This window comes from Bidens hawaiensis, unplaced genomic scaffold, assembly GCF_021521415.1.
Source record: "Bidens hawaiensis isolate Kalapana, Puna unplaced genomic scaffold, B.hawaiensis_p1.1 tig00043544_1, whole genome shotgun sequence".
Lineage (NCBI taxonomy): Eukaryota > Viridiplantae > Streptophyta > Magnoliopsida > Asterales > Asteraceae > Bidens > Bidens hawaiensis.
The window spans coordinates 48,089-120,177 of record NW_027505842.1 but is presented as its reverse complement, the minus strand read 5'-3'; the positions used below and the strand labels follow the sequence as shown (position 1 = coordinate 120,177).

At 37.5% G+C, this 72,089-nt stretch overlaps 5 protein-coding genes across 5 annotated transcripts; 2 read left to right on the top strand and 3 right to left on the bottom strand.

The window, feature by feature from the left end:
• The first annotated feature begins 4,732 nt into the window (after window positions 1–4,732).
• Window positions 4,733–5,119, top strand: LOC143615566 (uncharacterized). Its single transcript, XM_077088667.1, has one exon. It carries the CDS (start codon window positions 4,733–4,735, stop codon window positions 5,117–5,119), a length of 387 nt encoding a protein of 128 aa, XP_076944782.1.
• A 23,411-nt stretch (window positions 5,120–28,530) lies between these two features.
• Window positions 28,531–29,839, bottom strand: LOC143615564 (protein IQ-DOMAIN 3-like). Its single transcript, XM_077088666.1, has 4 exons — window positions 29,714–29,839; window positions 29,412–29,639; window positions 29,220–29,339; window positions 28,531–29,119 (listed from the first exon to the last, which is right to left on the bottom strand). The coding sequence occupies exons 1-4, from the start codon at window positions 29,837–29,839 to the stop codon at window positions 28,829–28,831; spliced, it is 765 nt and encodes a 254-aa protein (XP_076944781.1). The 3' UTR covers window positions 28,531–28,828.
• Window positions 29,840–29,841: 2 nt separating this feature from the next.
• On the bottom strand, window positions 29,842–31,067 carry LOC143615563 (replication protein A 70 kDa DNA-binding subunit D-like). The gene is made up of 5 exons (XM_077088665.1): window positions 30,811–31,067; window positions 30,466–30,736; window positions 30,289–30,391; window positions 30,084–30,208; window positions 29,842–29,984 (listed from the first exon to the last, which is right to left on the bottom strand). The coding sequence occupies exons 1-5, from the start codon at window positions 30,985–30,987 to the stop codon at window positions 29,842–29,844; spliced, it is 819 nt and encodes a 272-aa protein (XP_076944780.1). The 5' UTR covers window positions 30,988–31,067.
• A 14,712-nt stretch (window positions 31,068–45,779) lies between these two features.
• LOC143615567 (pentatricopeptide repeat-containing protein At4g21190-like) lies at window positions 45,780–47,846 on the top strand. The gene is made up of 2 exons (XM_077088668.1): window positions 45,780–45,863; window positions 46,767–47,846. Exon 2 carries the CDS (start codon window positions 46,794–46,796, stop codon window positions 47,598–47,600), a length of 807 nt encoding a protein of 268 aa, XP_076944783.1. The 5' UTR covers window positions 45,780–45,863; window positions 46,767–46,793; the 3' UTR covers window positions 47,601–47,846.
• Window positions 47,847–49,121: 1,275 nt separating this feature from the next.
• Window positions 49,122–51,819, bottom strand: LOC143615562 (zinc finger CCCH domain-containing protein 46-like). The gene is made up of 5 exons (XM_077088664.1): window positions 51,175–51,819; window positions 50,398–50,577; window positions 50,263–50,306; window positions 50,044–50,187; window positions 49,122–49,243 (listed from the first exon to the last, which is right to left on the bottom strand). The coding sequence occupies exons 1-5, from the start codon at window positions 51,750–51,752 to the stop codon at window positions 49,122–49,124; spliced, it is 1,068 nt and encodes a 355-aa protein (XP_076944779.1). The 5' UTR covers window positions 51,753–51,819.
• Between the last annotated feature and the right edge of the window lie 20,270 nt (window positions 51,820–72,089).

The following is a 72,089-nucleotide window of genomic DNA, read 5'->3' as shown; positions in this document are numbered from 1 at the left end:
GACTTCGCGAATGATTCCCACACTTCTCATTTTGGTATTTAAGGCTTCAAAATGATCAATAATGAATTCAATGCTTTCTCCAAGGACATGGTTGAACATGTTGAATTCCCTGTTTAACATTTTCTTTCGAGACTCTCTCATAGCCATATTTCCTTCAAACTTTTTCACCAAAGAATCCCAATGATCCTTGGCTCTAGTACACTCATTTACACTCACTCATTTACACTCTGACTAATCTTCTTGTCCAAGCACATGCTAAAGTAACCGGGGGGCCTTTTGATCAACCACTAATAACTCAAATTCCTTGGGAACTAAAGCACTAAGAGGACTTTTCAGCTTCTACACCAACATAATTAATAATTACCGGACAATGAGGTCATGTTTCAATGGAGTTCAGTATTCTCATGACATATGTTCTTGCAAAAATCCTAAATTTGTATTTCGAGACAATAAATTCATCAGAGCTTATGAGTTTTGGTGGTTTGTTTTTAGAACCAGATTCATTGTCCATTAAAAGATAGTGTTTCAACAACATTTCCTCTTCGGAGGCTATTTTCAAGTCACTTGATGAAAGAAAAGAATTATAAAAATATCTAAGTCCTTCAATTTACAATTCACAAAATGGAAATTGCGAGTTACTACTCTTTGCCAACTGCGAGTTGTTGGGTATTGCGAGTTGCTTGTATTGCAAGTTGCTTGTATTACGAATTGCGAGTTTATGAAATTGTGAATAACTTGGTTTTGCGAGTTGCAAGTCACTTAGACTTGTGAATTGTGAATCACTGTTGATTGCAAATTGCGAATCACTTTTACACAGCGAATTGTGAGATGGAAATGATGAACTGTAACTTGCAAAACACGTTGTTTAACCCCAAAAACTTAGATATGGTCCATTTTGGCAAGATTAAAGTCCAAAATACTCTAAATCTTGCATCTAACACAAAAACAGGCTCAATCTACTACAAAATTGATCAAAATCCGAAGTGGAAGAAACAAAAACCCCAAAAATTGAGCCGAAGCTCCTATACCTATTGTAGATTCCTGATATGTATCTAACAACTAGTTCATATTAATCCGCGACACTAGTGAGCAGAAATCACTAGAATCACTCGGATCTCGAATCAAAAGTAGTAAAAGCGTAGAGAGAGCAATTAATGGAGGTAGAGAGAGAAAGTGCAACAGAAGTTATGGTGCATGGATGAATAGTGCACTATTTATAGTGTACAACCATGCACCTAGGTTTTCATTCATTCTCCGGCTTAATGGGCCTTTACAAATGGCCTATGGCCCAATATAAAGAGTAAAACAAAAACGAAACGTATATTGCATTAAAGAACCATCTAATGCATAAGCCTAAATAAAGAAAATAAAAAAACGAGGTCCAACATTAATATCGGGTTTCAGTTTCAGGTAATAAAGTTATTCAAGTTATTAAATGGATGTTAAGGGGCAATGTGTGACAGTTGGAGCATATGAACAATAAATTTACGCGTTAGATATGGATAACCGTGTCGAAGAAGCAAATAAGTTATGGGTTAAGAAATTAAGTAAAGATGTGCTGTTAGTTCCCTGGAAAGTATGTGATATTATGATATTTGTGTATTATATAAATGAAATGTGGGAAAATGTTGTGAAGCTTTTTAAGATCTTGAATCGTGCAGTCGGAAGCCTCCGGATTGGTTTGTTGTACAAAAAGGTAGCTACGTCCTATGAGATGTTGAGTTTGGTTAAAGTGAATGTCTCATTAATGAGAAATACACAAGTGTGTTTTTCAAGACACGGGTAGATATGGAAGGGTTCCGGGTAAAGAAGTCTAAGATTTCAGAATAGACGAGTGACTAGCTAGCTTGCTTGATGATGAGAAACTTACTATATACATTTAAAGGTTCAACGTGAGGATCATATTTTGAATCAATTTCAACATATGATATCAATTATACAAGTTCCATATTAATCTACCACAAAATAATAGGTTATAGAACTTATTTGAAGGAGAAGGTTTTTTCCTATGAGTGTTTGATGAAGATGAGGCCATGATGGTGATCTTGATTAAGATTCTAATGTCCCATTGATTAAGATGGATTGATTTATAGTGTTAGAGAGTTTGTCTGTGATCATATAAATAAATGAACGATTGTTGTTTATGACAGTTAATTAGGGCAATGACTCAATAATATTTTAACCAACATATTTAAATCTTAACCCCTTAAGGTATTAACTCCGATCAAATTAGATACCTTTATTAGCGGGCTACACACATTTAGTCCATATATATGTTAAATGGTCAAAAGCCTTATAAATATTTCCAACATTCTACCACTTGCTAGACCATTTTTACTAATCATTTATATATGTGTGTACTATATATACGTGTAAAATAACACTAGTTTGCCAAGTAATAAAATTAGATAATTTCGTTAAACCTTCTTATGATAACATCAAAACAAGCTGATATAGTCAGTTGCATTATTATCAATGCAAAGACCCCTATCGATTATGATAATCATATAATCTTCAAATTTATAGGTTATGTGGTAAAAAATATGTTTATTTAAAATAAACATTATAGTGCACATATATTCATAAATATAGACAAACTTTACATTTGAGTGATGTAAGAAGATAGTATCCTAAAAGTGTTTACATTGTTTACATGACATTCGTAAAAGGTCTCGCCTAAAGCCCATATTGAGTAAATGATCATTGAATATTTTGAGCGGTAGACCTTTAGTAAATGGAGCCGGTAACATATTATGTGTGCTAATATATTTAACAATAGCATTTTGGTCTTCCACTCGCTCTCACACAAACAAGTGCTTTGTGTCGAGATATAGTCCAGCACCACTTGAGCTATTACTGTTTGAAAAACTCACAGCTGCACCATTATCACAGTAGATTCTTATAGGCCTCTGTATGTAACTATTTTGAGTCCCTTAATTATATTTCTTAGAATCATCGCTTGGTATGTGGCATTATAACACGCAACATATTCTGCCATCATTGTCGATGTAGTAGGCAACTGTTGTTTATGACTCTTCCATGAAATGAGCCCACCTAATAGCATAAAAGCATCCCGAAGTAGACTTTTTTCCATCCTTAGACTTCGTAAAATCAGAGTCATTATAGCCAATGGGTTCATGATCATTTGACCTTTTATAAGTCAACTTATACTCTTTTGTCCCTTGTAAATATCGGAATACCTTTTTAGTAGCTTTCTAGTGATCTAGGCTAGGATTTGTTTGATACCTTCCTAGCATACCAGTTATGATACATGAGAAAAGGTCTTATGATAGTCAATTCTCTCTCTTTGGGTATATCCTTTGCAACCAAACATGCTTTATAACGTTCAATGTTTCTATTAGGGTCTAATTTAGTTTTAATGACCCACTTACAACCTATAGGATTAGCACCTTTTGGTAATTCAATAAGCGCTGAAACATTATTTATTTTCATTGATTTCAACTCATCTTCCATGGCATTCAACCATTGATTTGATTGGTTGCAATTCATGGCTTCTTTGAATGTAGTTGGATCATTTATTTTACCCAAATCAAAGTCGGTATCATGAAGGTAAGTCACAAAGTCATCATAAACTATGGGTCGCCTAGGTCGTGAAAACCTTCTTAGTGGCAGTTGTTGAGTCTCTTGTTCGTTAACTTCATGAGATGTTACAAGATTCGATGTAGGTGGTTCCTCAGTGTTAGTCATATTATCATTATGAGAACCGAAAAATCACTAGATGGTTCAAGTGACTAACTAATGGGCACCAGTAAGTGATTGATTGGTGCCTCTCCAATTTTTACTTGAAGATTCATTTGCCTACCATTGTCACTACCACTTAAGAGTGTAAACTCAAGAAATTCAGCATGTCTAGTCTCAACAATTCTGGTAGAATGAGAATGACAACAAAATTGGTATACTTTTGAACGCTTGGGATATCCAATAAAAGAGCAACTAACTGTTTTCATATCTAATTTATTGGAATGTGGATTATACAATTTAGCTTCAGCCGGACATCCCCATACTTTAAAATAATTTAAATTAGGTTTCCTTCCCGTCCATAGTTAAAATGGAGTGGAGTCTTAGGGACATCCATAGAAGGAACCCGATTAATTATGTCGACAGTTGTTTTTAATACTTCAGTCCAAAGAAATAAAGGGAGATCACAATTAGCCAACATACTACTAGCTATATGACAGGGGTACGATTACACCTTTCAGCCACACCATTTTGTTGAGCAGTCACGGGCATGGTATAGGGATTTATTATACCTTGATTCTTACAAAATTCATGAAAGGCGCCGGGCTTTGTCCAACAATGGTGTGTTGATCGTAGTATTCCCCACACCTCTCTGATCTTACAACCATGGGTAAAAGCCAAACCAGTTGCCTTTATTGCTGCTGCGAGTGTGAAAAAGTATATCTGGGAGTTTATCATTTGTCGCTTCGGTCTCCCGCAAACAATAGCTAGTGACAATGGAACTCAATTTGCGGATGGAGGACTACAAGCATGGTTGAAAGAACTTCAAATAAACCAAGTGTTTACATATGTGGCTCATCTGCAATCCAATGGTCAAGTTGAAAGGGCCAATAGAAGCATCAAGGATGGGATCAAGTCGAGGCTTGGAATTAAACGTACCAGATGGGTTGATGAGTTGCCACATGTGTTATAGGCTTTTAGAACCCAAAAGAAATCAAGCAACTTAGAAACACCATTCAGCCTGACATATAGCATGGAGGCCATGATTCCCGCAGACATTGGAATTCCATCCGCAAGAACATTATTTGTCATTTATAATGATGAAGATTTGCGCTTGGATCTTCATCTTCTTGAAGAACGCCGCGAGTTAGCTCTCATTAGAGAGAATAGTTATAAATGTCAACTTCAAAAATACTATGATTCCAAGGTCAAAATTTGCAAATTTCATGTGGGAGACTTTGTCTTCCGTAATAACGAAGCTTTAGGGCAAGAGCATTCAAGAAAACTGGCTCCAACTTGGGAGGAACCTTATAGAGTCAAGGAAGTTTTGGGTAAAGGCGCCTATAAGTTTGAAAAGTTGTATGGAATTGAGATTCCACGAACATTGAACACATCGCAGTTAAAAAAGTGTTACATATAATGGCATGCGGTAAGGGCATGCGTGCCATATTTTGAACTATGTTTATGGCCTGCATGCCATTATCAGACAAAGTAATATGAGTATTACTTAATGTCATTTGAAATTGTAAAGAAGGCTTGCATGCCACTTTTCTCTATAAGAAATACTTTACCTTTTGGTGATTCGAATGTCACAAAAATATATATTGTGTGTGTGCCATAATGACCCGCGTATCATGAATATTTTACATAGTGTGCGTACCATACATAACCTGCACATCATAAATATTTGACTTTGTGTGCGTGCCATAAATGACCTGTGTGTCATAAATATTTTACTTGGGGTGCGTGCCATAATGACCCGAATGTTATAAGCATTTTTATTCGGTGTGCGTGCAATCTAAAGAAGTAATCCTTTACTAAAATATTTGAAAGATGCTAGACAACAGTTATATAATTTGTAACAATAAAACAAAATGGAAGGAAAATACTTCATATGGTTGTCAAAAGTGGATTACAAAAGTGCATTAGAAAGATTGTTACACATAAGGTAAATTACAAGAATCCTAGTCTAGTGGCAGGTCTTGACCTTGCAGGATGGGAGATGCTTGCGGGTTCTCCGGATCTTGAGGAGCTGGAGGAGTTTGAGGTTTATCTTCTAAAGGTCCGCATAGATTATCACAGAGTAATTGAACACCATCCTCCTTTGAAGAATATTCCGATAACACTTCTTGAAAGTTAGATCGTCAAAATTTGATGTTTTTCACTATACTCCACTTCCAAGTCGTGTCCGTGTAGCGGATGTTTTTCAAGAGGACGTTGAGATTTCATGTACTCAACACCTTCCTCGAAACCGACTTTGTGTCCGGCTTGAGAAGAAGCATTGAGTAAAATCGCAAGACAATCTCCCAGCTCTTGCCCATCTTTGATGTGTTCAATTGCGTATCAACAGCAAAGTAGTAAGTGCCCAGAAGGAAAAGATGGAAATATTTTAGGAAAAATAAGCTAAGTCATTTACCAGCAGAAGACCTTTAACCATTGTTTATCTTCCTCAAATTGCTTGGCCTTATCTTCTAGTTCATCAAAAGTTTTTACAAGTTTGATGTTATCAGATTTAAGCTCTCGAGCACGTTTTTCCATTTCCTCCGCATGCTCCCTCCGTAATTTTGTTTCCACATCGTAATTTTTATTAGATCACCTTGCACTGTGAACTGACTTTCTAGTGAATCATTGGCTTCCAACGCCTTGGCAAGGTCAGCCTCTTTGCGTCGGGTTTCCTCGCGGGCAACTGCAAGGACGGCATTCTGATTTTTGCACGTCATTTCCCATGCCCTGGCCTCAGCCTCCTGACGATCCTTCTCTGCTTGCAACGCAATCTCGGCATCTTTAAGCTTCCACTTTGCAGTGTTAGCTTCTAAGCATTGATCATCGGTAATTTTTTGCGCCTCCTCCACTTTGTTCGTCATCATACCCCATTTCTCCCCCATTGAGATCCACTCCCTGAAGATTTCTTGCCCACTGTATTGGCCAAATTAAAATTAAAGCCACGGGCAAGATCATGGCGGGAATGACCACGTTGGAATGCACGCTCCGTATGAGGGATTCCATGATAGAGGAATTCAGCACAGAGGTCCACGTCTGAGAAGCGTGAACCTTGAGCTAAGGTCCAACGCGGTTGATGAAGAAACTCATATTTCCCCGGGTTGGGTCGTCCATAATAATTAGAGTCCGATGGACGATGAAATCTCCTTCCCTGGAGCGATTGATGGACGAAAGACGATGATCCATCACCAACATGACGGCCGGGAGAAGAATGAGAAAAATGCGGTGGAGATTGCGGGGTCTCCTCTGTATCTGGTTCGTCGGAAGCTTACACCGGATATTTTCCTTTGGAAGCCAGAGCTTCATTAGAAATTATGGTCACTGGCAAAGAGAATGGTGGTTCTTGAATGATCACACCTTCAGCGGATGCAACCGGTTTCTCTACCATTAACAAAAACATAAGCAAATCAGATATAAAAGGGAAGTGTTTCTGGGAACACTTAGTGAAATTAAGAAGTTACATCGTGATGTTTTCATGGCCACACGCTTAACATGGTCCTCAAGACGGACCTTCTTTACATTCTTGGGCTTAGTCGCCCGTTTCTTCTTCGCCGGGACCTCTTCAGTGTCGGCCTGGCAATCGTCCGCCTCACCAGATTTTGTGGATCGGTGTTTCCTCTTACATTCAAGATTTGCTAAGGCACGCATAATATCCGGCATTTGAGAAGCATCAACAGGACGTTGTTCTTCGCGGAGTGATGATTCGTCACTTGATGACAACAACACAATCACCCCATCTGAAGTTAGCGCTTTCAAAGGACGAGGGTTCAAGGAAAACTCACCTAACTCAAAAATTGCCTCAGAAATTACAGGCTCAACACGCACACCCTTGGGAAACAATAAATGATCCTTCATCTTGTCAGGAATTGGCAGAGATTTCAAATCGTGCAGGCGACGCTGCATGTGACCCACTATTTTATTAAGAATGGTACTGAGTACCGATCCCTCTCCTATAAAACATCAAAAAGGGTAAAATACATAAGTAAGAGAATATACAGCCATACGACATTAATAACAGAAGTACAAAAAGCTTACTCTCATAAGCATTTTGAAAAAATAGTTCAAGGTCAGGATATGGCCATAGGCGGCTCATACCAGCCCACACCAGGGCTTCTCAACCATCGCCCACATTGGTGTGGGCATCCGCGTCATCGTCTGAAACCACACTTGGTCCTCATAATAAGAGAACCTTAGGTCTGATAACTTCTCGTTTTGGGGTCAGCGGACCATGGAGATAGGAACCACGTCTTCGCGAACCCAAAAGAATTTAATCCTCCATTCGTAGGCATTGCGGGGCGGCTCTGTGCCTATAATTCCCTTAGTCGTTGTGGCTCGGTTATATCAACCGCCACGTCTGTTCATCTTATAGAATACAGAGAACTTCTCCACGGTGGGAACAATGTTGTTGGCCCAACAGCAGAATTCGAAGTGTCAAATTCTCATTAGGCCAAATGGATGAATCTGGGAAAGATGAATACCATGGCTGGTAATCACATTACCAAGGAAATTGGTTATCGAAAACCGAATATTTCTGGTGGAATAATGTTGGGCATATACCGCCATTTTGCCAACCGGAGGCTTATCGGTGGTAGATTTGGCTGCCAGAAACTCTGAATCCCACTCCGGTGCTATGCCATAAGTGGTGATGAGTTTCTCGAACTCCGTTTTCTTCCAATTTATCTCTACAAGGATAATCGATGTTGAGTTATTCTTTTCTAGAGCCATTATAGTGGTTATAAAGGGGAAATACCGAGCAACGGTGAACAAATGGGGATGAACAAGAAATTTTCAGATTGCAATAGGGAAAGAATTGGGAGGAAGAAAATGAAGATGAAAGGATAATAAAAATTTCGTAAGTGCAAGAAACGCCATATTTATACCCATCGCAATTAATGCGATGGGAAGGTGACAGTGGAGAGAGAAACTAACCAGTCTAGTAATAAAGCGACAAGTCAGGCGGGAAAATCAAAAAAGAGAAAAAGGGGTACAGTTCAGTACAGTTGATAGGCGACACAAACGTCACATCATCATACGGCTCCTGTAGATCTGACACATCACTCTCCCTTATGCTTATCTTCAAATGAAAGAAATACCTCCAAAGGGTACACGCAAAAATTCAAAATACCCACAAATATCTTAAGTCTAAAATTTGACCCGCATAAAAACATCACACGGAAGAAACAATAAACTAGGGGGGCGTATAGAGGTAAGGTAGAGGAAAGCTCCAAATACCCATAAAAGAGCATTCGCGGGTCACCCAAGATGTCCTCAGAAGTTTCCGCATAACTCAATTTAGAGAAAAGATGGCGAAAAGCTCCAAGGATCATAAAATAATATTCTCGGGTCACTCAGGACTTCCTTAGAAGTCATCCGTGGGATATATTCGTCATCCGCATAATTCAAGGAAGAAATGCATCACAAAAGCATAAAACAGATTAGAATCCTCAAGTGCGGAATGAAGACAGAATGAGATCAGCAAAGCGGGTGTAACAAACTTTCTTCTACAAGGTTTACACAAATATTCCCTTGTAAAGGGCACGTGACACAACAACCAATTAAAGAAGGATAGCTGGAAAGGTTGTTATAACCGTGCACATGGCCAGTTGTCCTATCCTAACAAATGCGGACCCGTGTCCATTTTGTTACAAAGAATATCTTCTCAAAGGGGACAGTTGTACCAATAATATTCCTCTAACCACCGGCTATAAATACTCACTTCGTCATCATGAGGTATTCATTTCACACTCCACATATTACATCAATCACTTAAGTACTTCCTCTCTCTACAAGAATGGTACTTATTCTCACGCCGGCGGGTGGTTACGGGAAGACTCCCACTCTTGTCCTTCCCATAACAAGCTCACGGTGTTCTGTTTTGTAGGTTACCATCGTCGAAATTGTTAGATCTACAATATCGTTAACCTAGTTGTTACATCTCAACTCATACCCGGTGGAATCATTGGTCTAACCTATTCGGGTTTAGATCCATATTTCTTCAAAAACCATCACATTGCATGGAGGAACACGCCTCTCCACACCCATGGAGTATAGAGCACTTGTTGGTGCATTACAGTACTTATCTTCAACACAGACGGACGTTGCCTTCATTGTTAATAAACTATCACAATTAATGCACGCACGAACTTCAGCACACTAGAGTTCCCTCAAACGGTTATTGAGATACCTACATGGTTAAATTCACAAAGGTCTCTTAATAAAAAGGACCTTGACGGGTGGTCCATGGGACAACCCTTAAATGATTTATGACCGTTAATAATCATGTGTTCAATCGATTTATTTTGTGGAATTAGTTGACTATGGTTACTCATATAATTGTAGGTAGGAGAATATAGAGGATGTAATTACGAGAACGTGGGTGAAAACGGAGTTGAAACGAGAAAGATATGAAGAAAACAAGAAAATGAGAAAGAACTCCACCGTGGGCCACGGTCTGGACCGTGGGCCACGGTCCAACTGATAAAAAATGACAGTTTACATCGTACCGTGGCGTTCTGGAGACCGTGTAGACCACCGTGGGCCACGGTGGGAACCGTGGGCCACGGTGAGAAGCTGTAAATGCCGAAAATACTTGTTTTTATTCCATTTTTGGGTGTATTTTCATCTATCTAACACTTTGGAACGACCTAGGGGCGATTTTTGGGTCCAAGAACAATAGTTTGGTGATTTCAATTGTTGATTTGGTGTTTTTTAATTCGTATGATTACTATAATCGAAGGGATGATGAACCAAATCATGTTTGGCTAATTCTCTTTGTGTTTTCCCTCGGATTGTAAGGTTTCTTTATGAATGTTGATTGAATGCTTATGCAATTTCTGAGATAATAGTTTGATCTTATTGATTTCATTATTATGGTGTTTATGCATTGATTGATAGATTGTTAGTTTATTTAATTCGTGTTCTAAACCGTCAGTTCTTGGTGCTTTAAGCAATCAAGATTAATCGGGAGGGAGTCGGTGTCGGATAAACTAATTGATATTTGAGTGATTATGTCACACCCCCAACTTGGGCCTAGGCGTGTGACTCGATAGTTGGTACCATATTTGTAAATAAATCAGAGTTACGATTATTAGAGGAAGACTTTATAAATTATAAGGATTAAAGTTGAAAAATATTTACATTACAAAAGATGGAAACAAGTTCCATTTGTGTTTACTTGTTTTAAGTTTACAAACCACCATTTAGTTATATTAACATTTAACAAAAATTATCCGAGCCATCGGTTTCTTGAGCCTTCGTCCTTTAGCTCTAATCTTGGTTACCTGCAAAATGTTATAAAAATACGTCAGCAACGAATGCTGGTGAATATGCTGACGCAAAAACATTTTCTTTTACTTTGTTACCCCTCTAGGGTTACGCATGCCTCATCCCATCTTGGCTTAGGAATAACAAAGTTAAAACAATATCATTATAAACTCGAGTCTCTACCTAGGTCACCCCAACAAGACACTGCAGCGTCCCGACGTACTTAGGTACCAAAAATATACACAAGGTCATTCTCACTCGAACATACTTTGGTTCGGCCCATCGTGGCTGAAGGTCGTGACCAGGCGTGGTGCGATGTGCCCGCTGTATTTTACCACATATGTAAGGATCCAGACAAACGTATACTACAGCCTGAGGGCTAGGCTTTTACTCTTATTAATAATGTTTTTAAAGACACTTAGTCTCATGTAAAGCTTTACACATAACACGTTTATTTATTTGAAAACAAGTTTGTAAAAGTGGGGCGTATTCACCTTTGATCGGGATCGGTTTCCAACACCTTCCTTGCGTACTCTTTCTTGTTATCTCGCACCTATAGTACGAGTATAACTTTTATTAGTCGGATATACAATCCGGCTTAAGACCTTTAGTCTTATTATCTCGATGAACCTTTAGTTCATTTCCTTTACTTTAAAACCTTTAGTTTTAAAAGCAATATTTATAAACCTTTAGTTTATTATAAAAACCCGACGTTTCTTCTTCTTTAAGAAACATATTCTTTTCTTTATTATTTAATAATACACATTATACTTAAATAATAATTATAACAAAGAACTATATAGCACATATATATATACACATTTTTTTTCTTATTTCATTTCTTTGTTATATTGTTTTCTTTCCATAAACATCGAGCATAAATCCGACTTAGGGCATTAAGCATTTATAATATTTATTATTATATTAGTCGGGTAGTAAGCCTTACCTTTTCTCGGCGTATAATTCCCTAGATGTTCGAGCATCACTTTTATGCCGCTTAACTCGCCTTGATTGCCACTTCACTTTGGCACGCAAATCGAGACACCAACTTTTCTCGGCACGCACTTCGAGGTGATGGTCGGGTTGTAAAAACGGCACCACCTTCTTGCTTGGAACGTCGCCGGGAAGTGGTATGGATATCGAGGTATGGCACGTTTATCGAGGAATCGGGGCACAGTTTTCCAAGCGGATCGTTGGCACGAATTTCGAGGCTTAGAGAGATGTTTAGAGAGAGAGTTGTAAACTGATTTTGGTGTGGTTTATGAAGACCCTGGACCTGCTATTTATAGGAAAAATTTTGGATCCTATCGCGATACGCGATAGGCTTCTTATAACCCATCGCGTAGCGCCATGTAGCTTCGTACAGTCACAACGTAGGTCTGCCACGTGTTGCTACGTGGCAGACGGCGTGCCACGTGTTAACACGTGGCGGACGATATGCCACGTGTCGGGACACGTGGCGAGAGGTGTGCCCCGTGTGGACGCGTGGCAGTCTTGTGCCAGAGGTGTCAAGACACGTCATCGCGATACGTGATGACGTAGGTTCAACCAGCGATCGCGTATTGCTGTTGACCCTTCCAGAACGTTTGACCAAGCCCCTTCGCGATACGCGATGGCTTGTCCTTTGTCCCCATCGCGTAGCGTGATAGGACAGAAAATAAATTTTTCATTTTTAACCTTGGAGTTTGGATTTGGTAGAATTAGTCCCTTAACTTTGGAAAGTTGACATTTTTGGCCCAAAATTTCCGTGATGTTACATCCTCCCCACCTTAAAATAAATCTCGTCCTCGAGATTGCTTCACGAGAATAAGTGGGGTATTTCTTTCTCATTTCAGACTCGAGTTCCCAAGTATACTCGGGTCCTCGTCGGGAATCCCATTTTACTTTCACTATTTTCAAAGTTCGTCTTTTGAGCTTCTTATGTTTTGAATCCTCGAATTGAGCGTTCAACAAATTTTAAGTTCTTGTTAATTTCAACATCTTTTAACGACATCGTAAGAGATTCATCGGCTAAACATTTACGCAGATTCGAGATATGGAATACATCGTGTATCCTTTGCATTTCCCCGGGTAGTCGCAATCGATATGCGACGGTACCAATTCGTTCGAGTACCTCGAAGGGTCTAACGAATCGAGGAATTAACTTTCCTTTCTTGCCGAAACGAACCACGCCCTTCCATGGCGAGACTTTCAAAAGAACTTTATCACCGACATTGAATTCTAACGGCTTACGACGGACATCGGCATAACTCTTTTGGCGATCACGTGCCGTCTTAAGTCGTTCGCGGATTTGGATAACTTTGTCGGTGGTTTCTTGGACTATCTTGGGTCCGGATAATTGATTATCTCCAGTTTCAGACCAACACACGGGCGATCTACACTTTCGACCATACAACGCCTCGAACGGTGCGGCTTGAATACTTGCATGATAACTATTGTTATATGAAAATTCCATTAGGGGTAAGTGGTCATCCCAACTTCCACCTAAGTCTATCATGCAAGCTCGGAGCATGTCTTCCAACGTTTGAATTGTTCTTTCGCTTTTCCCATCGGTTTGCGGATGATAGGCAGTGCTAAGGTTTAACTTCGTACCTAGCGCTTGTTGGAAGCTTTTCCAGAAGTGAGACGTGAAACGACTGTCTCGATCAGAAATAATGGACAACGGTACCCCATGTAGGGCCACAATATTGTTAACATAGATACGAGCTAATTTGTCCATTGAGTAAGACTCATTGATAGGTATGAAGTGTGCGGACTTGGTTAATCGATCCATAATTACCCAGATTGCATTATGTTGTCGAGTCGTTTTAGGGAGTTTGGTAATGAAATCCATGGTAATCAACTCCCACTTCCATACGGGAAGTTCGGGTTGCTGAAGCAATCCCGAAGGCTTTTGGTGCTCAGCCTTGACTTTTAAACACGTCAAACATTTCGCCACATGCGAAGCGACATCTCTCTTCATTCCATTCCACCAATAGTTCTCTTTAAGGTTATGATACATTTTGTCGCTCCCGGGATGCATCGTATATTTAGACTTATGGGCTTCGTTTAATATCTTCTCACGCAATCCTCCAACAATTGGTACCCAAATTGGGTTTCCCATTCTAAGAATGCCATCATCACCTTTGACTAACGAGTCAATGGTGCCATTACGTTTTTCATCAGAGATTTGATTCTCGTTGATCGCTTGAATTTGAGCGGACTTGATTTGGTCAACAAGATTGATTTGAAGTTCTAGCCTTAACGCTCGGACTCTTTTCGGCTTTTCGTGCTCTTTACGACTTAAGGCGTCAGCCACAACGTTGGCCTTACCTTCATGATAAACTATTTCGCATTCATAGTCGTTGAGAGTCTCCATCCAGCGTCGTTGGCGCATGTTGAGCTCCTTTTGATCAAAGGTGTGCTTTAAGCTCTTACGATCAGTGTACACGGTAAATCTTACTCCATAGAGATAGTGCCTCAATATCTTAGGTGCAAAGATTACGGCGCCTAACTCTAGATCGTGAGTCGTATAGTTCTTCTCATGTGCTTTCAATTGACGAGAGGCGTAAGCGATTACTTTCTTTCGTTGCATCAATACACATCCCAAGCCGGAATGGGACGCATCGCAAAAGACGACGAAGTATTCAATACCTTCTGGCAAGGCCAGTATGGGAGCTTGGGTAAGCCTTTGTTTGAGTATATCGAACACCTCTTGTTGCTTTGTTCCCCATTCATATTTGACGTTCTTTCGAGTCAAGGAGGTTAGGGGAACAACGATTCGTGAAAAGTTCTCAATGAACCTTCGATAATAGCCGGCCAATCCCAAGAAGCTTCGGATTTCGGTTGGCGACTTTGGGATCTCCCACTTCGAGATAGCTTCAATCTTAGCGGGGTCTACTTGAATTCCGTTAACGTTGATGATGTGACCAAGAAATTGCACCTCGTGCAACCAGAACTCGCATTTCGAGAACTTGGCGTACAATTTCTCGGTTCTAAGAATTTCAAGTAACGTTCGAAGGTGATTTTCATGATCGGCCTTAGTCTTAGAGTAAACAAGTATGTCGTTGATGAATACGATCACAAATTTATCTAAATAAGGCTTACAGATACGGTTCATCATATCCATGAACGCAGCCGGCGCATTAGTAAGTCCAAATGGCATAACGGTGAACTCATAATGGCCGTACCTTGTTCGAAACGCGGTCTTTGGAATGTCTTCGGATTGAACCTTAAGTTGGTGATAGCCGGAGCGGAGATCGATCTTGGAAAAGAAGCTAGCACCTTGGAGTTGGTCGAACAGGTCATCGATACGCGGGAGTGGATAACGGTTCTTGATTGTAACTTTGTTGAGAGCTCGGTAATCAATACACATCCGCATGGATCCATCCTTCTTTTTGACGAATAGTATCGGCGCTCCCCATGGCGATGAACTTGGTCATATAAATCCTTTCTCGAGAAGCTCGTCAAGTTGTTTCTTCAGTTCTTTCATCTCGGTTGGTACGAGGCGATATGGGGCTTTGGCGATCGGAGCAGTGTCGGGAATGAGATCGATTCTAAATTCCACCTTGCGGTCGGGAGGAGTGCCGGGGAGTTCGTCGGGAAAGACATCAACAAAATTGGAAACTACAGGAACGTCTCTGATTTCTTTGGGTTTAGACTCTTCGGTGACGTAGGCCATGAATGCTAAGCATCCCTGATTTAAACATTTGTTAGCCCTTATCATTGAGATTAGGCTAACTTGGCCAGCGTCTTTATCCCCTTCGATTCGTATGGTACGTTTGTCCGGGGATTGGAGTTCAATAGTCTTGCTATTGCAAAGGATACGGGCATGGTTGTCGGATAACCAATCCATACCCAATACAACATCAAAACCAGCAAGAGTCATGGGCAACAATTGAATAGGTAAAACGTAACCGGCTAATAAGATTTTTCCGTTTTCTAAAGCTTCGGTGATTTTAACAATTTCACCACTAGCGGTCTCGACGTTTAGAGTTTTATTAAGTTTGATTAAGGGTTCGTTTAATAGACTACAAAACTTATAATCTATAAAACTTAAACTGGCTCCTGAATCAAACAAGACTCTAGCATATACATTGTTAACAAGAAACTTACAGGTAATGGTTTCCGGTGTATCGGTCGCTTTCTTCGTATCAAGGACGAACAGTCTTGCATTGCCCTTCTTGGGCTCACTCTTTTGACCGCTACCACCCGCACCACCATCTGCGGGTTTATTCTTGGGGTATTCAAAGCTAAGATGTCCTACCTCCTTGCAATTATAGCAAGTCATCTTCTTCTTGTAGCAATCGGCCGTGGCGTGACCGAATTTGTGACATGACTCACAAGGACAGGGAGTTAGATGGAATCGACCCCTATGGTATTTCTTGAAAGTTTTGCATTGTGGGATGCCGGAGCCGAAGCTAGACCTTCGTTGGTCGACTCCATTATCCTTGAAACGGGCATTTCCTTCCTACTTCGTATCTTGCGTCGACACGACCTTCTTATCTTCCTCTTTGTTGCGGATGATTCCGCCCATTAAGTATCCGGCCAACTCCATCGCGGAGTCGGCGGTTTGAGGCAGGTGCGACCTCACCATATCACGAATCTCTAGTGGCAATCCCCATATGTAGCGTGTGAGTTTGCTGGATTCCGGGGTAACCAGCTGGGGCACCAAGCGACAGTGTTCGTGGAATTTGGTGTTATACTGATGAAGGTTTGTTCCGACAACCTTGTGAGATAGGAGCTTGGTTTGAATTTGGTCCGTTTCATGCATCGGACAGAATTTCGACATTAACAGTTCCTTAAATTCGCTCTATGACAACCCATACATTACTTCCCTTCCTTTACTCATGATTAGTGTGTTCCACCACTCTAGCACTTCGCCTTTGAACATCAGGGCGGAGTATTGAATCTTCTCCTCTTCCGAACACTTGCTCGTGATTACAATCTTCTCCATTTCTTCAAGCCACCTTACAGTCGCGATGGCTCCCTTATCGCCGTGGAATTCCTTCGGCCCATAGTACTTGAAGTCCTTGAACGTACACCCACCAATCTTGAGCTTTTTAAATTCTTGACGAACGCCTCCAACAGCGTTTGATTCATGAACACTCTCATCTACGTGCGAGGGTCTAGAACGGGGTTTAGAAACAGATTTTCGGGAAGGATTTACAGAGTGGGAATGTTTTTTTTTTTTGACGAGATTGGGACCTAGCCATTGATTCTTCCCTAACGGCATCTTTGATCATCTTTTGAATTCGATCCATAAACTTTTCGGGAATTGGATCCTCTTGTTCTTTTTCGGGTCCCTTTCCTTTTTATTTTCGATTCTCGGCTTCCTTTCGGGAAGCCTCAAAGTTATTACTTTGTTGAGACATTATATCTTTTTCTTTTTATTCTTTTTATCTGAAATTTAACGAATGCTCTTCATTAAACACACATTTTATTTCATCATTTGTATATACCATACATGGTATATACAAGGATTATTACAACACACTTATATATATACATTCATATCTGATGTATATATATTTTCTTATTCATACAACACATTACAAACAAACTACATTACACACACATTCTTCCTTTCTTGAAACACGCCATCACCACCATCATCTCAGTCCTTCAGAAACTTCTTAACAACTCTCGTCAGTTTGTTGCATTTGTGAAGAAGCTTCTCTCCTATCTTCTTCTTCTTTTTCCCTTCTTCATCCACCTTCTTCCTCCAGTCATCAGTCTCGTGCAACGCGCGATCCAGGTGTTCTTCGTAGGACTGCGGAATAACGTTGGGGTATCCATATTGTGGCGGTGGGTCACGGTAACCCAGCGTCACCATCTCGAAGTGGTTTCTTGGTTCAGGATACGGGACGTAAGTCTGATCAGATGCAAGGTAGAGGTATGTCTTGGCGGCCTGATTTTGCTCGCGAATCTCATCAGCTTGTTCTTGAATTGAAGGGATCTTTCCTTGAAATGGCGGGAAGCTCGATGAAGCTTGGTTCCTTAGCTGCTCAAGATACTGGACAAACGGATCGACGGAACTGTAGCTTGGGTTGTTGGAAGTGAGTGATCCATCAATGGATGTTGATATCTCATTAGGGTTGTCGGGATGCTCTTCTTCCGGTTCGGTTTCTTCCATAGGATCCTCTTCTTCCTCCATAGGCTCTTCCTCCTCTTCCATATACTGAGTGGCATCGCTGATCATCACGGGTATCTTGAAACTCTCGTAAGGCATCGTCACCCTCATTCTTGGTTTGCGGGATGATCCTTCACCATTGTTGGGTTGTGAGTTGACTTCATGAGCGGTAGAGCTTTCAGTATGCCACCTTCGCAGGTCGGAGTGGCACTGCATCCAATCGAAGGATGGGGATCTTGGTTCTTCCTTTATGGGTCGGTTTGAAAGAAAGGTATAGGATGGGTGTGCATTTGGAAAATATCCGGTTGAGTAGTATTGTGGTACTTGTGGTGGTTGGTAGGTGGGAATTTCCGAGGGGCGGTATGCCGGTATTTCCTTGGGTTGATAAATAGGCATAGTCGGTGGATGATAGCTCGAGTGTCTTGGTGGTTTGATTCTTTGTGGTGGTGGACTATCGGGTAATTTAATTGGGCATTTCTCAGTCCTGGGGAAGTATATTGGTTTAGGACGTTCAATGTATTGGTCTCGGCTAAAGAAGGCCTCAAAGTAATTTTCATCCATGACGTCTTTTGGGAACTTGTAGTATTTTCTTGATCTTCTTGCTTCACGATCATAATACTCCATTAGTTTCTCACAAGACATCTTTGGGTGGTTTAGAATTTAGAGAGGGAAAGAGAAGGTTACCAACCAATCTTATCCTTATTCAAATAAAAAAATAAATTATTTTCCTATGCTTGGATCGAAGCTTGGGTATTGTTTTATGATACCCAATTCGCTAAGATCGATGGCTTTGATACCAACCTGTCACACCCCCAACTTGGGCCTAGGCTTGTGACTCGATAGTTGGTACCATATTTGTAAATAAATCAAAGTTACGATTATTAGCGGAAGACTTTATAAATTATAAGGACTAAAGTTGAAAAATATTTACATTACAAAAGATGGAAACAAGTTCCATTTGTTTTTACTTGTTTTAAGTTTACAAAACCACCATTTAGTTATATTAACATTTAACAAAAATTATCCGAGCCATCGGATTCTTGAGCCTTCGTCCTTTAGCTCTAATCTTTGGTTACCTGCAAAATGTTATAAAAATACGTCAGCAACGAATGCTGGTGAATATGCTGACGCAAAAACATTTTCTTTTACTTTGTTACCCCTCGAGGGTTACGCATGCCTCGACCCATCTTGGCTTAGGAATAACAAAGTTAAAACAATATCATTATAAACTCGAGTCTCAACCTAGGTCACCCCAGCAAGACACCGCAGCGTCCCGACGTACTTAGGTACCATAAATATACACAAGGTCATTCTCACTCGAACATACTTTGGTTCGGCTCATCGTGGCTGGAGGTCGTGACCAAGCGTGGTGCGATGTGCCCGCCGCATTTTACCACATATGTAAGGATCCAGACAAACGTATACTACAGCCTGAGGGCTAGGATTTTACTCTTACTAATAATGTTTTTAGAGACACTTAGTCTCATGTAAAGCTTTACACATAACACGTTTATTTATTTAAAAACAAGTTTGTAAAAGCGGGGCGTATTCACCTTTGATCGGGATCGGTTTCCAACACCTTCCTTGCGTACTCTTTCTTGTTATCTCGCACCTATAGTACGAGTATAACTTTTATTAGTCGGATATACAATCCGGCTTAAGACCTTTAGTCTTATTATCTCGATGAACCTTTAGTTCATTTCCTTTACTTTAAAACCTTTAGTTTTAAAAGCAATATTTATAAACCTTTAGTTTATTATAAAAACCCTATGTTTCTTCTTCTTTAAGAAACGTATTATTTTCTTTATTATTTAATAATACACATTATACTTAAATAATAATTATAACAAAGAACTATATAGCACATATATATATACACATTTCTTTTCTTATTTCATTTCTTTGTTATATTATTTTCTTTCCATAAACATCGAGCATAAATTCGACTTAGGGCATTAAGCATTTATAATATTTTATTATTATATTAGTCGGGTAGTAAGCCTTACCTTTTCTCGGCGTATAATTCCCTAATGTTCGAGCAGCACTTCTATGCCGCTTAGTCCTTCCAACACTCGCCTTGGATCCTATCGTGATACGCGATAGGCTTCTTGTAACCCATCGCGTAGCGCGATGTAGCTTCGTACAGTCACAACGTAGGTCTGCCACGTGTTGCTACGTGGCTGACGGCGTGCCACGTGTTAACACGTGGCGGACGATATGCCACGTGTTGCCATGTTTCGGGACACGTGGAGAGAGGTGTGCCACTTGTGGACGCGTGGCAGTCTTGTGCCAGAGGTGTCAAGACATGTCATCGCGATACGCGATGACGTAGGTTCAACCAGCGATCGCGTATCGCTGTTGACCCTTCTAGAAGGTTTGACCAAGCCCTTTCGCGATACGCGATGGCTTGTCATTTGTCCCCATCGCGTAGCGCGATATGACAGAAAATAATTTTTTCATTTTTAACCTTGGAGTTTGGATTTGGTAGAATTAGTCCCTTAACTTTGGAAAGTTGACATTTTTGGCCCGAAATTTTCGTGATGTTACAGATTACCTTGCATTTCTAATCCAGGTACTTAGTCTTCAATTATTACAATCAGTCGTATAAGCACGAACTATATCTTTATAGTTCATCTCATATTAAACATTCACTTCAACAGTCATAGAAACCTGAAACCGAGGGAAGGCATATATTCTCATATTGTTTAAAACTCGTTAAAGTGTTTTTAGTTCTTTTTGTTAATCAAACCAATCAAACAAATCTTTGAAGTTGTTTTCTGCATTTAGTTTAATATAGTTAAATTACAAAGCTACTCAGGAACACATTTTCCACAAATTTCCTGTGTTCGATACCCACTTACCGCTATCTAATTACTTGTATTTGGTTTATTTTTGAGTGAGTCTTCGACCTCACGTCAAATTTTGGTGCAGTTGCCGGGGAGTACTGCGCAACGTGTGTTAGCTTTAGTAGTTTTTGTTTGTTATTTTCGAGTTTACGCTGGTTGTGTTAGTGTGCAGGTACCTACAGGTGTATGCATACTAGAGGCTCTAACAAGCTTCTTGGTTCTTCAACTGCATCAAACAACAACATGGATTCACCAAATCCCACAACCGCTTAGATGATAGATCTTACTATATTTTTTGCGGCTCTATTCCATGCATCTTGTGCAGGGAGCCACTTCACCCTTGTATTGGTTGCCACGAGGCCCGATTTAGACGGGAAAAAGCAAAATTTGAAGATCCACTAATGCCTTGCTATGAGAATCCTTCCTCTCCTCTATATTTCTATGATTCTGATACAACGGTGGAGGATGGTTATTACTCTAACATATGGGATCCGGACGAGGATGCTTATTATAAGCCAAGAATGGATGGACTATGTTTCTGTTGCGGTCGTGATCATACTTTTGATTATGATATGTGCTCGGTGTATTTGGAAAATTCAAGGTATTGGAATAAAAAAATGATGGATGCGTACATCTCAAGACCGTATCGGGGATACCAACAGTATCATCCCGAGGAATATCCTATGCCCGAAGGTGTCTATACTTATCAGAATAAGGTGGAGAAAAGGCTTGCTATGTTGGAAGTGATTTTGTCCAAACTCAAGCAGTATTTATCAGCACCCAACCTTTTCGATGAAGATCGAATCAGCTGTCTAGTTTCCAAGTGTCAGAAGTTAAAAATGAAGATAGAAATAGAAGAGCGTCTTTCACCATTACCTGATGATATTAGAGATTATTCTCACATGGAGGAGAAGGTTGTGGAGGATAATACCACACCAACAAATCCTTTATCTGATGAAGAGTCACAGGTGGATCAGATGGTGTGTGAAGATGATGAGGCAGAGCAGTCTGATGATATGAATGTGCATACCGAACCTCTTCCCATATCCATCATTCCAATTAACAAGTGTGGGGAAGAAGGTTCGGGGAAGAAGATGAAAAGGGCGAAGCTACAAGACATCGGTGTATATCTTGTGAAGTGGATAAGCGAAAACCGCAGGTGCTTTCTAAACATGCCAGTTATACCGACAAACTTATGGAGATGGCATGTAAATTTCCGGGCATTCATTGGAAATACATTGGGTAAGTGTGCATTAAGACCACCATAGCGTATATCAGGTACGGTCTGGCTGAAGACCTTTAAACTTAGCGCTCTCGGGAGGCAGCCTGAGGATGTAGAGTAGTGTATTTTGTTTGGTTTTTGTTTTGGGTGTGTTTGTGTTTTGACAGGTTCTGCAATTCAATCATCATGGATGCAATAATTCATGTGTGGGGATGTTTGCAATATTCCCTGTGAGATATCAAAGAGTCTATGAAATGCGTTTATTCTGGTTAAAGCACAACAGCCACATCATTACAAACACATGATCAGGTGCATGTGTTTATCTATCTTGTGTCTTATTTGTTTTCGTGTACTTGGTGGTGTGAAATTTTTGTGTTGGAAATGGTGTTATTTGTCGAGTCAATTAGATTGTTAGCCGTTCATGGTTTGCGGGTGGTATTTCTCGAGTTTAGATTATAAATTGCAAAATTCTGTTTGTTTTGAAAAACTTCGTTTTAAAAAAAATTAAAGAAAAAAATAAAAAAAAATGTGTTTAAAAGAATCGAAAAGTGGTAAGATGGCGGGGTATAGTTTTGGTCCCTTTTCATGGTCACAATTCCCTAAATAACATGTGCCTAGTTGTTTTTAAAAGGAGATTATGTAGTTTTCTAATCAAGGTTAGCATGCTTTCGGTGTAATAATTTGCATAACATATTCGTTTACACTTGAGAATTAAGGAAGTATTGGTTGGTGGAAAAGTTGATATTCTCCGATAGAACTTGTACAATTAGTGCATTTCGAGATCTTAGCGTGGCATGAGTGCAAAAGTGATAGAGGCACTTAGGTTAAGCCTCGTCTGGATGAGCGAGAGTGTGGGTTTTGGGGGGTTGGGGCCTCATACATTATACATATGAGGATGGTTATGTGAGAGGCGGGGGGTTGGTTACTTTAGAAAACCTTATTGGGCCTATTCTTTTATTTGATTAACCCCGGTGTTATGCTGCGAAACGATCCGACCTAATAGGTTCTATGTAATTGTTTTAGTATTTATCAGTTAGATATGTGAAGCATTATGTTTATCATGCTGGTATGTAATGTCAAGTATTATATTAGTTCGTTAAAAAAAAGTTTGTATAAGAGTTGCAATGTTTATGTATGCATAGTTCAAAGTATTATTTATTGAAAAAAAGAGAAAAAAATAAGAAAAGAAAAAGAGAAGTTCGTGATGTTTATAGTTGTTTATTTTATTATTTACTTAGTTTGTTTGTAATAAGTCGGATCGGGTCGCTTGAGCTACTTTCAATATTCCCTTCCATACCCTTACACTTGGCCCCATTACAACCCGTTTTAAGACCATCTTGATTTGTATTCATGTCAAATGCATTTACATAGGTGGAGATTTGATAATTGTACAAGCGTATGCGAGGAGAATTGATTAAATATGAAATGTACGGATGATCACCAAGGAAAGGTTATTGTGTAAATGTGTGTTATGTATAGGTAAAAGCCGAAAGCATGTTAGGTTTGGTTAGAAATCTTCGGTTTAAATGGAACATCAAGTGAACTAGTGCACCCGATAAAAATAAGCGAATAGGGTATGACTTGGGCCTTAACTGAACCGGTTTTGTGGTAATATTGGTGGATACAAGTTGAATGGAATAGAAAGTTTGTGTTGAGATGTTGCTTGGGGGCAAGCAACGATTAAGTGTGGTAATGTGACGGGTGGTCCGTGAGACAACCCTTAAGTGATTTAAGACCGTTAAGAATCATGTGTTCAATCGATTTATTTTGTGGAATTAGTTGACTATGGTTACTCATATAATTGCAGATAGGAGAAGATAGAGGATGTAATTATGAGAACGTTGGCGAAAACGGTGAAGAAAACGGAGTTGAAACGAGAAAGATATGAAGAAAACAAGAAAATGAGAAAGAGCTCCACCTTGGGCCACGGTCTGGACCGTGGGCCACGGTCCAACTGATCAAAAACGACAGTTTACATCGTACCGTGGCGTTCTGGAGACCGTGGAGACCATCGTGGGCCACGGTGCGGAGCTGTAAATGCCGAAAATACTTGTTTTTATTCCGTTTTTGGGTGTCTTTTCATCTATCTAACACTTTGGAACGACCTAGGGGCGATTTTTGGGTTCAAGAACAATAGTTTGGTGATTCCAATTGTTGATTTGGTGTTTTTTAATTCGTATGATTACTATAATCGAATGGATGATGAACTAAATCATGCTTGGCTAATTATCTTTGTTTTCCCTCGGATTGTAAGGTTTCTTTATGAATGTTGATTGAATGTTTATGCAATTTCTGAGATAATAGTTTGATCTTATTGATTTCATATTATGGTGTTTATGCATTGATTGATAGATTGTTAGTTTATTTAATTCGTGTTCTAAACTGTCAGTTCTTGGTGCTTTAAGCAATCAAGATTAATCGGGAGGGAATCGGTGTTGGATAAACTAATTGATATTTGAGTGATTACCTTGCGTTTCTAATCCAAGTACTTAGTCTTCAATTATGACAATCAGTCGTATAAGCATGAACTATATCTTTATAGTTCATCTCAGATTAAACATTCACTTCAACAGTCATAGAAACCTGAAACCGATGGAAGGCATATTTTCTCATATTGTTTAAAACTCGTTAAAGTGTTTTTAGTTTTTTTTGTTAATCAAACCAATCAAACAAATCTTTGAAGTTGTTTTCTACATTTAGTTTAATATAGTTAAATTACAAAGCTACTCAGTAACACATTTTCCACAAATTCCCTGTGTTCGATACCCACTTACCGCTATCTAATTAGTTGTATTTGGTTTATTTTTGAGTGAGTCTTCGACCTCACGTCAGACCTCACCATTACAACTTCATGGCTTTACTGATGCTGATTGGGCTGGTGATAAAGATAACTACCGAAGTAGTACAGGTTATGTTGTCTATCTCGGCTCGAATCCTATTACATGGAGCTCCAAACGACAAAGTACACTAGCACGGTCATCAACCGAAGATGAATTTCGTGTCGTGGCCTCAATTACTACCGAAATCATGTGGATCAAATCTCTCCTCAAAGAACTCGGTTTTCAATCCACAACAACCCCAACCATCTTTTGTGACAAGTTAAGTGCAACACAGTACTCCGCAAACCCAACATTTCACTCTCGAATGAATCATCTTGCACTTGATTTTCACTTCGTCTAAGAAAAATACATGATGGCTCCATAAGGGTTTCTCATATATCAAGAAATGATAAACTAGCGGATGCTCTCACAAAACCACTATCAAGAACCCGTTTTCATCTTCTCATATCCAAGATTGGACTTGCGACACGCTCGTCCATTTTGAGAGAGCATATTAAGGAAAGTTCATAATTCAATATCTACATTCAAACCATTTTGAATTAGGCTCCGCCACAGCTTTGGAATATGCATATTTGTAAATTACATTTATTATGATTGCATAGTTGTAGCCTTAGATCAAACATTCTTTATTTATTTCCCTCTGTATTTAGATGTCAATATACAATATAACAAATTATCTTTAACCAAACTATTATCTACTTTAATAGAGAGGTGAAACATTCAAACCCAAAAAGTACAAAATTGGATTTAAAAAGAAATATGTTGACATAATTAAAAATTTAAATGTTTTCTATGCTACATAAAACTAAGTGGCGTATTTAATTCTTAAACTCTACTAATAAACTACAGGAGTAACAAGGAATTAGCCAGGACGAAACAAAACAATTACGAGAACTAAAAACCCGGAAACAAACCAACCAACAAAAGCCTATAAAACCGAAAAAACTATTGAAACGATCAAAAAAGAAAATCGGCCACTTAATTAATCTTATTGTGATTTCTGTCAAGGATTAGTTTAATAAATATATATATGGGTTTAGGATAATTCGATTAAGGATGATCAATTAACGCGAGCCTTGTTGTAACTCGGAAACCCGAGCGTATAAGAAAGGCATCTAGGTATACGATTAGTTTAAAAATTACATGTACAAGTTTAGGACAGTTATTGTATTAGTGTTACCCATCGAATTACTCAAACTTATTTACCCAATTCTAATCAAATAGATTAATACACTATAAAATCTTTAAATTATAATAAATAATATGTTGAAGTTGTTAGAAACTAAAAATTAATCAGTATAGAATTATTGGAAATATATATATATATATATATATATATATATAATTATTAGAAACGTAGATAGTAATTTATACTAGTTTGAGCCCCCATGTTTAATCGGTTTGTTTTATTATATTTGTAATGATTTGTTTTATTTTTTAATATGGTTTTATTTTGATTTATTATTAAATATTAGTTTGTTATATTCATTATATATGTTTTAACGTTTGGGCTCTTTCAATTGAGATGTGCAGGTTTTTTAATTTTTTAACGAACGAACATAAACGAACACGTACATGTTGATTTTAGTAAATGAACAAACATGAACACAAATATTTGTCTTATGAAAAATGGGCGGTCGTTGTAGGGTGACGATGTTGGGTGATGCATGAGAGGGGAGGTTGACGATGGTTGGTGGTAATCGAAAGTTAACCAGTGATGGAGAAGATAGACTGACGACAAAGAATATGTGGAAGAGAGAAATTAAATTAGAGTTTAATGATTAAAGAGTTTCACAAATAAATGAGCAATCTGGTGGCTTTAGAGAGGTGGGGAACAAAAAAATGATGACACGTAGGATTGTTTTGACAGATATTTATATAGATAGATAAATTAAAAGTCGATATTTATATAGATAGATAAATTAAAAGTCGATTTTTAGATGACTTTAACATCATATTTCAAGTAACCTGCATCCCAATAAGCAATCCTATACAATAAACGAGTATACCCACGTACCTGATGGATAATCTGAGTAATGTGTACCAAACAGTTAGATATGGGACCTGGATTACACATAATTGTCTCATAACCGACCCAATGTTAACGTGTTGTGGCTCGAGAGGGAAAACTCATGCCACAATGGGTGATACGATATATTATATTAATTAAAGTTTTATATATTATTCAAGTTTATCTATTATTTAGTTTTCTTATTTAACTATCTATATAATTGCCTACCATAAAATCCTACGTGTCGCTTTTACGTCGCTCCCCTTACTTTCTAAAGCCACCTGATTGCTTGATTTATAAATGGAAAGCTCTCATTGATTCAGCCTTATAAAATTCACGGGTCATGGGTCTTCCCGTCCAAATCCTCCTAACCCGGATGTCAAGCAACCCGTTTCTTCACAACTGTTTTCATTCTAAACCCTACGATAATCTTCTTCAACCTCGCCTACTTCCAACACTCTGTTACCCAACACTTCTTTCCCGTTAGGTACAGGTAATCCCCTCTCTAATGTATAGGGTTTATTTGTTTGAAAAATATAAAACCCTAAATCTGTTTTATTGAGGCTTTTTAAACCCTAAATCGATATGTATTCAAGACTAAATCTGATGTTTTTTCACAAATCCATGGGCATAGGAGTTGAAACTTTATATCTTATTTCCACCATTATGACACTTTAATCGCTATTCCTATGTATTTTGTTTTTAAACTTAATTAGCTCTCTCTTTATTTATTTAGATTGTTTAGAATTCACAGCTGTGTTGTTCGAAGAGTTCAACAACAGAGTCTGACTAAGGAATGAAGGTTGCTTCAAATCCAGGCATGGGCTGACCTTGTGAGTTTTGATAATTCATATTTTACGTTAAGTTGAAAACCAATATTGACTTTTATGCAAAGTTGACTGTTGGCAATTAAAAGTTAGTTTATTATGATTGTGTGTATAAGCTTTTACCATCTAATATCAGATTTATGCCTAAAATAATTGAAGCATTCATGGTTTTGTGTTCGTGCACTGTTTGTGTTGATGCAATTAGCTTTCATGTTATTGAATTGTATACGTCGCACGTTTTTTATTTTTAGCATAGATGTTTAATTGTTTTATAGCTAGGGCCATGATAGTTACGTTAATAAGTGTTTATGTTATTGTGAATTGTTTATTTTGCAACTACTTTACATAATTCTATTATAATTATCGTGATTTGTATCTTATTATCATTCATATGTTTACATAATTTGACAAATAGTTATATTATTACTAGTAGGTGTGCCCGCGCGTTGCGGCGGGGACTCAACGTGGATTAGCTAGCTATGAGTAAGGTTCGCAACGGAGACGCAACGACAATTCGATGACATCGGTACGGTTTGTATGTTAAAATGTCAAAGCTTTTGCACCTGTAATGTGAAACGAAATGAAACGATGTTAGCAAAAATATTTTACTTACTACATCCGATGATGATAATAAAAAAAACTTCAACTTTTTAGTCATAGTAGCAGAGAATAAGTATGTCCTCACAGAAGGGATGGCATTCAAGATCAAGATTTCATTAAATGATTTCTCAAATTTCATCAAGGGATGCATATTAACATAGTCACAAAAAGAATGCATGATTCGAAAATATTATTATTACAATGTACTTAATTGTGCGAAGAGAGACACCCTTTGTATTAGATAAATGAGCCACAAGACGTCCCGATGTCTCAAGTCTCAACCTGCATTGAGAAAGATTGGTATAATAACGTACATATAACTTTATGCAACTAAATAAAGATTTTTGCCTTCATTTTGTCTTTTAATAACTAAGTTATCAACATTCGATTTGCACCCAGCCCGGCTTTGTCATCGGTTGCGGTCCGATTGCACACTGTAGAAGCTTGTGGAGTCTTCATCCACACTACCCTTTTGGCTTTCGGGTCTGACCCGTGAACTCGATGATGGGGCCCGAGTGGGTGGGGTTGAGGACGATTGTCGGCTAGGCGGGCGTCTAGCCCGTTTGCTCGTTTCTGACCCGGTTTGAGTTTCCCACGGACGCGCAGCCATCCAACGCTCGAGCCAACTCCAGCCCCAGTGAGGATTGTTTGGGTGTAGAAAAGTTGGATTCGGAGATTTTGTAGAGTTCTTCCACATTTGCTGTTTGACAATAAAACATAACATTATTTTTAATGTCACATTAATCAAGTTAAAAATAAATAGCTAGTTAAATGTTAAAGATCTATTAATGAATCAATGCCTGATGAGTATGTGCATATGCCAATGCCCGCTCTCTACGTATCGCAGCGTCTTGTTTGCTTTGTAAACTCGCTTTGGTTTCTTCTTTCGATTTTCTACTATCATTCCATGTATTTCCCAACTGTAATTCAAATAATTAGATTCTCAAAACACAAAAAGAGATAAGTAATAAATGAAAAAAAATGCCACTTACTGAGGTTCTAATATTGTTGAGCTCTTTCTCATGTTTAACATGAAGTTGTTGTTGTAAAACTCGATTCTCCTCGGACATAAGTATGCGCCTTGACCGAACCTGAGACTGAACCCGAGCCAATGTCTGCATACATTTCAAGGTGGATATCGCTTGTCGTTTGACCGATTGACCTTGAATCAATGACTTCAATCTCCTAAGCCCTCTCACTGCCCGTACCGCCCGCCTCACCTACAAAATCATCAAACCACATAAATCAAAATATGTGAAAAATAGCATATAAAACTTTTATTTAATATATTTACCAAGTGCCCGCGATAAGCAGCCTGAATCTTGATGGCTGCGGTTTCTTCTAACGAAATGCCCAGTAACCGCGTCGTGGATGTCAAGCGAACCACCTCGGCTGCAGCAGTACATTGATGGGGCATCATTTCTATGTCCAGGTCTGAGTGGACCCCACAGATTCAAAGGTCGCGACACTTCCTTCTGAACCGTACCACGTTTTTAGTTTCTGTGACTCATGGCTGTTCGGGTTTATCTGGATGATGGTTTTGGTGATTGTTGACAGTGTTAAACCTGAGGCAAATAATCAACAACAAATAAGCAAGACGTAACTAAACATGGTATGCAAGCAGGTGCATTTAAGATATAAATAGGTTGTTTATTTTGGGTTACCTCCAAAATCAGATACTCTTAACGATTTGATTGCAACAGTTGGTGAGGCATCAAACATGTCCAGTAGTTTGCTACCAATACCGGTGGCAAGGGCCCCCCACAAAGATACAATCACTGACTTCATCCTGAAAGATCAAACATGCAAAAATGACGTACATATAAAAGGAGATATAACTGTTAAAGCAACTAAAGAAAGTGGGGTTACCTGTCATCGGCTATGGTTATGTCACATTTTGGAACAGTTTCGTTATCAGCTTTCCGCCGAATGCTCATTGTTGATGATACATGCTGTACGACACCAATAACATCTTCAGTGGGTCAATTGAAGAGTGTAATTTTAAGTCAAAGAAAATATGAAAATTGACCACTAAAACTTTGCTACCAATTAGTTCTTTTTGTTGGACATATGGTCGTAGTTGGTCAATTGGGACGAAGTTGAACTTCACGTCAGGGATAAAAATTGGTTCGTTAACTGCCTCCTCTACTTGGGAATTTTCATTCAAGGTCATTTCATAATCATTATCTACACGATTGTATTGTCTGTTAGCCCCTTTTAAGTATCCGTTTGATATGTAGTAATCTTTGCCTAGTTCAAAGAGTTCAAAAAACTTCCTTGCAGCGGTTTTAAACATGGTTGCTTGAATTTGAGTACACTGAAAATATATTTGTTATAATATCTTTTTTTGTGCAATAATTTATAAGGATTATCGAGATAACGGAAGCTTACATCATCATCAGTCAGCTCGACACTAAAAACGCAGCCTTCACCTCTTGTATTGATGTAGTGACGCATGTGGCCTTTAGATGTGACACGGACTTTAATGGTCCAGTTTCCTTGATACGGGTTCAAGGAAGCGAGGGGGTAAATCTGCCTTGGTACAGACGTACGTGTTGATGTTGACATGCTGTAATAAAGAAATAACAAGATAAGTCATGATATCAGTAACATGGCATAATCAAAACGCAAAGGCAACATAGTATCATGCATCATAAGTAGATTGCACAACAAATTATGTAGCACATAATATATCTAACGCGTAATGAAGTGCTTATTTTAAAAATGCAGAAATTACAAATTATGTAGCACAAAATATATCTAACGCGTAATGAAGTGCTTGTTATAAAAATGCAGAAATTAAGCCAAACATACGACGTATAAGGGAAAAAGTTAGATAATCGGAAGAGTAGCATGGCATTAAATGATGAATCGGTGGAGCCCAACTGTAAACATAAATAATCAAAAAGTGACATGATAATAGAGACTTGAGTAAATGTGGAACCCAAATGTGTAGTGATCACCCATTTGCATGGTGACCACTCAGTGGATGGTTCATACTTTTGCTCTCAGTCATTCACTTTTTGAGGTATTTAGGCACCAACTTCGGCCTTCCCCACACCACTGTTACTAACTCTACACTTGTAAATCACAATATTATTACCCTCCACAGTGAGTGTTTTTCATGTGATTCAAACAAATACAATAGAGACCCAATCCATAACATCAAATTTATTGTATAAATTACCAAATCAAATAACCTAACAAAATTTAACCTAATTATCCCCAAATAAGCCACAATTAAAAAGAATTTAAAAGTGAATAGGCTGCGAATACAATAGCGACCAAATTCATAACATCAAATTTTTTGTATAGATTACCAAATCAAAGACCTAAGAAAAATTAACCTAATTATCCACCAATAACCCACAAGGAAACCGAATTTAAAACTGAATTATGTTAAAACCCAGGTTAAATCAAGAGAATATGAATGATGAAGTATGCATTTGTATTATAATACAAAGGAAGAGATAACATACCTGGTGTAGATTCTTGATGAGGGATATGGTGTTCCTGTTTGCATTATATTACATTCAAATGAACATAAATTAAAAGAAATTGATTGGTTGTTGAATAAAAAATTGATTAGGCCGTAACGTATGGAGAGAGAAGGAGAGGAATTAAAAGATACAATTGAAGTGTCCATCAGAGTGATTGAGTTGGCTGCCGGAGATGGAAGCGGGCGGCTTAGTTGGAAGGAGGAGGAATTAATATTCAGGCGTCTCATAAGAGAGACTGCCTATTATAATACTATAATGTAGTATAGATTGTGTTTGACTGTACGAAGACCGGACCATCATTGGTAGAAATTAGGCTATTAATACATGTTCTTTAAAATGATGTAAAACATTGTTGATATAAAGTTAATTAATAGCATTTGGTTTCTGTTACAATTTTTTGTGCTCAACTTATTTTCTATCTTTATCAGCTTGGTGTAGGATCTTTTCTAGTTCATTATGTTGCAGCTTTTTATCAATTCAATAATCTCAATTTAATACGTTAAAAGATTTTAACCATGGTAGGTTGGCGCAAATACATGTTAATCAGCTTTTGAAATATTAGCTATTAAATGTGACTAGTTATTATCAATAACCAGTTTTTGAGTGCAAAATCCCTAACTTATTTAACCCGCTCAGATCGGTTACTAACTAGTTAATCGATTATAACATATTGAGATTTATTGAAATTAACCTTCTTAATTAACCTACGTTCGATTAATAGGTTAACCGGTTTTCTATGTGAAAATATGTAAATAATTCCCAATCATCAGTTAGGAACTGTTTTCTACTTGTTACCCTATAGATGAGTATCGTACTATCATCAAGTATCGCCTCATAATTCCTCTACTCTCGGTTTATATGCCCTGTTTGTCACAAGGTGTGTTTGGATTCGTTTGGGGACCACATGGTGCATTGTAAAGAGCTCCTCGGGTTCAAGTAGCGACACGATTTGGTTAAGGATGTGCTATTTGACAATTTCAAGCGTGCTGAGATTTCTGTTAAGATAGAAGCACCTGTGAATTTCTTGAGTGACCCGATGGATGAGTGTCCCAACTCTTTGACTGGCTGACATTTTGGTCTTAGGGTGGATTAGAGGGAAACACACATGTGTGGATCTAATAGGGTTTTCCCTCTAGTAGGTTTGGGGAGTAGTGGTTTCACGGCCAACCAGACTGCTCTAATAGTTGCTTCATGCAATGTGACAAAACATGAGAAGGCCTGTCTTGACAGCCAACATTTAATTATACATTTTGCAGTTGCACTTTTGGTTTCCTTGCACCTGAAGCAGTGGAGCTACTTACTCGAGTCGAACAGGTCATGCATAATAATGTATCGACTCCAAGATCCATGAATGTAATTTTTAAAAGATTGGGGTTTGCAATTCAAAAGGGGTTATGTTAGTGCATGGTTTTACGTCTCGAGTCTTTGTATTTATGTTTTATATTTATTAATGAAAGTATTATTATTATATAAGCTAGTTCGTTAAGAAGTCTCTAGTTTGTTAAGGATGTTTAACGAACTAGAAGTTAAGTTAAGTTCCCTCCTGATTCGTTAAGGATGTTTAACGAATCAGGGGGCATTTCGTTAAATTTTATTCTTTATTGTAATGTAACGAAGTGGAAGTCTAGTTCGTTACGGAATGTGTAACGAACTAGACCCATCTTCTATATATAAAGGTGTTCATCCTCTGATTAAATTATTATTGATTAACGTAACGAACCTCTGTCTATTTATTCTCTCGATCAATCCTTCGCATATTTAACATAATACAACTAATACTGATAATATATAACATATTTATACATATAATCGGTAACCTATAATGAGTAATCTATGAACTAGATCCGTTAATTGTTTATTAAGTCTTAGATCTGAGATCTGAGGCGTTCTCAAGTGGTATCAGAGCTTTCGGGGATTCGATTGCTCTTGTTAATGTGTTAATTTGTTAATTAACAGCTTAATTGTATTAAGTTTGGTATTATTTGGTTTTCGGTTTGATTTTGATCAAATTCTCTGTTGAATTGATCGGATATGGATTGAGTTTGGTTGGATTGTTGTTTGGTAAGGTATTGGGAAGGTTTGATTGACTGGATTTGTGATTTGGATTGGATCTGTGTTGATTTGATTTGGATCTGAGATTTGGTCGAAACAAGGGTGTAAGTTTGGTCGAATTGGATTAGTGATTGAGTGAATTGGTTTACGAGATGGTACGACTTGGATTCATGATGGGTTGCCGAGTAACTTAAGCTATTATTCTTTTTTTGTTTGTTTTTTTTTTTCAAAAAACCGGGGTGATGTTATTATGTTGCTATTGTGAGATTGAAATGTCATAAAATGCATTTGATTCTAATACAATTTACTTTGGCTAGATCCTATCCAAAAGGAAACGCGAAATAGAACGGATAAATGAAGGGAACAAATATTTCTGGGAGGGGTTATTCGTCTTACTAGTCTTCGACACAAGAAAAGGATTTTTCACACCCTTTTCTTGTGTCGAAATAATAATGATTCTTTATCTTTATACTGTTCGTCAAACATTCCTAGTTTTTTTTTCGATTTTTAGAGACGTATCAGAACGTTTTTTAGAGTTATTACGTATTTTTTTCTTATTATTATATTATCTTATCATAATAAATAATTACGGTGTAGTAACGAGTTTGTATTACGAATTTGGTATTTTACTTGGTGTTCTTAGTTTTCCATAAATCTGGAAAATGATGATGAAGATTTGAAGATCTTCATCATATGTTGAAGATTCTTCTTCGTTAACTTGATTCGTTACAGTGATTCGTTAGTTTTAATCAATTCATCATTAAGTTCGTTACTCGGTTCGTCATCAATCTGATTCGTGTCATCTAGTTCGTCAGACACGTGGTCTGATTCATTAATCTTATATCTAACAAACTTTTGCCACGTGGCAAAAGTTGTCAGAGTTTGTTATACCTTTATAACAATCTGATTCGTTATAGTTGATTCGTTATCAACTGTACCAAATTCGTCATCTTAATTCGTTACCTTGTATCAGAGATTCGTTATCTGATTCCTTAAGTTGATTTTGTGATTGTTAAGCTTGACTTAGTGATTCATTACTTGATTTGTTAAAGGAACTCAGAAATTCGTTACCTTAGTTCGTTACTTTGGATTTGGATTCGTTAACCTATTTCGTCAAACTGATTCGTCAATTTGACCTGATTCGTTGACTAAGTTCGTTTAATAGTTCTTTATAATCTAATTCGTGTGACACTGTTCCTAATTCGTTACTCAGATAACTTTCAATTCATTATAATTGATTCGTTATTTTAGTTCCTTACAAACACTATTCACAGTTCATTATAGTTATTGTTCCAAGTCCGTTAACATATTTTCATGTTTAGCCCTTGAAGTTTGATTGTCTTGTTACTTATCAAGATGGCTGGTTTTTACGCGTTAGCTTCTCAAAACGTACTCATACAGCAAATGTTACAATTGGGCACTGAAATTGGATCCCATTCCAAGTGTCCTCGATTGATGAAATTTAATGACTTTGCTAAATGGGAACCTCGTTTTTGTGCTCATCTGGGTTCTGTTCACCTTGATTGTTCTTACTGTTTGGATGAAGTGTATACTGTTCCAATGATTGGGGATGAAACAATTGGATTCACACCTAAAGCCATCTCACAATACTCTCAGGAAGAAAAGAAGGCTTTGGAAATCGAAACGAAAGCTTACTCAACTCTTACAATGGCGTTACCTGAAAACATATGTCATCAAGTCGGTAGCATCAAGATTTGTGCTTCGTTGTTCCAACACATTCGTATGAGGAGTATGGTAATACTGCAGAAAGCAAGAAGGTGATGTTAAGATTTCAATTTAGAAATTTTAACTTACTTAAAGGTGAGACTGTCGAAGAAATGACAACACAGTTTAACCATCTGATAGCCGAAATGGACAAGATGAAGATATAACCTTCTGAAAGTGATAAGATAGATACCATCAAGAGTGCTTTACCGAGTTCTTACTCGACTTTCTTAATGGTACTGAAAGAAAATAATTATTTTAGTAACGAAGATTTGACTGCGACTGAGTTCATGCAAAAGATCGAAGCTCGTGAATATGATCTTCGGTGTCAAAAGTCTTATAAGGATAACCAAGATCCAGCTTTTTATGGTGGGAGTATGCCCTTGAGTTCAACAATTTCTCCAATCACTGCATTTTGTGTAATGCAACAACTATCTATAGTGATCCACGTGCATGTTTCTACACTGCTGGAAGTTCTGGGTCACCTGGTGCTTCTGGTTCTTCTGAAGGGTCTGGTAATTCAACTACCGCAAATCAATTCTCAGCACAACCAAATGTGAACATGAAGGAGGCTGAACAAAACTTTGCTTTCTTGTCTGCCTTCATGACTTCTTATGAGAATCTGGTTGGTAGTAAAATTGCTACTAGTGAGTTTACTGACGAATACTATGACCAAATTGATCATGATGATTTGGAACTCATGGATTTGAAATGGAATATGGTAATGATCGTCAAAAAGGTGAAATGGTTCATGCAACGAACTGGCAAAGATCTTCCATCATTAAACAAGATGTTGGGGTTCGATAAATTGAAAGTTAAGTGTTATGATTGCCAAGAGTTTGGACATTTTTCCAAAGAATGTGATAAACCAAAGAAGGAGTATACTGTTCCTAGAAATCAAGATCGAAGTTCAGCTGGGAAAAACGAAAATGATGTTGTTAAGTCTTCTGGACCAAACCATCTTCTTCTGGGTCACAAGGTATGCTGTCCAGCATAGATGGAACTGATTGGTCACAAAGATTGTTGTGCAATGACAATCAAGCTAATCTGGCTATGTTCGGGTCAAATGAAAATTTCTAAGATGCAAGTGGGAGTGAGCTATCTTCTGACAATGATACTGAGTCTGATTCTGACGACTCGTGTCAAAAGCTTCCAACTACTTTTGCTTGCATGGCCAAAATCAATGAGGGTACATCCAAGACCGTGTCTGGTGAGAACTGGATAATGGACAGTGGATATTCTCGTCATATTACTGGAAATCTCAACCTCTTAACTAATGTTAGAAATATTCAAGGGGGTTATGTGGCTTTTGCTGGGAATTCTCGGGGTATGATAACACAAGAAGGTGAAGTTTCAAATGGGCATATCATGTTTGAGAAAGTTAATTACTGTGACAAGGTTGATCATAACTTATTAAGTGTGTCGCAAATATGTGACAAGAAGTACACGACAGTATTTAATGATAAAGAATGTTTGATTCTGAAACCGGGATACGTCATTCCCGAGGACATGATTATCATGTGATCACTTCGATCGAATGATATTTATGTCTTAAAAATGAGTTCTAAGGTATCTACATCAATTGAAACATGTTTCGTCTCAAAAGAAACTGAGAAGGACTCGATTCTATGGCATCGTATGATGGGTCACATTCATGTTCGAAAGATGAATTATTTAATGGCGAATGACTTGGTCGAAGATGTTTCTTTGAAGAACTTTAAATTATCTGACCACTGTGTTGCTTGCAAGAAAGGCAAACAGAAGAAAAAGTCACATCCGCCTAAGTTAATGAATTCCATTGATACCCCTCTTGAACGACTTCATATGGATCATTTTGGTCCTGTGAATCGTGCTAGTATCTCTGGAGATTGGTATTGTCTTGTGGTTACCGATGATTATTCAAGATACTCATGGGTCTTATTTATGAGTTCAAAAGATCAAACACCGGTTCTGGTTCAAAATTTAATCACTAAGATCGAATCACTATACAATCAAAAAGTGAGGAGAATTCGAAGTGATGGTGGTACTGAATTTAAAAACACTGTATTGGATTCCTTTTGTGTTCAAAAAGGAATTCATCGAGAATATAGTGCCCCTTATGTACCACAACAGAACGGTGTTGCTGAAAGGAAAAACATAATTTTGATTGAAGCAGCTAGAACTATGCTAGCCGATTCTAAGCTTCCTGTCCAATTCTGGAATGAGGCTGTGAATACTGCTTGTTATACGCTTAATCGGGTTCTAAATGTTAAGAGACTCCAGAATACGAGTTATGAGCTTTTGAACAAATAAAAGCCTAACTTAAAGTACTTGGAACCATTTGGGTGTCCTTGTACGATGTTGAAAAGAGATGTGGGTAAATTTGAAGAAAAAGCCATTGAGGGTTATTTCTTGGGTTACGCCTCTCCGAAGAAAAGGGTATTTAATTTAATTTTGGTTGTGTGGAAGAATGGTACCATGTGTATTGTCAAAGGTACACCACACCTCCTCAAGGAAAAGGTCCCGACTGGATGTTTGATTATGATGGTTAATTTAATTCGTTTACTCCATCAACTGAACAACCATATGAAGACCTGGTTCGTGCATATTTTGAAGATCAATTGGTAATTCCAAGGTTTTCAAGTTCTAATGATGTTGAAGCTCTAACTGTAGCTCCAACTGAAAATCCATGTGATGATCCTCCAACTTCATTTGATAATATTTCTACTTCTTCTGATGATACTCAAGTTGTTGATCAAGTTATTGAACCTGATACAGTTGACAGTGATGTTTCTTATCACGAGCTTGGAGAACATTACACTAACTTATTCGAAAATGTTGTTGTTCCTGAGAATCCCACTCTTAGGATTCACAATTATCATCCAAAGGAAAACATCATTGGGGAACTTGATGTGGGCGTACAAACACGTCATCAAGTTGTTTCTTCGAGTGAGAATAATGTATTGTGTGCCTACGCAGATTTACATTCTTCTGGAATCGTAAATGTTGCTAAATTCACTTGCTTTCTATCCCAAGTTGAGCCAACGACGACTCGTATGGCACTTCAAGATCCTTCTTGGGTAGAAGCAATGCAAGAGGAATTGCAACAATTTGCACGATTAGGTGTATGGGATATTATCGACAAACCTGCTAGAGTTAAGAAGCTTATTCCAACTAAGTGGGTATTTAAATGTAAAAAAGACGATCATGGGGTGATCGTGAGAAACAAGGCACGATTAGTGGTGCAAGGTTTCCATCAGCAAGAGGGTATAGACTACACTGAGGTATATGCTTCGGTTGCAAGATTGGAAGCTATACGAATTTTTCTGGCTTATGCGGCTTACAAGAATATTAAAGTCTATCAAATGGATGTTAAAAGTGCTTTTCTCAACGATGAGCTACACGAGGAAGTGTTTGTGTTACATCCTCCTGGCTTTAAGGATCCTGATTATCCGGACAAGGCCCTATATGGTCTACATCAAGCCCCGAGAGCTTGGTATGGCACGCTTGCCGACCATCTGACTGATAACGGCTTCAAGCGAGGGACTGTTGACGGCACTTTATTTTATAAAAACATTGGTGATGATCTTCTCCTCGTTCAGATTTATGTCGACGACATTATCTTTGGGTCAACAAAGGATGCGTTATGTAAGGAGTTAGAGAAATCGATGCAAACTAAGTTCGAAATGAGTTCGATAGGAGAGATGAGCTTCTTTTTATGGTTGCAGGTTCACCAATCTGCGAAAGGAATCTTCATTCACCAGACTAAGTACGTGAATGATGTCTTGAGCCGATTCAAGACTACTACCGAAAAAATCCCTTCAACTCCTCTCCTTGTGGGTCACAATTTATCACCAGATGAATTGGAGGATATTGTCAATCCTACCCTCTATCGAGCGATAATTGGTTCTTTGATGTATCTAATTGCTTCTCGCCCTGATATAATGTTTGTTGTTTGTTTATGTGCTAGGTACCAAGCTAGTCCCCGAGTGACTCACCTGGCAGCGGTCGAGCGTATTCTTCAATATCATAGGGGCAATCAAGACATCGGTTATGGTACCCCCAAGGACGATAACTTTGAACTTACCGCCTTTTCTGACTCAGACTATGGAGGATGAAAGATTAACTTTAAATCGACTACAGCAGGGTGTCAATTCTTAGGAAGCTGGCTTGTTTCCTGGCAGTGTAAGAAGAAGATAACGGTCTTCACTTCAACCGCCGAAGCAGAATACGTTGCAGCCTCGAGTTGCTGTTCCCAGGTTTTGTGGATTCAACAACATCTGCGCGACTACGGTTTGAAGTTTCTTACTATTCTCATTTTAATTGATAACTCTTCTGCCATTAGCATCACCAAAAACCCCGTACAACATTCTAAAACGAAACATATCGAAATTTGATATCATTTTATACGGGATTGTTTTGAAAAGAAGTTAATTGATCTTGAGAAAGTACATACTGATTCTCAAAAGGCCGATCTATTTACCAAAGCATTTGACAAAACACGTTTTAATTTTCTGCTTGTTTTAAATGGATTAAAATCCCTTGCTGATATCCTGAAACAAGGATAATTATCTTTATTTTCGGTTTATTTTTCTTTTAAATTTATTTTATTTTGATTTTTGCTTTTAAGTGGTGAAGAATAGAAAATACAAAAATATTGTGTTTCACGTTTGTACAGTTAAAACCCAAAAACATTATAAAATCTTGAAAAACCAAAAATATTGTGTTTTCTTGTTCTTAATGTTTCTCGTTTTTTAAGTCTTTAAAACATTTTGAAAATCCAAAAACATTATAAAATCTTGAAAAACCAAAAATATTGTGTTTTCAGTTTGTATAGAAAAATCCAAAAAACCAAAAATATTGTGAAATTTTATTCTATTTATAAGAAAATTGAAAAAGACAAAAATATTGTGTTTTATGTATGTAAAGAGAAAAACCAAAAAGATTTTTACATACATTCGCTGAAAATTATGTCAATAACATACATTTGAAGGACATATACCTGTATATGTTTGGTCCTGACATTTACTTGTAAACGTTCGGGATAGCCATTTACCTGATAATGGAAAGTTTTTGGGGGCGTTTGTATGTGTTTTACATTATTCTTTCACTGAAAACTATGTCGGTTATTTAAGTTTGTGGAACATGCTTGCATATATTGTTCCAGTTATTTACTTGTAGATTGATAGGATAGCCATTAATCTATAGACTGAAAGTGACTGAGGTGATCGAATTTATTTTTTTATGCTCCTCAAAAATTTGAGTTTGACCCCAAATCCAATAAGAAATAAGCTTAAAAGGTTGTGTGCTTAATCATTGGTGCATTGATAGGTCTTAAACAAGTTGTTAGAGTAAAATATGTGATATAAATATAAATATATGCCAAATTGAAAGAGGTGTTAGGCTCTAACAAAAATCTCGGTGAGGATGACAGAAATGTAATAACCTGTCATACTCAAGCCTTATAGTTGTTTGATCACCCAAAAATAAAATAAAGCAAATAACAAGCATTAGGGTTCTGGACACTGTGAGTCTCTACGCGGCTTAATCATCTGGTATTCATATGCATGAATATTTCTTTCGCTTTTAGAGCAAACCCTAAGTCACTAAACTTGATCACTGCTGTACTTCGTACAATTTACACTACTGACTTGATCAAAATCTATTGTTAGTCATACATTTGTTCCTCCCTTGCGCGCGTCTCAATACCAATAAGAAACGGACCCCAGGGGATACAAGGTATGTAAGCCGACAGATGGACTCGTGCATACTCACTAACAGTAAAGGAAATTTGATGCATTGCTCAAAAGTTCTATAAATTCAAATTTTGATCAACACTATAATGGTTTAAGTCAAGTTTGGGTGATATGGCAAAAATCAAACTAAGCTTGAACCGAGATTAGAGGCTGATAGTTTCTGATATTCTGTGCTCTAATTGAACCATTAATCATATCACAAAAACGCTTGAAAGTTTGTTATAAGATTTAAGTGGACAACAATATCAATGACCGACTTAGCACCAGTCACAATATCGCTGAAATATAAAACTGTGATGGAAGGGCAATATGGTCAATATGATTCTCTTCTTAAACTCACCAAAAATCCTTACTCACCAAAAATCCAAAAATATGTACTGTTTTTTGAAAAACCATACAAAAACACAAAAATATTTTCTGTTCTATGTTTTTATTTTCGGATATTTTTCTTGTAAATACATTTCTTCAAAAATTCCAAATACCAAAAAGATTTTGCTTTTTCGTTTACATATTATTTATTTTCTTTAAGTTAAGTGTTTCAATACGTAAGACACGTTAAGGTATGTGATCATCGAGATACGGGATTTCGTTTGATTATATTATATTTAATCAATTGGTATCAATATTTATTTATTCTTTGATCTATTTTATTTATTTATTTGATTTAAAATTACATAAAGGTAATTCAAATGATTGATTGGCCATCTAGTGAATCCAGATTATGTATGTCCTCCCAATGAACGTTGGATCCATGATGACTCGGATTCTGAGCGTGAGGAAGTACCAGGTGGGAACGATGGAGATGAGGGTGATGATAATGATGGTGGTTATGGTGATGGGGGTGATTCAGCTCCACTACAAGCTGAGGTTGAGGCAGCTGTTACTATAGTTGCTCAACGTAAACGAAAGAGAAAGGAGATAGCTGGTGAAGGGTCGTCCAAACGGCGTGTGTCGGCTGGTGCTGGCATTTCGTTTGGAGTTCAACCTCCAAGGTCGTTTATTCCTCAAAGACCGGCGGTGCCGCATACTACTAGCACCCCGGAACTTACTTTGACGACCATGCTCACATCGGATCCTAGGCTTGGTATGATTCCTCAATCTGTTTTGTCTACATTACCAAGACCTACGACTGCTACTTCTTTGGTTTTTCCAACACCGATGATGATGCCTCCACCGCCTATGGATATTTTTTTTATGAGGCTTAACCGTCCTCAAGGTCTTGTTCAGCCAATCCCTCCCTCGTTTCATGCAATGACTCAGGATCAACAGACGAATATGTTTTTGAGCTTACTTCATCTTTATGAAAATCAAATGCCTGCTGATCGTCTTAATTAAGAGCGTTTGATGGAGAATCAAAAGAAATTGCTGAGTTATGTCTCCTTTTGCCAAAAAGAGACTAATGCCCTTCGTGAGATTGTTACGTCTCAGGGGGTGAAGTTAAAAGAACAAGAAGACATAATCATGCAGCTTACATATAAAGACGATGCGCTCAAGAAACTCGGAAACGATGATGAAGATCCTGATGAGTCAGGTGCTGGAGGTGAGACGAAACAAACTCACGACTCATCTCCTGGTGCATGTACGAGTGCTGCTGCTAGTGATTCTGGAAAACAGTTGATTCTTTATCATGATTCTACAGCTGTTAAACCCATTGAGATGATCATGGATGATACTGTCATATTTGTTGATGGTGCGGGGGTGGTTAGAAGCATTGTTAATGCTGATGAAATTGAAGTGGGACAGTTTGTTGAAAGGTCCTTAACACGAGAGCAAATTTCTATAATGCTTGGTCTAAATGACGATGAACTAACCGTATTAGAGGCTGAGGGTGACGTGGAGGTCGAGAATTATGAAGAGGTCTTAAATGATCCAACTATTGAGATGAACACGTCTTTTTATTTATGAAGATGAGGAGATAGAAATTGAAGATGTGACGTCTGAGGAATACCCTGATTTATTTCAACACTCTAATATTGATCAGGGTGCTCCAATATTTAATGAAGAAACAGTTAAAGCAGCCGAAGATCATTTGGAAAAAGTATCAAAAGGCAAGAATGTTGATACAAGATTTGATTCAAAGCGAGATCCGACTGTTGCTGATATTCAGAGATGGTTCGCTTATCGAAACAAGAAAGCTCGTAAGATTATTGATGCATACAGGTATGGGGATAAAGAGCAGAAAGTTGAAGTTGTCGCTCGTGCTCAAGCAAATCATATGACATCTTTTAAGGTCGTATCTAAAGTGCGAGGTGACATTATTTCATGACTTTATGATTCAGATTTAAAGGTATGTATTATTAAATGGGAGAACGACATTCAGTATTATGAAAAGATTACTGGCGTTCTTTCGTTACCGCGTTGGGACGTTCGGACCCTCGCGTGTCTACCTTTTATGAACCGTGGGGGAAATCGACATGCAGATTGGTTTCATCAACATCTGCTATTCGAGGTCAATCACGGGTTTAAATTCTTCAAGCCGCAGATTCTGATTCGTAAGCGCATTGATGAGATCCAAGAACTGGCTGGAGGATTTTGGTGCTTAAGGTAAAGCCTCCAAAGATAATGAAGCGTGTACCTGTCAAGACGCTGAATCAGCATATGTATTTATCTTTCAACCGCTGGTATTATGACAATCAAACTGGCGAGGCCGTTATTGTTTTGGGTAAGGGCTTAAAGACCAAGCTGATAAAGATCATTGATCCAATGTGGCTCATGAACTTGACAGAGACCGACAATGACGTGCTATTCAAGAATAAAATATAAATAGCGCGTCGTGAAGACTATGACCGAGCAATGCAATTTCAACGCGTTGTTCGTGTATGTCATGAGCATGGGATTCACACCTGCAGAGACTGGTAGTCCAAGCGCTTCAAATAACTTAAAGACAAAGAGCTCAAGACGAGTGGGTGTCTGTTAATGCACGGTTTTGCGTCTCGAGTCTTTGTATTTATGTTTTGTATTTATTAATGAAAGTATTATTATTATTATATAAGCTAGTTCGTTAAGAAGTCTCTAGTTCGTTAAGGATGTTTAACGAACTAGAAGTTAAGTTAAGTTCCCTCCTGATTCGTTAATGATGTTTAACGAATCAGGGGGCAGTTCGTTAAAGTTTATTCTTTATTGTAATGTCACAAAGTGGAAGTCTGGTTCGTTACGGAATGTGTAACGAACTAGACCCATCTTCTATATATAGAGGTGTTCATCCTCTGATTAAATTATTATTGTTTAACGTAACGAACCTCTGTCAATTTATTCTCTCGATCAATCCTTCGCATATTTAACATAATACAACTAATACTAATAATATATTACATATTTATACATATAATCGATAACCTATAATGAGTAATCTATGAACTAGATCCGTTAATTGTTTAGTAGGTCTTAGATATGAGATCTAAGGCGTTCTCAGGTTAGCGGCACAACTTGCTACCCGTTCGCCATCTGTCTTTATGTAAACAATACTTTTTTTTATATAATGAATGAATTTAATTTCAAATTACAGTTTAGTACTAGTTTTGGGTTGGTTAACAGGTTAAGATTTGCACATGTAGTTGTAAGTAAGTTTATATTACAACTAAACTTACGGGTGTGCATAAAACCGTGAAACCGATCCGAAAACGTTAAATTGAAGAAACAAACAAACTAAAATAACATAACCAACCAAATACCGACATTTTGGTTTAACGTTTTCTTTTAAACCGAACTGTACTTATAAATTATTATATATATATATATATATATATATATATATATATATATATATATATATATATATATTTCATTTTAAGTAATTTATAATGGTTTGCATCTAGTTTAATGGTTGTAGTTTACCCCAAAATCCTAAATGTATAATAAATTAATAATATAAAGAAAAACATTTAGGCTCAGATTCATTAGTTTGGGCCAATGTAAATCCCTAAATCAATAGATCTAGTACAATAAATCTGATCAATCCATGATATAATAGTGCGGAATGCACCTATATCACTCGTATCTCGAAACGGGTAGAAATGTTGATTCGAGAATGAACACGTGTGAACGGTGAAAAGGTATTTCTCAAAGTGCTAAAGGTCTAGGCGGCATGACTAGCCCATTTATAGCCTTGTCCTTAGGTTTTTATTACAAAATGGGGTACGCGCAAATGCCAAGTTCATACGAATAAACAAAAATGACAAATAACTATTGATTTATTACATAAGCCCTACAACCAAGGTTTTTATTCAAGCTTAAATGACCAATCCAAAAAAACAAAACCGAAAAACTAAAACCGAACTATGTTTAAATACTTAAAAACCGAACCGAACCGAACTAATCCATCCGGACGACCACAGCTGCCATAAGCCCATCCAGTTAGATGGTTGGCCCATTTTTCACATCTGTTTGTTCATGTTCCGCCGCCTCGTAACCGATCGTATCATCTGAAGAAATTGTAAGTCCTTCTTTCATTTTAATTCACGGATTTTAATTCTTATTAAACATGACGCTTTGGATTATCGGATTTTGATTGTAGAATACACAGAAACCTAGAAGAAACAATAATGATGATTTGAGCTTAGCTATATTGTTAACAATTACTGATTCAGGCTGTGTTAAGTGTGGTCATATGTTTGTTGTTTCATTATTGTTATTAAATTCTTATAAATGTTAAAATTAAGTGGCCTAAATGCACAGATTTTCAAACTTCCATTTAGTTCGGCTGGTAAACGAAACGAACGTCAGTATCAACAACCGCTCGACGGGAAGTTCTTAACCATTTAATAAATGAACGAACATGAACAAAAAGTTTGTGTTCATTTAATTAAACATTAACACGTGTTTCATTCGTTCATTTATGTTCGTGACGTTTCTTTGTTTGTTTATGTTTGTTGTTGGATGAAACCTTGGAAATGTTTTATATTTGTTCATATATGTTCGTTTATGTTTTTGAGCTGCTTGTTTAGATTTTAAATTAACATAAACACACACAAACCTGTTCATTTTTAAACGAACAAACATGAACACAAATATTTGTTCGATTAAGTGTTTGTGTCTGTTTTCGTGTTTGTTTAAACTTAACAAACGAACACGAAGTTGCCCTTGTTCGTGTTTGTTTACTGTCTACATTTGGGGGCATTCGTTTCATGTCGAATATGGAGGCAATGTGTAGGGAAAAAAGGTTGTGAAATAGTAATCAAGTTTCCTAATTATTTCCTTTAGGTCACAGTTTAAACAATTATGTTGGAACAAGATTGAAACTTTTTTGGTATAATTATGTATTTTCTTATTAATTCTGAATGGTTCTGAATTTAAACAAGCGTACCTGTTGTAACACACCAATTTACTAAATTTTCAGGGTATAGGAGCCACATTATTCGTACCAATGTCTCGGTTTAAACCAATTGCTAGTTTAATCAAACCGATGAGTCAACTCGTTACATCCCGAGTATCAATCTCTAGATACACTCAAAATGCCACACCATATTATCTACACACCTCTACTTGTAAAAACCAAATTCATGACCACTTCAGCAAACAAACCAAAAGTCAAGACACTGAAAGTACACAAAAAGTCAAAAACGCAGCCAACGTGTCGAAAAAAGTCAAAGTCAACGATCTTATAACCACACTAGTTGACCTTGACAACACTAAAGAATCAGTTTACAGTACACTTGATGCGTGGATTGCGGAGGAAAAAGAGTTCCCAATCGGTCGGGTCAAAACCACATTGATTACACTTGAACGAAAACACCAATGGCATAAAGTTGTCCAGGTTATTAAGTGGATGCTAAGCAAAGGGCAAGGTGTGACAGTTGGAACCTACGGGCAGTTAATACGCACGTTAGATATGGATAACCGAGTCGAAGAAGCAAATAAGCTATGGGTTAAGAAACTAAGTAAAAATGTGCAGTCAGTGCCTTGGAAAGTATGTGATATTATGATATGTGTATATTATAGAAATGAAATGTGGGAAAATGTTGTGAAGCTTTTTAAAGATCTTGAATCACGTGGTCGGAAGCCTCCGGATCCGTTTGTTGTACAAAAGGTGGTTGAGTCATACGAGAGGCTCGGTTTGGTTGAAGAGAAGGATCGCGTTTTGGAGAAATACACGAGTTTATTTGCCAAGACGCGAGGTAGATATGGAAGGGCGCCGCGTAAAGAAGTATCAAAGTCAAAGATTTCGGGGTAGACCAGTGACTAGCTTGATTGATGATGAGAAACTTACTAATATGGATTCTTTAAGGAGATGGAATAGTATTTAGATGTAGAAGGTGATGTTCATCATCAAAATGAAAACCAAGATGTATTTAAATTTTGTGAGGCTTTTGGAATGGTTTTGGTCTTAGTTTTATGGTTTAGGAGAATACAAAGGTGTGACAATTTTTGTAGTTTTAAAATGATTTCAACTTTTGTTATGATTTTGTTTAGTTTATAAAGTGAGTGTTTCAAATGAATTGTGTTCAGCATCTACAATATGAAGATGGAAGTAAAATGTCAAAAGAAAAAGAAGGCTACACGCGATGCGATTGGGCTTACAGGTGTACAAGATACCCGGTTCCGGACCTGTTGCATTCCTGAACCAGAATTGGAGGACCCGGAATCAGTTTCATCTCTACCTGATCAAAACCCAGACCCGAGCTGGCAAAACCGATAAAAAAAACCGGCCAAAACTCGGTCTAAAACTCGAGATTACCCAGAAATGGTTATTAAAAAACCCGGGTTGTGCACCTCTAAATGTTGTAGATGGCTGCTCCATCGCTAAATGTTGTTGAGTTTCATATGAACAAGACATTTAGCAACACTCATTAAACAAATCATTTTGAACACGGCGTTTTTAATTAGATAAGTCTAAGATGAACTCAACACGCCCCTTTGTCTAAATGTAACAAATTAACACTAAATTTGTAAACTATACTTATATCATGTCATATATTACCACCCCTAAAACTGCATAAGCCCCTAATTATAAAGGTGTGCACTGACTTTCGGTTTTTATAAGCCCCTAAATATGTTTTAAGTTTTAAAAATCGTTTGATTTTGGTTTTCCGGTTTATGTCTAGGATCAGCGCGGCTATTAGGCGGAATGGATTTTACATTATGTTAGGCTAAATAATGACATAAAATAATGAATTTGAACCCAAAACATATGACCCAACTACTTATTAAAGAATTTAGGCCAAAAACCTTGACAAATAGTGAGTTTGGAACAAAAATCTAAATATAATATATTATAAACAAGTCCATTGTGGTTTGATTCTGCGGTTCGGTTTTGGTGTGCATTTTGTTCAGTTTCAATGCAAGGAGGTTCAGTTTTGAACAGAGCATGACCAAAATCAAACAGTAAGCTTTGTAACACCCATCATCCAAAAAAAAACATTACTAAACAGTCAAAGGCTGCTTCCAGTTTCTACATTCACAAAAGGAGAAGACTTCACCCTTTTCAAATCTATAATAATCTAACACAATATGTACGTCCACCATTCATATCAATTTTTACCACCCAAAAAAGAGAAAAAGACAAACTTGATAATTAGCTTCAACTAATTGTAACTAGTATTTTTTATGACAAGAATCTTTTTAAAAACATCTTCCTTCCTCTTGGTCTTTCTAATTCTTCAACTTTCTACACCAAATAAAAGTAAACTCTAAAAATCAAAACTGCTATTAACATAATAATAATAATAATAATAATAATAATAATTTACATGTATTAAATGCAAAACCAATAACTACCATTGCTGCTGTTGATCTCCCTATTATCATCATCATTCACTTCTTGAAGCACTTTTGAATCAGAGCCCTCTAGGAGGGTGTCATTGCCATTCATTTCTTCTGTAATAAAACATCAAATATCATCTACCAGTACCACTTTTCACTCATTTACTTATGAACTTGGTTTTAAAACAAAGCTTATGAATGAGATGTGCACAATCCCACACAGGTAAAATGTGTATTAAAAAAAGAGGGAGAGAGGGAAATGTAAGGATATAAATGAGCCGAGCCGAGCCGAGCCAAGTACAGTCGCTCATGACTCATGAGCTACTTGATATCGGTTCGAGTAGAGCTTAAACGACGTCAAACCAGAACCTTGAGCTTTGATTCATCCTCATTTATTAAACGAACCAAAGCTAGAGCTTCACATATCGAGCTCAAGCCAACTAGCAAGCCTAAAAGAGTCTTTTTGTTATATAACTTTTTTATATTAAAAATTATATATGTGCTTATATAATAATTATTATATATAAAATTATGATAAAAATAATTAAGTGATATATTCTGTTATATATAAAAATCTAGAATTATAAATATATATATATATAAAAATATATCAATAAATAATTAAAATTTGAATAATGAATAAGCCAGATGAGCTCGAGCTTAAAAAAATCTCCTCACAAGCAGAGCTCAAGCTTTAGACATATAGCTCTAAGCAAGCCAAGCTCGAGCTCTCTCATGTTAAACAAACCGAGCTCGGGCCTAGACAGAGTTAAGGTCGGCTCTGCTTGTCTTGTCTTGTCTCATTTCGTTTAAACTCCTAGAAAAGTGGGTCAAACAGATTGGGACTTCCAAGCTTATAAATGAATTGTACGTTCAATGAACTGTTCGTTTATTTTATAAGAAATATCATTTACCTCCATAAACATTTAAATTATGATGCTCGTTTGCTAACTGCATGTTCATCAACTTTCTTTCCTGAAAATCAATCGCTTGTTGGAACTCATCCTGATTCTCTAAAGTTCTTCTCAACATCATACCATGATTAAACATTCTTGCACCTATATATTATTATTCATAAACTATTAACAACCAAAGACTGCAAACATAATAAGAAAAACCAAAGGTCTGCTCACCATATGGTATATGATCAAATGGCTCAAGTTGATGCTGATGCTTTCTACAAACACGAATTGTTCATAAAAAATCACCAAATTAAAAAAAGTAAAAAACACAATAAAACAAAAATAATATAAAAAAGCATGTAGTACTTGATTGGAATTGTTCCTTTCTCTTTGTACGGTTTAACAAGAACGCGCGAATCACAAATGAAATGAGGGTTCCCTTTAGCCAAAACTGATTTAACTGTTTCGGGATAAACAAATGCAACAAACCCAAACATCCGCTTCTGTTGATACGGGATCCTCACATCTTCAACCGGTCCAAACATACTTGTATACAAAAAAAAAAATTAATCCGTTAGTTCATCAACTACAAACAATAACAACAAACATACCCAGTATAATCTAACTCGTTACATCGTATAGGTCTGGTGTACTGCGCACCAGTCAGTTTTGGGCTCATATCGAACCAAAAATCAAGTTTTTGAAAAACCAAAAAAAAAAAATTATTTAGGCCTAGAACTTTGGGTCTGAATCCTTTTGTTAATTAATAATTAATTGATGATTATACATTAGGCAAAAATTTGTAACACAATTTATTAAACTCTTATAGATTACTTTAACTCAAAATGAAAATCCATAAATTCAGTTTGGTTTGGTTTGGTTTGGTTTGGTTCAGTTTTTAGTTACATGCACAACCGAATTTAACCAAAAACGGAAGACTAAGTTTTCGAAAGCCCAAAATAGTGAATTTGGGCCTAAAACATTGGGACTGAATCCTGTCACCTGTTAATTAATTTGCAGGTACCACACTATTCATTCAAGTCGTATACATTATTTCAAATTCAAAACGAAAACCCATGAATTCGGTTCGGTTCAGTTCAGTTTTAGTTACATGCAAAACCGAAACTAAATGATAACATATACCCGAAGTAATTCGTCACATCATCTCCTGTAAAAGTACTATCTGCTGGAAACGTCAAGTAAATCTGTTGAGAACTCGAACCCGCACTCGGTCTCGAATTCCCGAACCCCATTTCCGTAAACCGACCCAGTCCCCGCTGCTGCATTGCTTTAATTCGCAAGAAATCTTGAAACCCATCAACTGAAGAACCACCCAAACACATTGCATCTTCAAAACCTTTGTAGCCATTATCACCAAACCCTAGATCAAAGTGCATGCAAGACCACGGCGAATGAGGGGAAAGTGTGTTATGGGTGGTGTGATGAAAACCCTTGTTCGGGATTACGAGTTTTGGGGGTGTTTGGTGGCGAAATGGGGATGGAGACAATGGTGCAGATGAGGTGTTCGACGAAATGTCTAAGAAGGATTTGGCTTGTTGGATGACGGACAGAAGGAGGGTTTCGGGGCCGAAAGCTAGGCGTATCATGTCGTTTTGGCTTTGGTCTTGGATGAGGACATAACCCATGATTTTGGAAGCGTTTTGTGGGTCGATGTTCTTGATTCTGGACATTACGAGTTCAGTTGCTTCGATGGTGTCCATGGCGGACTGAGAAAGAAAGGTTTGATTTTCAAGAGAGAGAAGAAAGTGGGGGAAGAAGGAGAGATGAGGTGGGTGGGTGAGTGGGTTTTAAATTGGGGGTAAAACATTTTATAGTCATTTTGGGATTTTATATTGATTTTCTTAAATATTTAAATATGCTTATTTTAATTGAAACCATATTTAAATTACAATTATATTTGAATTACAATTTCAATTAGTCTATGAAATTAATAAATTAAACAATAGAATGCATTTGAGTTAAATAATAGGTTTCATATGGAAAAACCACTATGTATTAACTATAATCGAGTTATTACAATCTATTGCTCCCCTTCAACCTTAGCTCATCATTCACATCAAATTTTCTAGTTCGAAAGTACATAATTCGGGTGAGTATTGTGATAAGTGTTAATGAAGAATATACTCTCTTCTTCATTTTATACATGTGAACACTACTAATGAGCTAAATGTGATAGTGACAGCTAACAAAAACGGTTACAAACTATTGATAAACTTATTACAAACAACTGCTTATTGAGAATCCTATGTTAACTACTAATCTTTGTTTAAACGACTGATGTTTAAACCATCAGTTGTTTGGATCTTCAATACTTTATAGAGCAACTGTTGTATCTTCAGTTCTTATGTCAGCATGTTAGAGCAAAAGATGTCAAAACCTCATAATGGAGAAAAACTAATGTTTGAACCATCAGTTGTTTGGTATTTGGTCATCAGTTCTTTGCAAAGGTTCAACAATCTCCCCTTGAACTGACGATGCCAAAACCATTTATTCTTTTTGCTCCATTATCACAAAACCCTATTCAATGTGCATGCAAGACCACAACGAATGAGGGGAAAAAGAAGTGTGGGTTGACGGGTGGTCCGTTGGACAACCCTTAAGTGCTAAAAGACCATTAAATAATTATACATTTATTCGGTTTATTTTGTGGAATTGGATGACTATGTTTAAATCTTATTTCAGGTATTAAAAGGCGTAAAAGAAGTGGATGGGATGTGCTGTAATGAAGCTAGACGAAACGGGGAGGTCGGACAACAAAAGATGAATGCTTACAAAGAAAACAAGGAAGCAAGGAATAAACTCTGCCGTAAGGCAGAGTTTTCCCACCGTAACAATTTTGAAATCCACCTTAAGCTACGGTGGGCCTGACGCTGAACTTGTAACAGCCCATTTATAATACGTTCTTGGACGGCTTTTGGGTATCTTTTATCATATCTTTCATATAAAGGGACGACCTAGGGGTGATTTTCAGGTTCCATAGCTTAATTGTGAGTTGTGTAATCATTGGATATTCGTTGTTGATTCGTATATACTCTATAATCGAAGGGATGACGAACTGAATTATGCTTGGCTAAGTTTCTTTGTGTTTTCCCTCGGATTGTAAGGTTTCGTTTTGAATATTAATTGAATGTTTATGTGATTTCTGAGATAGTAGTTTAATCTTATTGATTTCATTGTTATGGTGTTCATGTATTGATTGATAAATTGTTAGTTTGTTGATTTCGTGTTCTAAACCGTCAGTTGTTGGTGCTATAGGCAATTGAGATTAATCGGGTGTTCGGGGTTGGATAAATTAACTGATCATTGGATGATTGCCTTGCGCTTTGTAATCCAACTACTTAGTCCCCATTTATCACAATCAGTTACATGATCACGAACTAAGTTTTTATAGTCAATCTCATATTAAATGGTTATATTAATATGCATAGAAACCTGAAACCAAGGGAGAACATATTCTCTCTTCTTTGTTTTAAAACGTGTTAAGTGTTTTTAGTTCTTTTTGTTAATCAAACCAAACAATCAAATCATTGAGTTCATTTTCTAAAATTAGTTTAATATAGTTAAATTACAAAGCTACTTAGTAACACATTTTCCACAAACTATTTGTGTTCGATACCAACTTACTGCTATCTATTTAGTGTAATTGGTTTTTATTTGAGTGAATCTGTGACCTCACGTCATGGGTCATGTGATGAAAACCCTTATTCGGGATTACGAGTTTTGGGGTGTTTGGGGAAGAAATGAGGATGGAGACAATGGTGCAGATGAGGTGTTCGACGAAATGTCAAAGAAGGATTTGACTTGTTGGATGACGGAAAGAAGGAGGGTTTCGAGGCCAAAAGCTAAGCGGATCATGTCGTTTTGGCTTTGGACTTGGATGATAACATAACCCATGATTTTGGAAGCGTTTTATGGATCGATGTTCTTGATTTTGGTCATTACGAGTTCAGTTGCTTCGATGGTGTCTATGGTGGACTGAGAAGGGTTTGATTTTAGAGAAAAGAGAAGAAAGTGGGGAAATAAGGAGAGACGAGGTGGGTGGGTGGGTTTTAAATTGGGGGGCAAAACATTTCATAGTCATTTTGGGATTTTATATTTGTTTTTCCTAAATATTTAAACACACTTAATAATAATTTAAAGTAGTAGTGATGTGAGTTTTATCCGTGACGAAAACTCAATTCTTAAAAGTATCGTATCCATAGAATTCGAACTCAAATTCACACTACATCAACTTGAACCGTTCTAATTTTGTTTGGTTACTGGTTATTCGTTTTGGGTTTCGGGTCAACCTGAAAACCTCATTATGTGTTTTATACTTTGATAGTATGTGTTCATTCGTTTATATTCCATTAATGGTTCACTTGATTTTTCGAGTGGCATTGATTCAATTCTAAGTTCTATGGCTATTATACTTCTAAGTTTTAATAGATTATTTACGCTACTAATTCTATGAATTATATACATTTTTTTTCAACTTCAAAAACAATTCTATAGATTTTTCGTTCAATTGATTTCAAGTTCTTTCAAATTTATAGGTTTTGTTTGATTGGTTTGTGTTCAATTCTATGGGTTTTTGTTTATCTTTATTTTCTCGGTTCTCAGTCAACTATTATTTGTTTATTTTTTGGTTTATTTATCTTTTTAGTTTTCTGGGTCAAATACTTGAAACCCAATTAGACCAATCTGATAAAACACAATGATGAAAAACCTGGGAGATATTAGGGTTGAGTATTGATTCTAGATTTATAATTCTCAAACCTGATGTACCCAATCCGAGAAATACGAAACTATAACCTGAAGAACGCCCCTACTTAAAAATAACACCTTTGATTCTTTTAAATGTTTGTTATGTTTCACCAAGTGTCTTAAACCTAGCGGTATCATTGAGTTGAATAAGCTTTTATCTTTCTAAAAGATACGTGTTCAAGTCTTGTGATTAGAGCTGTAAACGAACCAAACGAACATGAACAAGGCCTTGTTCGTGTTTGTTCGTTAAGGAAATAATGTGTTCATGAACGGTTCACGTACACTTATCGAACAAGATTTTATGTTCATGTTCGGTCATTAAAGAAATTAATGTGTTCAGGAACGGTTCACGAACACAAACGAAATCGGTAGAGCCTAAAAAATAAGACCGATGTATTCAACAATGTAAATAATGAAAACATGTAAACGAATTGAACGAACACGAATAAGGGCATGTTTGTGTTCGTTCATTTAACTTTAAACGAACACAAACACTTAATCGAAAAAATATCTATGTTCATGTTCGTTTATTTAAAAAATGGACATTTGTGTTCGTTTGCGTTCGTTTGTTAAAAATCTAAACGAATATAACTGAACAATGATAAATGAACACAAACAAACATAAACGAAAATAAATGAAAACACTTAAATGAACATAAATTAACAAATATAAAACTTTAAGTAGATAGCTCACCCAAATAATATTTAATTATTTTTTATTAATACATAAACAAACATAAATAAACAGACCAAATCGAACATAAATAAACTAACGTTCATGAACATAAATGAACGAACGGAACATGTGTTCATGTTCGTTCGTATATTATATAAACGAACATAAACGAACATCCCGCCGAACAATTCACGAACAATTCACGAATAGTTCACTGAACGTTCGATTTATGTACAGGCCTACTTGTGATTTGATATAATAGATATGTAATTTGTGAGTATTGATGACTGTGTGAATTACTGTTAAAAAAAACAAAAGTATTAATTACGATGGTGCTTGTATTTCAGATAACATACAAACATGCATGTAGAGATTTATGAGACAAATGAAGAAAATTTAGGGTTCAGATGAGAGATGGGAGGACGAAGATCAAAGTTGATGTGTCTTTGGGTGGCGATTAGAGTGGTGATGGCTTAGAGAGAGAGAGAGAGTGAGTGAGAGAGAGAGAGATAGAGATGGCATAGAGGAATGGGGTTTTCTAACCTCTTATCATTTTATACTTAACACTAGAGCCGTCACTTTTACCCGAAATCTGCCTCGAGAAAACACATACCCGTATTAACCGAACCCAAGAAAGACTAACCTGCACCTGAATCGAAGTCATTCGGGTTGGTTCAAGGGTCTGATTTATGTGTTTCGGATCAACTCGAAAAACCCGAACAAACTTTTAATTAAAAAACCAAATATATTTTTAGGTATAATAGGCTAAACCTTAACCACTAAAGTTATGAGATCTAACCATTATCGACTGTTGTAATTCCACCTATTATGGATCGACACTTTATTGTTATTTTGTATTTTCTATATATGATTAATAGCAACCGTAACCGAACAGTCAAATAACGTCTGATTGCGAGCAAAAAAGAATGTGATGTTTTATTTTTAGCATTGTAGTTTTTAATATCTTTTGTTTTCTATGATACCCAAAACCCAATTGACCCAACTCGAAAAAACCCAAACCCGAATTACCCGAACCCGAAAAACATGTGAAAGATTTGGGTTGGGTTTTGGGTCAAGACTTAAAGTCTAGCTATCCTTTCCTTGTCATGCTTAGTTATTTTGCATTGCTCCTTCTTCACCTCTACAATTCAATAAAGCGGCTTCGCCTCCTCGCATTTGTTCAATTATAAATAAATAACCACTTTAATGGAGATTTATAGCATCATTCAAGTAAATACAGATTAAGATCGTAAAAACTTGTAATCCGAAGAACCTGACCTGAAAAACCAGAAACCCGGAAAACAAACTTGAAGACCACCCCTAGTTAACACGATTATCTTTGTTAATTAATAAATGGTCAAAGGGTATTTTAGTCTTTTAATAAAAAGATAACATGGATGAAGTTAATAGGTTGAACTTAAATTGATAAGAAAATCAAATTAATAGATTAAAAAGTTAAATTAAAACTTTTATACTAAAATTGTAATTTGGGTCAAACTACAAAGACAAAAACTGTATTCAACTTTACTTGCTATATTCTCATCAACAAATAGCATATAAAAATTCAAATTTAAATTTGAAAATTTATTGAAATTTCTCCTAAAGAAGCTTCTTGATCCATTTAAGTGATAATTATTTATTTTCTCTATATTAAGGTGCACAAAGTAATGTTTGTCCATTTAGAGTAATGAAAACTTACTAAGTTTTTCATATTCTAACTCTAATCACTCATTATAATTATTGTATTTGAAATAATAGTGCTAATAACTAACTTTTCTATGTAATTTTATTCTACATGTGATGCATAATATAATGTAATTGAGATTTCTTTAATGTGTCCCTTGTAACGATGCATCCAAATTTGTAATTCACCATTGCCTATTCTTTAAGTGTTTGCTGGATACTTAGATCTTGCAATTTAAGAATCCATCTTATTGATAGTATTAGTCGAATACTCAATTGAGAAACTGTGGGCGTACTCAACCCAATACATCTCGTCGGGTACCCAATCATTAAGTACTTGTCGAGCATCAGATATACACATTATTTTGCTAAAAGTAACTTGTTGGATTTCCAAGTATATTTTTTTGTTATCCTAAATTTCATACAACTTTATTTAACAAGAAAAATATAAAATTAAAATAACAAAGTGGATCAGTAAAGTACTTTATTACTCATTGGAAAAGAAAATAAAATAAATGAAAATGTTTAGGAGAAAAGGTTCGAATAAACGAGTATATATGTTTTGGATAATCGGACGAGGTGTTACCTAATACCATTATGGTCTTATACTCACAAAATAGAAAAATAAAAAAATTAATCAATTTGGTACCCAAATACATGTCCCAAATATTTTGAGGTTTGCCATCGACTTTATATTGGTTTGTCATCCCTAATTCCATCATACTGACATTCGATCAACATGCTGTCTGAATGGAAACTAGCAATTTCGTTTGCGTAACATTGGTCATTGACTTGGTTTTAAAATGCGGGAAAGTTGTTAAGATAAAACCAGTGGAGGAAACGGGGAAAAACAACAACATTTAATAACTGGGTGAAGTGATCATTAATGGTTGCCTTCAATACCGATACAAAGTGATCGGTAGGAGTAAGTACGAGACATGTGGTTATTTTTACTAGTGAACACACACACTTTCTAATGGATATCTACATTACTCTTATAATCACCACACATGACTCGACATGATTTGAACCCACAATCACTTAATGAGATAGACCACTTTGTCACCAGCATATCCCCTTCGGACATGAAATGTATAATAGTGACTAGGGATGAGATCAATATTGTCCGTACCCATATTAAACTACCCATACAAGAAACAAAGGTACTGAGTACTGTACCGAATTTTATGGTACGGCCATATGTACGTTACCCACTTTGGTACCACCTTGTGTTTATTTTTTAGCTCTCAACTAAACTTGGTATCGGTACGAGTAACAAAGAAACTGAATCAGTCAGGTCTCGTACTTGACGAGGACCAAATTGGCTAAATTAGTACGTGTTCCGTTATAGTACCAACATTCATTAAAGTATAATACCAAAATTGTAATACCACAACCAAACATAATACCAAAATTAAAACCAATTAAACATAATTCCAAAGTGAACCATAATACCAAACGAGCACCGAGTACCGAAATACCCATTAACCAGACATGTAATACCACAACCAAAACATAATATCAAGACCAAATCTAAAACCGATAAACCATAATACCAAAGTAAACCATAATATCAAACGGGCACCGAGTACCGAAAATCAACCAAAACGGAACAAAAATCGTGTTTAAACTCGTTTACACCCAACCTTCCAATCCAAAATCATTTATAAATTATGTAAACTATTTTAGACAAATCAATTTGGCCTAATCTAACCCGAATGTACTAGGAACTTGAACCCAGGGTTCGGCTTGTACCCGATTTAAATGTGAAGTGGGTAGAACTGAGCACTGGAATGAGATTATAATGATTAAATCGACATACTTTGATGATTGAAGAAAGAAATCGGCCGTAAATCACCTAGGGTTTGAGTGGAATGGTTAACAGTGAAAAAGAGGGATGTTTTACATGATAAAACCCGTCAAGTGGCCCTGACACGGTCGTGGTCAGCTCGACACGGCCATGCTAAACTGGTCTGATCCGACTTTTTTGTTTTTAGCGGTTTTCAAACTCTAGATGTTATTAACGACCGAAATGGACCAGATTAGTTAGGTATGTCAATTTAAAACACAAGAAAATGAAATTTCATTGATGATAGGGATAAATGTGTATACAAACGAAAAGAACGGGAGGTACAAATGACGACAAACTAAAATCCTAAACCTAACGGAAACTACTTGAATAATCTCGGTTCTCCTCCAAACAAGGTCTGTATGTGTGTGGGCCCTATCATGAAGTTTCTTGGCCCTTGGGGTATCTTTTAAGAGTATGATAACATTCCTCATCAAGTGATAATTGCAATATAACATTTACTTGTTAAAAACAAATCACATGTTTAGCTAATATTATTAAACTTCAATTAACATTCGTTATAAACTAAGATAATACTATGAAAGTTTAGCCAAAAGTAAGCATAGTGTTATACATCAAGAAAATATATACAAACATGATCAAATTATGTAGGTCCCTTGACCGGTCTAACAACACAATTACTAGTTAATTTGGATCAACCTATACACTAGCTAGCAGAAATCACTAGTGAGGACCGAGATCTTGGATCTTGTTTGGTTTCTATTATTGCCGAGAGGGAGGAGAGGGAAGAAAGAGTTTGAGAGTTGTAAAGATAAGATGGACAAAAAGGTTGTTTTTGTATGAGTTACACACTCTATATATGATGTGTAAGCTTATACACCATTCTTCCATTATTCGCGGCCCAGTGGGCTCCATTACAAATGGCCTTGGGCCCAAACATACATAAAAACAAGTCCAACAAGCTAGCATTACAAAATATAGATAACGAACAAATATGAAAGACTAACATGAAAATGGACCTTAAAATCTCCCCCTAGTCTTTGGCATTTGTCTTGTTAGCTTTCATCTTCAGTCGCACTTGGACTCGTACTCGCAGATATCGTCTTTGTCTTTGAAAGGTTGCTTCTCAACAAGTTGTTGGACGAACTTGTTGAATTTTCTGACGATAGCATCCGTATTGTCTCGACGGACTTCTTCTACGGTACACAAGGGTGACTTGACAAGCTTCTTCAAGTCATTCAATCCAAAACCTTGCAGTTCATGTTCGTCAAAGAACCGGAGGTCATGAGTGCGTTCACAGTGGATGATGACTTCACCATTAATGTTGTCAAACTCCCAAGCAACAAAGTCAAATAAGAAATCATCATCGAAGGGCAAAAAAAATTGGTTCTCCATGATCATCTGGCATCTTGTATGTTCGTCCCTTGACTGGCTTCTTGGTGAAGGGGTTGATTTATTTTGACTTGTATGACCTACCGACATTAAGAGTGAACTTCGGGTAGTCATGATTCCACTCGTGGTTCAAAAACCATATGAACCATCCCTCCACAATGTTGTCTTCCTCACCTTGACCAACTGTTTTTTAGAAGAAGTTCATGTCGAGGATCGAAAAGTGTGCATATCTCCATAGGTGAGATACGTCAAATCTCCATTTGCACGTCTAATAGCCAAACTTTTTCTATCCTTGTGCCACTTTTCATAGAGGATTGAGGCGGAGTCATGGTATGGCTTTAATCCCCACCTCAGGCTCGCCATTCTGCTCACGCTATAATACTTAATGCATTTCTTTGACTTTCTTTGAGCAGGATTGGGCACGGGAGTTATGACAAGCTCTTGAGTGATGGGTTCTTAAATCACCCTTTCCAGAGTGTCCAGATTATGGGAGTAGTTGATCCCGTTGTCACTGTCTTCATTTATTTCCACGGCTTCTTGAGCTGTAGAGCTGGTACCTGCAATAGAACAAACATTAAAAATGGAGGCAATTCAGCCTCAACTACAGCGTCAGTCTCTCTTTTCTTCATAGCCTCACTTGGTGGTTCATCATCTCCCGCCTTATTTCCAAGTGCGTTTTTGAGTTATGAAGAGTTGGTTGAAGAAATGGGTAAAGTGACCTTTTATATGGTCCCCATTTCTCCAATTTTTACATTTCGTCTTACAAAATAAAAGTATTGAGGTACGTAATACACCGACTCTAAGAAAATATCAAGACATACACAATCCTAAAAGTAATATAGAATATTAGCCCTACAATCTCCCTCTAGGATTGATTATGCCCAGGAACCTTCATCAAGTTCCTTGCTTCGTCTTTATTTCTTGAAATCTAGCACTTGTCTTGATCCAAGAGCTTAAACGAGATTAGATCTTGGACAATTCTTTATTTTCCGATCTTGAAGACTTGAACTTCAATCTTCTTTTCTAGGAATGATCGGCAATGGCAAACTTTAGAAACATTAGACGCGGGAGGCTCGGCATCTAATTTTCTTTTGTTGATTTTCTTGTGCCGACTTGTTTCTTTTCTTTGTCCTTCGATTGACCTTCAGACACGATCAGCTCCTTTTTAGGTTCAACCGCCAATTGTCACGTTCTCGATTTCTTTTAAGCGCTTAAGCATCTACAACTTCAGTCTCTGCAGCCCATGACACTTGATCTTGATCTATCTGTTCGTGTACAGCTGCACAAAACTTAGAGCGGATAAGATTCGTTCACAGACCCTCTTGAGGGTCAAAGAAGAATTTTCTTTTTCAAAACATACTCTTGGTTTGAAGTGTTTACTAAATAACTCTGAAATTTTATTGTATCTTGACTTTGTATAAAATACCAATTTCAGTCCCTCAACTTGCAAATGATCTGTTTAAGTCCCATGTTTTCAACGAACTTTGCATGAACGACCTTATCACCAAAACACATGATTTTGAATAAAACAAAGGTTTAATAAAATATATACAAAGAATAAAAACATAAAATCTTTTTAGCCTTTTCATACATTATAATATTACGAATATATATACATAATACTTTTAAGTTAAAGCATAAAATAAAACAAGAAAACCAAAAAACATAGGAGTAAAGATGAAATTAATATTATATAACAATAATATTTACAGAATTTTCTAATGACTTTAATATTTTTGCGAGAAGGATCACAACAAGGAACCACATTGATCGATAACGTCCTAGATCACCCTTCTATTTGGATGTTATTATGCCAAGAACCCAAAGTCGATTGTAGATATATGTTGTCCACTTTAAACTTAACAAATATTTTGATGTCAATGTGATACATTAAGGTATGAATTAGGCACTATACTTATGTGGTCCCTTGTTAATCCGACATGTTACAAACTCCAGTATACCTCGGGCATAATTTGTTTTTGTCAATATCACCCCGAATTGACTCTGACCCCCCTAATGATTGATCAAAACATTTGAACACTTATTTAAACTTTTTTCCAAATTTTATTTCAAACAATAAAGGTTGAACCATGGAGTTACTTACCCCTTTTTGTTTGTTAATTATTAACATTTTTGTTGTTGAATTTGAATCTTTTAAGCACTTTACAGTTTTTCTGTAACATCCTAAAATTTTAATGATGAATAAAGAAAGCTATGTTTAGTGATTTCGCGTTATTAATTAATATCGGATAAGGAGCGGATCATGGACTTAGATTAATTGAGATGGGTTAAATGAGAATGGGATCTAAGGGATATAAATATCCCCTAAACCCAAGATATCTTTCATTCCTTTCATTTTCTAATACTCCAAAAAGAAAAACACACACACCACACTTCGCCGACCGGATCAAGGGAAGAACCGGGCAGATCCAAGAGAGAGAGAGAGCGATTAGTGTGTTAACAAGTTAAACGAGATCCTAACAAGCTCAAAAAGGTATGATTCTTGATCTTTGAAGTTTAAAGATCCAAGCTTTTTAGTGTATAAGCGACCGAAAATGGTCGGGAAGCGTAGTGGGTGATGTTGAACCATAGCAAGGGTGTTAAAATCGCTCGAAATGCTGGTCAGAAACCGAACAGCGGCTGATCTGGACAACTTCGCCTGCAACTGGGCAACTTCGCCTTCAAAGCGATGAACTTTGCCTGCAAGCTAAGTTCGCCTGATGAACTTCGCCTGCAAGCTAAGTTCGCCTGATGGAAACTTCGATGTAAAGTTAAGTTCGCCTAACTGGTAACTTCGCCTGAGGCCAAGTTTGCCTGATGACAACTTCGCCTGAAGCCAAGTTCGCCTGATGGCAACTTCGCTGTAAAGCTAAGTTCGCCTAGCTGGTAACTTCGCCTAAAGCTAAGTTCGCCTAAGGTTAACTTCGCCTAGAGCTAAGTTCGCCCGAGGGTTAACTTCGCCTAAAGTCAAGTTCGATTAGAAAATAAATTAAAAATCTAATGAAAAATGTGCTCGACCCCAGCCAGGGGCTCTGCCCCTTGGACACTGCTAGGGGCTGCCGCCCCTAGACCCCGCTGCCAGGGGCGCTGCCCCCGGACCCCCGTTCGTTGTGGGTCATATAAAGATAGAAATACATTATGAGAAGTGATAGTTAATTGATACGTATACTTGTTATATAGTCAGCCGTGCACAACTGAAGAAAGGGATTACGATTAACGGTGAACGTAACCGTGTTCAGGTGAGTTTCTAGCCCCATTTATGTGTTATGTTTTCGGGGCTGTGTGCATACTCAATATGTTTGTTAATACGCTTATCCTAAGAGATAAGTGTATGCCTTATGTGAATGATATGATATGTATGAATGATTGCTTGATGGTACGTGAACGATCTTCGGATATTGCACGTACTGTGAGGTTGTAACGTGATAAAGTTATGTGTATGAACGTGATAAAGTTAATAAAAGAAGGAATTGACGGTTGCATGGTTACGAAAAGGGTACCGAGCCCTAATAATACTCGAGGTATGATGTATGGTTGTATGGTAACGAAGAGGGAATCGAACCCTACTAATATTCGAGAACTAGGGAACCGAACCCTACTAATATTCGAGGAAAGAGGGAAACCGAGCCCTAATAATACTCGTGGAAAGAGGGAAACCGAGCCCTAATAATACTCGTGGAAAGAGGGTACCGAGCCCTAATAATACTCGAGGAAGGAGGGTACCGAGCCCTAATAATACTCGAGGAAGGAGGGTACCGAGCACTAATAATACTCGAGGAAGGAGGGTACCGAGCACCAATAATACTCGAGGAATGTAGGGCGTAATGCTCTTTATAACGTAAGATATGAAGGTAAGTTAATACAAAGGAAAGAATGAAAGTATGAAAGAATGAAAGTATGAAAGTATGAAAGTATGAATGAAAGAATATAAGTTTATGTGTATTGTATAGTGTATGATTAACTAGAACTCACTCAGCGTAGCTGACTTTTAGTATGCACGCAGGTGAGTAGGATGAGACGACTTGCTTCAGGAGACACGTGGCATTGAACAAGAGTCTGGCATCTGAAGACTTATGATGTTTTAATTTTAATGCTTTAATGTTGAAAGACAAAGGATGTTTTGAGACAAGTTATGAATTATGTAATGTTTTATGAAGGTTTTATATTCCGCGTAAATGTTTTAATTAACTCTGATATTTAGAACTGTGTTTATGAGTAAATCCAACACGAAAGTAGGGCTACCGGTAACGGGGCCTTACATTTTCTGCTTTAACAATTTGATTTTCAATATTTGTATTTAAAGCAAGAATAATTTTTGTAGTGATCAATCACTAACGGGCTCGTGTATGACTGACTAATAACATTTTTGCCTTCATCGATATGACTTATATTGGAGTCGGCAACTACTTCATAATAGTGTAACCACTAGCATAGGCGGGAATTTAGGTTTATATCACTTTGACACTTACTCATTTGTCAAGTCTATCTACACATCAAGCAATGATCTTGTTGGCTTTTGATATACTCTTTTCATATGCTAGAATAGTTAAAGATAATTTCTTATCATTTTCCAAAGGTCTGATCGATCAATTTCTCAAACTTTTTTATAAATATTCAACTCCCTCTAAGCAGGAGCTCCCTCCAAACGAGAGAATATCTTTTTGAAATTTTTTCTGATTTTCTTAAAATATAAAATATTTTTTGTAACACCCCGTAACCGCAGCGGAAACGTACACGGGATGCAACAGACACATCTGATATCAACAGCATTGTTTATAAAGAAAACACCACTACATTAATTTAAACGTATTACATTGTTCTGAGTTTCATAACCATCTAAGCGTTATCACATAAGTGTTACCGATAGTACATTAACATTTTTAATGCAAAATATAGTTCTCTAAGCTTCCACAAAATAGCACACAGCATCGAACACAGATCACTTATTCCAATTTGAGTGCACCTAGAAAGCATGTAAAGAAAACGGGTCAACTACGAATAGTTGGTGAGTTTCACTAATTTAAATAAACCATGACAAATCATTATAAAAATCATAAATAAGCGATGTAATTATACTGAGTTCACAAGTGAAAACTCTGTTAACCCCGAAACACATCAAATTACCCCTGGGGACACTGTTAACCCAGAAACATATCTAATAACCTCTGGGACACTGTTAACCCAGAAACATATTTAATAACCTCTGGGGGCACTGTTAACCCAGAAACATATTTAATAACCTCTGGGGCACTGTTAACCCAGAACATTTCCAATATCCTCTGGGGACACTGTTAACCCAGAAATACATTTAATAACCTCTGGGGACACTGTTAACACAGAACACTGTTTCGGGCCTTACAATATTAGCAACTCAGTTAATTACCATCTTAATACATTACCGTACGATTTCCGTACAATAAACATTATATAAATACATTCGTTTCCATGCGATTAACATGTACTTAAACACTTTGATAGAAACATGCTTTCCGCCCCGGGAAAATATTTAAAACAGTTCAGTAAAAAGGGGCTCGTGAAAACTCACCTTCTTGTGAGCAAAGATGTACTACGGTGCACGGCTACTGGTACAGATCTGTAATACGATCCCCAAATCGTTACTACACAATTTCTATCAATATAACTTAAATTCGTGTTAACCGGTACGTCTGGGGACACTGCTAACCCAGTACCGTACACGATCCGGGGACAATGTTAACCCCGAAATACTTTTCAGGACTTAGATTGTGATATCACTTAGAGTTCTTTAGTCAAAACTACCGTTAATTTGTTTTCTCGTTTTACGTGCCTAGCACGGTTATCCGTCTTTATGTTTTCAAAAAAAAAAATGAGTTTGACCACATACGACCCGAAAATATTTATTATTGATATTTTCATTAAAGTGGTGAAATTAGAGCTCGGTTAGACACCCCGTTTGGCCGCGGGGCCCGTTTCCGCCTTTAATACACCGGAAACGGTTAAGTCGGGTAAAATTACCCAAATCATCCGAATTATTTTCGGATGATTTATTTTTACTTGATTAACTTAGTTTCATAAAAATCATCCATTTTTAAGGTTTTCAAACACCAGTCAGCTCGCTTAGGCGAACTTCGCCGGTTTACTCGTTTTAAGCTTTAAAAGTTTGTTTTTAAGTTCCATTTAGCACAAATAAATATCCGTTTAGTCTCGGACCTTGAAATTTTGTACAAACCATATTTTGATAGTAAGGAATTTTATAAATTTTTTCCAGAATTAATTTTTATATCTAAAATTTATTTAACCATTTTTAAACGTCATTTAAACACCAAATATGTCGAAAATACCAAACGACCTTCGAAAAATCCCAAATTTTTCTGAGATGACTCCTGCCATCCATATGGTTCCCAGTAATTTTTACAGAACCAAAAACTCATTTTTCATGCCATTTTCACCAAAACCGAGCTAGAAAACCCTAGAACTCGTTTTACCGAAAAGCCTACTTAGACTTCTCCAATGGACCTGAAATTTTGTGTGTAACTTTTATAAGTTATAAAAAACTCATCTAAATGTTTCCAGAATTTTTCATGATGTTTAGCTATTTTTCACCATTTTTAGCCAAAACCGAGCATTAAATTCACCAAATATTCATCCTTTATCCAAAAATTACCAAACTTTCACAGATCTCATATTTTCATGAGTAGATCAACTCTGTGAAATTTCATGACTCAACTCTAAGTCTACCACAATCTGTCCAAATCTTACAAATCATACGAAAAACCGAACTACCTTGTGTTTCTAGCTTTAGATCGCAAAGATCTTGATTTCTAGCATTTGCTAGCAACTAGATACAACACCTACAAGCATAACAACACCACACCAAGCAAGTTATACCCACAATCAAGCCATTACTTTCATGGTTTCGATTAAAACATCAAAACAAAGATTTTGACCGTAAAAATTCGTTTTTGACTCTTTTAACTCCTTTCTTGGATCAAGATCCTTTGTATAACTTGTATACATCACTTGATCCTCCAAGAATCGGTTTCATCTCGGGTTTTCACCCATTTTTCATTTGAAACCTCATTTTCTCAAGATCATGGAATCAAAACTATGAATCAACCATTAAAACCATGTTTTTACCTTATGATTCTTGTTAAAAATCAAGGATTTGGATGAAGGTTGAAGTGTGTTGAGAGGATTTTGGAGTTGGAAGCTTAGAAAAAAGAAAATGTAATGTGTGTGTGTGAGGCTATGGACCGATCGGTCCATTGTAAGGTGGGGGGGGGGCCCACAACTCCAACCATGGCCACACATTTGGATTGTGTAATTCAGATAACGTTGTGGGTAATCTGGTTCAGTTCGTTTTTCGGTTAAACGCTTAATTCGGCTTAAAACGAGGCTAAAACGGTCGTTTTTCGGCTTAAAAATAAAATTTATATAAAACCGATTTAAAATCTTTAAAAACTTAAACCATGACATTTATTGACTCAACACATCATATTGTCGGTCATTGTGCATCTTTTTCGGCTTGATCGATCGTCTCTTGCTTGGTTTGATGTTAAAGGTTTCGTTTAACATACTAATAAATCGAAATCCTTTTTCTGTGCTATAATTCACTTATCCCGAAGCCTTAATACTTCGTAAACCTTACTAAACATCATATATTTCATCTATGACGTAATCCCCGATTCGTTCGGGTTTCAATAACCGTTCATCGGTTAATCGTAATTCTAATACGACTAACTGTTCATTCGAGTATAATTCGTACTGTGAATCTTATATACTCGTATAAACACATTATAATCCATATATTCAGTATTAAATAACACGTAAATAGTATATTCCGGCTAGGGTATACCTGAATTTGTCGGTATTGTTACATTCTCCCCCCGTTACAAAAATTTCGTCCTCGAAATTTTACGCATCAACAATTTCCTTATGCGGAAATAGGTGGGGGTATTTCTTCCGAAATTCGTCCTTTCGTTCCCATGTATATTCTGGGCCTCGTTGCGAGTTCCATCTAACTTTGACCAACGAGATCTTATTGTGTCTAAGTTGCTTGATTTTCCCGTCTACTATTTCTATGGGCTCCTCTACAATGTTGAGCTTATCATTTATTTGAACACCCTCTAAAGGTAACAACGATGTCTCATCCGACAGACACCTTTTCAAATTCGACACGTGGAACACGTTGTGAACTGCACTCAGTTCATTAGGCAGTTCTAATCGGTATGCTACAGGATCGATTTTTGCAATAATGTCGAATGGTCCAATGTATCTAGGGGCTAACTTCCCCGCCTTTCCAAATCTGACTACTCCTTTCCAAGGTGATACTTTCAAATACACTTTATCACCTTTCTCAAATGATAATGGTTTTCTACGGGTATCGGCATAACTCTTCTGCCGATCCTGTGCAGCCTTCAGATTGTTCTTAATTTCAAGAATTTTGCTGGTCGTTTCCTGGACCATATCTGATCTAATAACCTGTGTGTCGCCCACTTCAGTCCAGCAGAGTGGTGATCGGCACTTCCGTCCATACAATGCTTCGTAGGGTGCTGCCTTTATACTGCTATGGTAACTATTATTATAGGAAAATTCAACGAGTGGGAGATGTTGATCCCAATTTCCCTTAAAATCCAGTACGCATGCACGAAGCAAATCCTCCAGTGTTTGGATGGTCCTCTCAGACTGACCATCGGTCTGAGGGTGGTAAGCTGTGCTTAAATCAATACGCGTTCCCAACACTTCTTGGACAGCTTTCCAAAGGTTGGAGGTGAAATGGCTATCCCGATCAGAGATGATCGAGATGGGTATACCATGACGAGACACAATTTCATTTATATAAATCTGCGCAAGCCTCTCAGTGTTATAATTATTCCTAATCGGAATAAAATGTGCCGATTTGGTTAATCGATCCACGATTACCCAAATTGCATCATGTCCTCGGGACGTCTTGGGGAGGTGTGTCACAAAATCCATTGTGATCTGCTCCCACTTCCATTCAGGAATTTCCGGTTGTTGTAACATTCCCGAGGGTTTCTGGTGTTCCGCCTTAACCCTCGCACAAGTCATACACTTACTGACGTACGTGGCTATATCCTTTTTCATACCCGGCCACCAGTAGAATTCTTTCACATCCTTGTACATCTTATCCGAACCCGGATGTATGGAATATTTCGATTTATGCGCTTCGTTCATGATCAATTCACGAAGATCATGGAGGGTCGGGATCCAAATCCGATTTTTGAAGTAGAGAATTTCGTCCTTGCGCTGTTCGAAATTCTTCTCGTTACCGAAAAGTCCCTCTTTTTCCAATTGTTCCTCTTCCAACGCCTCGCGTTGAGCGACTCGAATCAAATCCGAAAGGTTCGACTGGACTATCATCCCCAGCGCTCGCACTCGCAATGGCTTAACCCGATCCTTCCTACTCAAGGCATCGGCTACGACGTTAGCCTTGCCGGGGTGATAACGGATGTCACAGTCATAGTCGCTTAATAATTCGACCCATCTTCGTTGTCTCATATTCAGTTCTTTCTGATCGAATATGTGTTGCAAACTTTTATGATCGGTGAAGATGGTGCACTTTGTACCGTAGAGATAATGTCTCCAGATTTTAAGTGCGAAGGTAACTGCTCCCAGTTCTAAGTCATGAGTAGTGTAATTTTTCTCGTGTACTTTTAACTGTCGAGAAGCATAGGCTATAACCTTATTATATTGCATCAACACACATCCTAACCCTCTCCGGGATGCGTCACAATACACGACAAAACCATCGTCTCCGTCGGGGAGACTTAAGATTGGCGCTTGGCACAATCTTTGTTTTAGCGTTTGAAACGCCGTTTCCTGCTCTTCACCCCATTCATACTTTCGATCCTTTTGGGTCAAAAGGGTTAAGGGTTGGGCAATGCTGGAAAAACTCTCTATAAATCGACGATAATATCCAGCTAAGCCTAAGAATTGGCGGATTTCCTTTGGCGATTTAGGCGCTTGCCAATTCTTAACTGCTTCAACCTTACTTGGGTCAACGTGTATTCCTTGATGGTTTATGACGTGACCAAGGAATTGCACTTCTTGTAACCAGAAGTTACACTTGGAGAATTTTGCATACAACTTCTCCTGATTTAGAAGCTCTAAAATTAATCTTAAGTGTTGCTCGTGCTCTCCTTTACTCTTCGAGTATATCAAAATATCGTCAATAAACACGATGACGAATTTATCGAGGTAGGGCTTACAGACTCGATTCATGAGATCCATGAACACTGCTGGCGCATTTGTTAGTCCAAAAGGCATAACTAAGAATTCGTAATGGCCGTAGCGAGTCCGGAATGCGGTTTTTGGGATGTCCTCCTCCTGAATTCTAACCTGATGGTATCCCGATCTAAGATCTATTTATGAGAAGTAGCTCGCACCTTGTAGTTGGTCGAACAGATCATCGATTCGGGGGAGAGGATACCTATTTTTGATTGTCAACTTGTTCAATTCCCTGTAATCAATGCACATTCTAAGGCTCCCGTCCTTCTTTTTCACGAATAGTACAGGTGCACCCCACGGGGAATAACTGGGACGTATAAATCCTTTATCCAACAATTTCTGCAATTGGTTGGATAATTCTTGTTTCTCGGATGGTGGAAGTCGGTAGGGCGCCTTAGCAACAGGGCCAGCTTGAGGTAATAAGTCGATTCTGAATTCGACCTGTCGGGTTGGCGGTAATCCAGGAAGTTCCTCTGGGAAAACTTGTGGAAATTCACGTACCACTGGGATATCGTCCACCCGTTTTTCCTCAGGGTCCGTGGCCGTCAAGCTCGCTAGATACGCCACGCATCCCTGGCGTATATATTTTAACACCTTGAGGTGGGATATAAACGGTATCATATTGCCCGACTTCTCACCCTGCACTAATACCTCTTCATCATCCGACACCCGGATCTTGACGATTTTCTTTTCACAGTTTATTTCTACTTTGTTACGTGCTAACCAATCCATTCCCACTATCACGTCAAAGCTACCCAATTCTACCGGTAACAAGTCAATCAGAAAGGATTGTTCGTTCAGAATAAAAGGGCAATTCCGAACTATCTGATTAACTATCATGGTTTTACCGTTAGCGACTTCTACAGTGTAAGGTTCTATGGTTTCACCAATTGGAAGGTTTGCTATTGACAGGAATCTAACGGAGACAAAACTTCTATCGGCGCCTGTATCAAATAATACAGAAGCGTAATGATAAGAGACGAGGAATGTACCTGTCACTACGCTGGGGTCCTGGCGTGCCTCGTTCGCCCCCATCACGAATGCTCGGCCTCGCGCCGGATTGAACGACGATGCCTGACCCGCGGGTTGCCGCCCATTTCGTCCCTGGTTCAGCTTCGGACAGTTTTTCTTGAAGTGATCTGTGCTACCGCATTCAAAGCAAGCACGAATGGTGGTCATCACTTGATTTCCTTGTGGGTTTTGTTGTCGGGCTGATTGGGTCCTAAATGGCTGCGCACGGATAGGTTGCGGTTGCCGGTTCAAGTTGTTCAGGTTTGTCCTACAGCTCGGTGCGTAGTGCCAATCCTGCCGCACCGGTGGCACACCACCTCTTTGCACATGCCACCATGGTGGTAACCGCATTTCCCACACTTAGGAAACGTTCCCTTCTGCGGTTCTTGCCTTCCGCCCGAACTAGTCATAGCGTAGTTCTGGGCAGTGGGTCTAGCACGTTTACCTTGCTGCTTTTCCTGGGTCCTATGGTCATGTGTACCCCGCTTTCCT

What these genes read in the sequence shown, in the direction of transcription:
- LOC143615562 (XM_077088664.1), bottom strand. Translation starts at nt 51,752, where the DNA reads ATGGACACCATCGAAGCAACTGAACTCGTAATGTCCAGAATCAAGAAC. An exon ending in AAAGGAACAATTCCAATCAA is followed by an intron (nt 50,307 to 50,397) that starts GTACTACATGCT and finishes TCGTGTTTGTAG; the next exon opens with AAAGCATCAGCATCAACTTG. An exon ending in TAATTTAAATGTTTATGGAG is followed by an intron (nt 49,244 to 50,043) that starts GTAAATGATATT and finishes GTTTTATTACAG; the next exon opens with AAGAAATGAATGGCAATGAC.
- LOC143615564 (XM_077088666.1), bottom strand. Translation starts at nt 29,839, where the DNA reads ATGATGCCCCATCAATGTACTGCTGCAGCCGAGGTGGTTCGCTTGACA. An exon ending in TCAACAATATTAGAACCTCA is followed by an intron (nt 29,340 to 29,411) that starts GTAAGTGGCATT and finishes TTTGAATTACAG; the next exon opens with TTGGGAAATACATGGAATGA. An exon ending in CATATGCACATACTCATCAG is followed by an intron (nt 29,120 to 29,219) that starts GCATTGATTCAT and finishes ATTGTCAAACAG; the next exon opens with CAAATGTGGAAGAACTCTAC.
- LOC143615566 (XM_077088667.1), top strand. Translation starts at nt 4,733, where the DNA reads ATGGAGGCCATGATTCCCGCAGACATTGGAATTCCATCCGCAAGAACA.
- LOC143615563 (XM_077088665.1), bottom strand. Translation starts at nt 30,987, where the DNA reads ATGTCAACATCAACACGTACGTCTGTACCAAGGCAGATTTACCCCCTC. An exon ending in TCGAGCTGACTGATGATGAT is followed by an intron (nt 30,737 to 30,810) that starts GTAAGCTTCCGT and finishes ATATATTTTCAG; the next exon opens with TGTACTCAAATTCAAGCAAC. An exon ending in ATAACCATAGCCGATGACAG is followed by an intron (nt 30,209 to 30,288) that starts GTAACCCCACTT and finishes TTGATCTTTCAG; the next exon opens with GATGAAGTCAGTGATTGTAT.
- LOC143615567 (XM_077088668.1), top strand. Translation starts at nt 46,794, where the DNA reads ATGTCTCGGTTTAAACCAATTGCTAGTTTAATCAAACCGATGAGTCAA.